At 39.2% G+C, this 60,948-nt stretch overlaps 2 protein-coding genes and 1 non-coding gene across 5 annotated transcripts; 1 reads left to right on the plus strand and 2 right to left on the minus strand.

The window, feature by feature from the left end:
* The first annotated feature begins 7,459 nt into the window (after positions 1-7,459).
* NRDE2 (NRDE-2, necessary for RNA interference, domain containing) lies at positions 7,460-41,136 on the plus strand. 3 transcript variants are annotated; one of them, XR_005820225.1, is made up of 14 exons: positions 7,460-9,802; positions 16,688-16,796; positions 18,630-18,851; positions 20,013-20,162; positions 21,636-22,098; positions 22,291-22,693; positions 26,050-26,183; positions 27,860-27,983; positions 30,185-30,360; positions 31,040-31,426; positions 32,463-33,391; positions 35,596-35,729; positions 37,709-37,780; positions 38,451-38,469. XR_005820225.1 is itself a non-coding variant. In XM_040558393.1 (14 exons), exons 1-14 carry the CDS (start codon positions 9,724-9,726, stop codon positions 38,574-38,576), a joined length of 3,513 nt encoding a protein of 1,170 aa, XP_040414327.1. In that variant the 5' UTR covers positions 7,462-9,723; the 3' UTR covers positions 38,577-41,136. The 3 variants fall into 3 exon arrangements, 2 of the variants coding, with proteins under 2 accessions (XP_040414330.1, XP_040414327.1); XM_040558393.1 differs by having other exon boundaries at positions 7,462-9,802; positions 35,591-35,729; positions 38,451-41,136; XM_040558396.1 differs by lacking the exons at positions 35,596-35,729; positions 37,709-37,780; positions 38,451-38,469 and adding an exon at positions 33,486-35,558.
* A 547-nt stretch (positions 41,137-41,683) lies between these two features.
* On the minus strand, positions 41,684-51,048 carry PSMC1 (proteasome 26S subunit, ATPase 1). The gene is made up of 11 exons (XM_040558397.1): positions 50,946-51,048; positions 50,482-50,535; positions 49,596-49,692; positions 49,077-49,201; positions 48,295-48,480; positions 47,969-48,097; positions 46,294-46,390; positions 45,965-46,154; positions 44,450-44,601; positions 42,523-42,677; positions 41,684-41,990 (listed from the first exon to the last, which is right to left on the minus strand). The coding sequence occupies exons 1-11, from the start codon at positions 50,946-50,948 to the stop codon at positions 41,856-41,858; spliced, it is 1,323 nt and encodes a 440-aa protein (XP_040414331.1). The 5' UTR covers positions 50,949-51,048; the 3' UTR covers positions 41,684-41,855.
* A 2,600-nt stretch (positions 51,049-53,648) lies between these two features.
* On the minus strand, positions 53,649-53,719 carry TRNAG-CCC. The gene has a single exon. It is a non-coding gene; the product is annotated as a tRNA-Gly (tRNA).
* Between the last annotated feature and the right edge of the window lie 7,229 nt (positions 53,720-60,948).

Genomic DNA, 60,948 nt, shown 5'->3' on the forward strand with positions numbered 1-60,948 from the left:
TAGATTGTTTTTACTGTGTGTATATCAACCAGTTTCAATTCTGGTCGTATTGATTTTCTAGTGACAGCAGTCAGCATTCTGTCAGAGAGATGGCGTTGCATACAACTCAAGCATTATACATATTGTCTGGTGATAAAACTTCTCAATACCAATAATGGACACCTATGTGAAATTATTTAGAAATTGAAGTTTTCTAGAAAAGTCTGGAGAAAAGTTTGCAGTCTTGCTGGCAGGTAAATTAATTGGATTTTGCAGCACAAATGGAAACTGGGGAATGGAAAATCTCCTGCAAATATCACAGTTCAGTGGCTGGTGAAACATGGGGATGAGGGATATTTCTGATGAGGTTGAAAGAGATACAAAAATGAAGATGTACAATAGAAAACATGCAGTACTAACACCAGTACAGACCAGATGTTTAAATGGCAACCAATCATTTTTTTTTTACTGTGCACAAACTGGTGCTATTTCAGACTAATTTTAGGTAGGTAGTAATGGTGCAGAGAGAGCTGGTTGCATTTGAAGTAAAAACAGAGCAGTCTCCTCTCCATCCCCGCCTGCTTGAAAAGTCCAAATAGAATGGAAGAATAAACAAAGCTGTTTCAATGATTAAAGTTTTTGAGGGCTTTTTTAATACCAGAACAACAATTTTTGGTAATTTGTAGAGGTATTTGTATGGACTGAATAAATCAGTGGCTTAAATATGACAGAGATCTGGAATTTATCTAACTCAGAGATGCAAAAACCGTCTGGAATTTACATTCCATGTATGGAGGCTGGAGGAGCAACCACCTCAGCAGTGAGGGAAGGGTCTATAAACAAGGGAAGGGTCTATATGGGGTGGAGAAGGGAAATGAATGAATGTAAAAAACATATGACTGGGAGGCTTGGAGGTACAGGAATAAAGGATTCGCCAAACCTAACCCAAGGCTAGATCTTTCCAAAGAGTAAAGCAAAAACCAAAGGACTACTTAGCAATGCAGATAGCACATGATAACTAGCACAAGAAGAAGGGAGAACCCCAAAGCACTGAGGTCACATATAGTCTAGCTACATTCCCCAACCTAAAGAGTACATTTTGCAGTTTTCAGGAGGTACAAAGATGTAGAAAGTAAGGTCAAAGATAAGTTTGCTTTTAGATAAGCACAGACACAAATGAAAAGATCCGTGAGATAGAAACTAAGCTACGAGAGTTGAATTTGCTCAGCTGGGGAAGTATCACTGACTAATGAAAGAACCTGTGCTTGAAATTTTATGGCTTGTGGCAGAAATTTCAATCCATCTGTTGCAATGTGGTGGTGCTATATAGCAGGCTTCACTTTCCTTGATACATTTGATGTATTTGCAGTTATTTTGTTAGTCTACAATAACGCACAAGGCCTTAAAATAAAATTTGAAAAAGTGAACAATATGGATATAAAGGGAAGACAGGATAAGATGTAGTCCAAGTTTACTAAAGGTAGATCAGGAGTGTACTTTAATAACAGCAGAATTTTTATGAACAGAAACCTCATAGATCCAATTGATTTCCTTCTCAGTAAAGCCCTTGAAAATGCAGTACTTGTTAAGTTCTTAGCTGAAATAGGAAATAGCACAAGAAATGTAACTTAGATAAAGAACTGCTAAAAGAGGGATGACAATAGCTCTGTGCTGAAAAGGGCACTGTGAAACCAGAGAGAAATTTCAAGCGGGGATCTTTATACCAGCATTTAGCTCAATCTTATTTAATAAAGGCAGTGGCACAAAAATAAGAATGTGCTAATTAAACTTGCTGATGACAAAAACTGAGAGGCCTTGCTCAAAAAGAGCTGTATCAAGAATGCCATTCCTAGAAAACAGGTGACCTAGCAGGATGGAATAATAGAAGTAAAATTAAGTTTAATATAAAATACAAGGCCATGTCCTTAAGGATTAATAACAAGATTTTCTGGTATAATAGGGGATTCATCCAGAGGAAGTGATAGGTTTGAAATGCCCAAGTATAGTAATTGGTCATGGTGTGCAAAAAGGGGACTGAACAACCAATCTTATGAAGATAGATTTAAAAAATGCTTAAAGGAAGAAAGGCTGAGTGGCATATGATTACTGTCTGTGCATAAATTACACCCAGGTTAGCACCCTGGTGAATGAAGAGTTATTTTAAGTCACAGCACAATGCTGGCCCAGAAGCAGATGAATATAAACAGAGCATGAATGAGACTAAGGAGGAAATCAGGGTGTGTCTAAGCATCAGAAAGTCAAGGTTCTGGAATGGTCTTGCAACAGGAGTTGTGGGTAGAAAAAGCTCAAATTTCAAGGTGGAATCCAAGAACAGACTTAAATGGTAGGGATTTCTGCAGGGGTTGAACTCAGTGATTTAGATGATGCCTTCCACACATATGTTCACAAAAGGTTAGAGACCAGGGGTAAATGGCCAGATCAATTTTGTTTGGGGGACAGGCTAATGATAAATTAGCAAGGGATTTACCTGAGAAATCATGAAACCCATGAGTAATCTAAGAGAATTGCAAACTGCTTCTGCAGGAATGGGTAAGAGAACATGGAAATCCCTTCATGTAGACAGTGTAGCTTCTTTATTTTTAAAATATTGATTATTTAAGCATGCTAATTGTTTCGTAGGCTGTATTTTGAATAGTCCATCAGGGATATTACCACTCCCTCAAATTAAAAAATCTGATCCTAAGATTCCAAGACACCAAAAAGAAATAAACAACGACAAAAAAAAAAAAAAAAAAAAAAAAAAACCTAACCAACCAACCAAACCATTTCAATAACTGGAAGCTTCATCTGTGAAAGCCACAAAGCCACCTTAAAATGCTGCAATAAGTTGGATGTTTTCTGTCTGCATGGCATGTGACACTTACTTGTTTTGATTTGAGAATAAAAGAAGTATGTGAAATGCATTTTTCTTACAGGAAGATCTATACCTCTGTTGTCTTAGAAAGAAGGATAGTGGGCCTCCAGGGTACAATGTAGAAAAATACCCAACCACTCCCAATGGATTTTTTTTCAGGAATCAAACTCCTTGCCTCTGTTTCTCTACAAAAGGAAACTGGATAAAACTGCATTTCTTTGACTCTTTAGGAAGAATTGAACCTAGTTCTCCAGTCTTTGCCTTGAGAAAGCTTGTATAAAATGCTCATGAGCAGAATTCTCTGCTTATGTTTGCAAAATACCTCCTTCTTCTGGGCATAGTTTTGTTCACAACAAAATTCTCAGTAAATGTAGCGGGAATGATATCAAGATCCTAATGTTTTGTAATCTATTTAGAAATATAGATTTATATTCACATATGCATATGTGCACTTACAACTTGACAAGTCTGACATTTATGCCTAAAAACCTAATTGGCCTTTTTAGAGTATGGCTTTGAAAGAAAAGTTTTTCCGCTTAATTTGGTTGCTATTTCTGTTTTGTATGATGTAACACTGTATACATGTTTCATATATGCATACAGGGTCAGTCTGACCATGGCATTAGTTCAGAGCTCAATGCCAGCACAGCTTTGCAATTTGAATAATCAAGTGCAAAAGCCTCATTTAGGGTTTTTAAGAGTAGAATCAGAATGTATTGCTGCACTGAACCAATTATCACAAACGTACCTTTTAAAGCTGATATATCCAAGCAAGTATCTGATAACAATGCTTATCATAACTGAAGATTTTACAGATAGAAAAATCTGGAACAGTAAATATATAAATCACTAGATTTGTTAAAATAAAGCATTAGAAAGATGGCCTGACAGCCTTTGTATAAATATTAGCAATAATGTGTGTATGAATAAGATCAACTTATATATGCCTATTTTCTATTTAATTTTCTCTGTTGAAGGAAAAATGTTTGCACCACTTCCATGTAGTTTTATATCCCTGCTTTATTAATAATGTAAACTGCTAAGATTTTATTCATGTATTATTGAATTCATTGTAAGAGGAAAAGGAGGTAGAATTGTATATTTTTAATGAGCAGTAGCATGATTTTTAAAATCTGTGTATAAAAGACTCTAAAAAGCATATACATACTGACCTGCGAAATAGGTCTTTTGTGGTTAAAATATGATACATCAAATTTAATAACAGTATTATAAAGTATTCTCACCTAGGATACTAACTGCACATATAACACACTATATAATTAAAATCTGAAGAGAAAGTTAGTAATTGGAATCTGTTGCTAAACATGAGTCAGCTCTTTTCCTTTTAAAAATACAGTAAAAGTGTTTTTGAAAGATGTAAAATTATTATGCCTTTGCATCAAACTACATTCAGTTTTGATGTCTCAATTTTGGGGACTGGAAGAATAATATCAAAACATTTAAGAAGAATTACTTCCTAGAAGATGTATTCTGGAGCTGTGATCATTAAAACCCAGTGTGAGATGTGAGAGCTGCAGGATGCTCACGGCAGGAGCTGGGTTACCCGGGAAAGAAATGGGTGGGGAGGAGAGCTGGATGCTGCCAGGCTGCATCCAAGCTCATGGAAGTCCACTCCTCTCCCCCTTCACGTGAGCAGCCAGGAGAGGCAGCAAGAAGGTGGGAAGTATGACAGCAGCTTTGAAGAGGAATGGGGTGGGGTGAAGGTGTCAGGGGCCTGAGGGCACCAACAGGCCACACTACCCCTGCTTATCCCCAGTGGGGCTCTCCCACCGGCCCCTGTCCCAGGACCCCACATCACTCCAGGGCTGGCAGCCCCTGCCCCAGCAAGGCCCCAGCAGGGCCAAGCTCCATCTCCCCACAGCCCAGCCCTGCCTGGCCATGGACACGGCTGAGCCAGGCCCACCCGCAGGCCCACATCCCAGCCTGGCCTCAGCCCATCCTGTCCCCAGGGAGATGTCTCGTTCCCAGGGCTGGGGCTGTCCCAGAGCCCCCAGCTGCCCTGCTCCTGACTGGGGCAGTGGGACAGGCCCTGGCTGCCAGACCCTGCCCTGCACCCCAGGGGGCCCCCATAGCTCCCAGCCCACACAGCACCCAGAGAGAAGGGCAGACAGAATGCGCTTCCTGAAGAAATAAAATAAGTGTGGGGACCTTATCAGGACATCATTCAAGTCCCAAACACGTGATGCTCCTGCAGGAGGTGATCTTTTCCATCTTGTTCTCCTGGCAAGACCCGCCTCAGGATGGTGCTGGGGTCATAGCCTGGCGGCCGTGCACAGCACCTGGCGAAGCTGAAATGGGAGCTGTCGCATTCCTGCATGCTGGGTGGGTCTCAATAAAAAATCAGCCCTTGGTAAAAATACGCAGTGGATCTCAATACATCTAAGTAGTGTTGACATAGACAAAAGGATTTCTTGGTGAAAGAAACCTGAGAAGAGATTGGGAAAATGTAGAGGAAGGCTGGAAACTTGGCACACCATCAGAAAAGGAACTTGTGTTATTAGAAACCTCACTGTGTTCCATAGGTCTCCCTGCAGGGAGATACAATTAAAACACCCTTGTTTTACATTCGCCCTGTTTTGCTCACTGTTGGAAAATTGTAAAAGTGTCATTAAAAACAGGCATTTTCTTACTGGAGTAAACTGCATGAGCATCCTTACAATGATAGAAGTGCATGATCAAACGATGCTAGCAGAACTCAGTGCTGTGTAAATGAGGTTTGGGAAGGCTGCTGGAGCACAGAGCTGGAAGCTGCTAGTCTATCAATGCAGGAGTCATTCAGGGAAGGTGAAGAGAGTGCATGTAAATAAATCCAATTATCCCTCTCACTCTGGTCAGAATTCATTTTATGTCCTCCCTAATTTGACCTCTGCTTTTACAGTCTTAGAAAATTTTACAGTATTTTAGGGATGTTTATTTCTTTAAATCAGTGCAGTGTGGCCTTTATTCCAAATGGTTGGCTTTATTTCTAATGCCTTTATTCAAGACACCCACTGGGTGTGGTTTAAATTACACTGTTTATAGTGCTGTACTCTAAGGCTTGTTCTGTAAGTTTTTACATATGGGAACAAACCCACCTCTGTAAAGAGAACGGTCTCTGTGTGTTGTCTAGAGAGATTAACCTAATCCTTACAGGGATTCCTCAGTCATCAGGGTGGAAGGAAGAACTAACCACAGGGTTTACTATAGAGGAAGCAGAAAGTGTAGAGAAAGCAACAGAAAATATGAAAGATGTAAGAGAAATGATGTCACGGACTATAGAGTGTGGAGAGTGTGACGGAGCAAACTGTGAATATGTGAAGCCAAGAACCAAACTGGCCTGCTGTGGCCTTCCAGGCCCTGAATTACTGCTTCACATGGCACCCATTTCCCAGAAGTCGGATTCACAAATATCTATTACAATCTTAATGGAATAATGAAAATATTATGGAGATTATGAGAGGTCTTTCCCTTAAATGTTACGATTTTTGTCAAAATATACAAAAGAACTCAAAATCCAAATCTACTGAAAACTGTTACATCTCTTCGGCATCTCAGTACATTACCCACCATAAGGCTTTTCAAATAATTATAATAAAAATCCTTAAAAAGTACTATTAATAAAAGCATTAACTATACCACACTTCAATATGTTAAATAGGTGGGCACAATGTAAAAAGCAGACTGAAAATACAAAGAGGAACTTACTAATTCCTCTAGTTAGTTATTATTAACAAGGAACTCTTGTTGAGGACAGCTGCTGTGTTTTTGTCCATGTTGTAAAAAGTTTGCTGATCTGCTGTTACTGGGATAGAACTGAAATAACAATCCTGAGTGGCTCAAGTAACTTTTTATTTTAGGTGTTCAATATCAAGAGGTGTTTTGGTTGGTTTCTCCACAAAATCCTAAGAAAAGACTTGGCTCAACTTAGTTGAGGAAAACAACATTTTCATTAATGTATTTATAATTGTACTTTTTGCCTATAACGGCTTAGTAAGGTATTTGTATAATGCTATTGAAATGCATTTTTGCAGGGTTTTTAAGACAAAAGCTGCAAAAACTTGTTAAATGCAGGGCTAAATATGCTGAAAAAGACTGCATTTTATCAAGATTGACATTGCTTACTCAGTAGGTCAAGGAAATGTCAAGATAAAAGATTTTACTACAAAACCAATTGTTACCAATAGTAAATAGGAACTACATATATAAATAAATAGGATAATCTAAAAGCAAAGTTCACACAAGTTTAATTTCCACTTGTGATAATGGGAAATGTTGCCCACATTTATGTGGTAGTGTTAAATATGTTTGTAGCAGTGTTAAATGAGTCTTTGATTTTTGATGTCATAGAAATATATGTATAATAACAATATATAATATATAATAATAACACCCGTAGTTAATTTATCCCTCTCTTTATCCGTAATTATGGCTAATTTCTAGGGAATCAGTTCATAAATTTGTATTTAGGATTTTTATTCTCTGGGCATTTAATTTACTCACAGAAAAAAAATAAATCTCTTTCTGTATTTGCTTTGCTGAGAAGTTATAAATTACAATCATTATGAACATCTGAGAGACAATATGAATAACAACATTTTGGCAAATAAACTGAATGATTTTATTATGAAATCAGTTTAGTTTATTTGGCATCTAGAATATCAGTATCTTGAATGGGCTTTGAGTCTGGTCCTTAAGAAAACAGGTAAGTAATCAATTTTCTATAGAAAAGTGGTAGTTTTCCTAGTACTGAAGTTTACAGAGTGATTTTTTACATATTTCATTACCTACCCAAATAAGATTTTAACAAATATTTCCATGACCAGGAGAGTTCTGACTGAACTTTCCCAGTAGTTTAGACTCGCATTAAGAACTCTGTGCACATTGGAGTTTTCCTACCATTGAAAACCCTGCTCTAGATTGCCACCTGTTGTCATGCAATTTGCAGTAACGTAATAATCTGTAACATCGTGTTAAATTTGGTTGAAATTGGTCATGAGTTCTAAAACTACCTGGAGAAATTGTGCCAGGCAGACGGAAGGACAAATGCTTGTTCAAGTAGCATAATTACATAGGCTTTCTTTTCTCAGGAAAAAGGCTAGAAATTGCACGTGACAAGATAATTCTTTTTGAAATTGTCTCTTCAGAGTTTAGTCACAAATTGGTAATGTGATTATTTTAGATTTTTCCTTCTATCTTCTGCATTGGTTTTAGGCAGATATATGTTTCTATATATTACTCACTGCATTTACACATTCTAATGTTTTACTTCAAAACGTGACAGATGTTAACACACTTGAACAAAAGCATTGCTAAACATCATTATGTGAACATAAATTTTAAAGTCAGTTCTTTCCAAGTTGGCAGTCAGGCCCTGCTCTTCTTAACCACGCACGTTTGATGACTTCCAGACTATCAGTGATGATGACTACTATTTTGTTCTGAATCCTCTTCTCCCTCTGTCTCACATTCTTCTCTTCTGTTGTTAGCAAATGAATAATACTTTATAGATTAAAAATAAATTAAGGGTAGGAAACAATGATTAAGAAAGAGTTTTCTAGTTTTCCAAAGGAAGAAGTCACTCAGAGAATTCTGTGGGATCTGACAGTTCAATGTTACAAAAAGGCTGCAAAAGGCAGTGAATGTAGAGTTGACGAAGTCTGCAGTTGGCACAAAGTATTCAGGATAATCAGCTGGAAAGCTGACTGAGGGAGGTTGCTTAAGTATTGCACAAATAAATTATAAAATGACAGAAAAATAAATAACTTAGTTAATGCAAAGTGCTTGTGTCTAGTGTTTGTAGGAAACTAATCCTAATAGCGATACATATGGTAAGGGAGAATCTTTTGCCACTCAGGAATAGGCTCTTAAAAGACATTGCAGCTCAGAAGAGTCAAAAAGAGAAACAGAATTGGTATAAGGCATTGGGAAAGGAGCCAAAACCAAACCAGTCATTATAATTTCAAGTAATACAATACTTGCATTGTTTGTACACTACAATGTGTACAAACTATGATGTACAAGTGTACATCGTTTGTACACTTGATTACTACATGAAATTCTGGTCATGCAGTGGTACTATTGTATCAGGTAAAAAAAACAGAAAAATTCAACAAGGGCATTGTGGAATGGTTTTGGTATGCAAAGAAAAAAAGCAAGCTTGTCTCCTCAGATGACTGAAGTATGAAAACTGAAATGAGTTATCATAATGGTGTATAAGACCGTGCAGGTTTTTTTTTGTTGTTGTTTGTTTTCCTTACAATGCAAGAATTAAGCTTAAGGAAAAAAAAAAAAAAAAAGAATTACTATTTTATACAATATGTAACTCAAGTGTAACATCCTGCCCAAGTAGTCAAAACCATAAGACTGTTCATTATTTTCCCAGTTCCTTTACAGAGGGCATATTCGATGATTCTATTAAATGTGAATGGTGTCCCCACTGGTTAGGGGACTTAAAAATTGCTGATTGCAGGAGTTTATTTCTTCCTTAAGCCTGCGCTACCGCCATTTGAGGCAGGCTCTCTGGCCAGACGGACCTTCAGTTGGGCTTCACTCCCAGTGTGGTGCATGAGGGAAAAACGGGGTGGCAAGGAAGAAAAGGCTGCTTCTGCCTATGGAAACCCCATCTCCATCTTTTCCCCGCGGGCTGAACAGTAATCCCCTCCTTCAGTCCCGTCAGCGGAGGCCCGGAGAATATACGATGCCCCCAGCACAGGCACCTTCCTCGCCCAGCACCCACCGAGGGCCGGCCGCCATTTTGGGAGCCGGGGCAGGCGAACTACATCTCCCAGCAGGCCCGGCGCCGCGGCGCCATCTTGCCCCTTCGCTCCGCGGGGCAGCTCTGGCAGGCAGCGCGGGCGCCGAGCGGGGCTATGGCGCTGTTCCCGGCCTTTGCCGGTGCCGCCGAGCCCGGGGAGACCCCAGCCGGCAGCAGCGAGGGCTCCAGGAAAGGTAAAACCCTCGGGGAACCCTTCCTCCCGGCAGCGCTCCGCGGTGAAGCCCTTCCGCTTCCAGTGGCCGCCGCACGGAGCTTCCTGCCCCGGCCGTGAGCGGCACCGCGGCGGGACCGGGTTGCGTGTGGGGTCCCCGGGGAGCCGGGAGCTCGGCAGAGGAGGTCCCCTGCCTGCCAGGCCCGCCTCTGGGCGCTCTGCTGCACGGGGCGGGGTGCCCTCGCCGCCGGCTCCTCCCTCCGCTGCGTGGGGCTGCGCGGTCCGAGGGGAGACTGAGAGAAAGCTTAGCACGCGCTGCCGCTTTGAATAAAGTTATCGTACTGGTGAACAAAGTTCCCTTTTGCGGTGTAAATTTGGAGAGAACCTGAAGTGGGGATACCTGAGGTGTGGGCGGGGTGCGCGCAGGTTTGTTTCCAGTTGTCTGCTGGAGGCGTGGCTGGGGAAACGCTCGTCCTGGGGAAGGGTGTGCACGGCCGCGGGTGTGGTGGAGAAGGTGGGGTTTATTTCGTGCAGCAAATGAGTTTGTTTTTCCCCCCCCACTAGCCTTAGAGAATTTAAAAAAGAATACTGTTTCCTCAGTTTCCTTATTAAGTTAAATTTTAGTTAAAAAGGGTCGTTTTGGGGACTTTATGACTGAAAATATGATTCAGCTTGATCGTTTGACTGCCATGGTTGCTGTCTAATGAGTTATACTTTTATTAAATGAGCAAAGAACGCTACGTGGTGTATTGGGAAACTCTATAAAGTATGCACTCAGTCACAACATGCATTAGTTCTACTGGGAGGTGTTTTGAACTATGCTTTTTGTTTGCTATCTTCCACTGCCCTTGCCTGTCCTCTAGACACCACAGCAAGAGAAAACTCTAAGATAATTCCTGGCGTGAATTTCTTGTATGTTTGGTCCAGTCATTATGGTGAGTTTTAGGAGCTTTTAGGAATAAATGCTGGGGTATATTCTTCCCACCTCCTAGCAAGTTCTGCATTTTGCCCTGATGGCATTGCACCTGTTGATACTCAGCCTGCCAGTACAGAGGTGCTTCAGCCATGTTGGGGAGCCTTTCTGGTAACGGCACTTGGTGCAGGGAACAGTGGGCATAATAATATCCCAAATTATAGCTTCTAGGAAGAGAGGAGCTGCTGTGCCAAGCAGATGTACAGTAATATTGCTCTAGTAGTGAGGCCTTTGCTTACATTTTAAAACCCTGGGAATAGAGCCTTCAGGTTTGTTATGCAGTCTGTGTCACCGCAGACCACCTGTCTGGAAGATCAAGTTACACAGAAAAAGATGTTAAGACGTACTTTCAGATCTACGTTTTGTTTTTAGCATTGTTTATGAGATATGTTATAGTCTACTAGAAGCTTTTTGTATCAGAATTATTGACAAAACTTTAAGGACCATCTTTTGTTCACTCTATGTTTTACGCAATTTTGTACTTTAACTATCGCATTTCAGTATGAGTTATAAAAATTAAGTATTAACTCAGAACCACATTAATGGTGGCATATATCAAATTTCACACGTTCAGCTTGTGAGAACTTGAGAACTTGACGGGCAGCTTTGGTATCTGTCTGTTAGATGACTCTCTTTCCTCAGAGCTGAGATGAAGCCAAAGTCCATCGTGATACAGAGATCACCGAATATGTGTTTTTTAACATGATATGCAAAACTGGGGTGTCTTTAGCAGTCATTCAGGACAGCTTTATAGTTTCATCATAAGAAATTAGGTGGTAATGTAAACACTGTCATCATATTTCATTCTTCTGACCTCTGTCTGATATTCTTACAAACTTTCATAAATCATTTATAAATATATGTGCTGTCTGAAACAGAAGTATTGCTGTACACTCATCCTATCCTGCTAGAATGCTGAGCTGCAGCCATCTCTAGAGCGCAAAGTAATTTTGTATATGGTTTCTTACAATTATATTATCAGGTTTAATTACTTTTTGGTAAAAGATAGACTACAAATTTATCAGTAGCCATACTGAATACAGCAGTGGTAATAATTAACCCCCTGACAGTAGTAAGCATTATGCACTGCATTGTTTACAATCTAAAGTATTCTGTAGTTACTATGATACAGTGATTTTTGCTGAAAGCACATTTTCAGCATTTGGAAAGGCAACTGAAGGTCTTCATAAAACTCTTAAAAATGCCCCTTAGACATGCACTATATATATATACTATATATATTTTATATATATATATATATAATGCATATAAATATATATATGTAACTTGGGAAGGTTTGAAAAAGTGCCATTGGTTTACTTCTACTCTTGTACTCATGAATATAGATGGTGGAATAGAAGAATAGTAAGTGCATGCATATTATCACCAAAAAATTGTCTTTTATTTTCTTTTCTGTAAGAACATAGATCTGGTCTGTGAAAATACTAAACTTCTTAGATGTCTGACAAAAAAAAAAGAACGAAGCGGTAGAATTTTAAAGTTTGAAATATTTGTATCCACCTAACTGATTAACTGGAGATTTACAAGGAGGTTTGGACTTGCATGTTGCGTAATGGAAAAATTTGTTCAGTTCTTTCCAGAGTATCAGGTCAGTTTGATTGAATTGTTCAGAAAACACTGTAGTTGGAGAATTCTAAACATTGCACTGGTGTGTCTACAGAGGCATATTGACTGTGCAAGGGGGGTTTGTTCTTGCAATGTGATTCTTCAGTATTTTAAAAACACAATTTGATCTCATCTGTTCAGGTAGAACCAAGCTTAGGCTGTCAGGGGATTAATGTTTATGACTCCAGTTCTCAAGGTGAGATTTCCTGTGAGGCACTAAAACAATAATTTGACCTATTAAAAATAAATGTTACTCTGCTTGTGCTTACTGCCATAAGCATGCTGTACCAGGTTTAGTGAGGGACTTCACATCTGTGGGGGAATAACAGATACTTGCAGGTAAAGTTAAGTCAAAATAACATCTTAGAAGTTTGTTAATAAAAGTTAATGGTGATAATAAATGTTATTTTGCTATATTTAATGCAAATTTCCTATGGAAATCATTCTTGTACATGCTTGCTGTGCACCTATCTGCCAGCCTGCTTCCTCAATATCTCTCTTCCCCCTCAGGAGTTTTAACCCTTTCAGTAAAATTCATTGTGGATGGGAGAGAAAAGTCACAAAAATAGGGGTCTGTGAAAATCTGCACTTGCTTAGAAAACATAAATCTAGGCAAGTGGCACTGTTGAGAGAGAGGCTGTAACATGAATTGAACTACTTGGCACTGAGCATATGCACGTTAGCCAACTAATAAACATCTTCAGAGATCACACTGATACAGCACAGGCTGCCTCTTGCCAGCTGATAGTGAGGGGATGTGGGAAAGCAGAAGGGTCTGGAGAACCCCGATAGTTCCTGAAGCTGCGGCAGTGGGGGAGAGTGTAAGGGACTTAGGGGACAGCTCAGAAACCCAGGCTTCGTTCTTTTGTAAGCTACAAGATTAATTTATTGACTTCGAGGGAGGAAAGTGAAAATTTTGCCAACTCCCTCTTTATTTAAAAATGTGGTTCCTGTCTTAGAACAGCCTTTTAAGCGGAGAAATATAAAGATAACTGCTTTCCACTCTTCTGCCGAATCAGGTATAAGCTCTGTTTAAACTGACTTGTAGACTCCAAGCGTGTTTTGTGCCTCAAGGAAATTTGTATGCTTGATCAGCCCCTGCTTCTATTGTGTCTTCTAAAGCAGCTGAAGCTTTACTACTTTCTTTGTTTAATTTTTTCTCTGTTCATTTTGTCAATGTAATCAATAATGCCAGTAATGCCATTTTAAGAAGTAATGTATCAGTGGGTTTTTATTTTTCAGTTTTTAAGACCGAAGCTCCTAGTCCTGCTAAAGATCCATATCTCCATTTGGAAATTGCTTGGAACGTAGTGCCTTAATGCTCGAGGTTATAAAATTTAGCATACTTGTTGTATGCAGACATTTTTTTCCTATTTTGGGCTGCTCTGTATCTAAAGTGTTTACATGGTCGAGTAATATTGTAAAATGCATTATCTGCGTTAATCTTTGGAGGACCAGATACTATGCTCTCGAAATTGACGAAAAGCCTATTTTGAGATGCACAGCATGTTAGAAGATGTTAGGTCAAGATCTTAAACGTGTCTTAGACTTAGACTAATGGTCTGGATCTCGTAAGTCTTGAAATCTGAATTTCATCACCAACAACTCTGTATGCTTAAAACAATTTATTTAACCATTCTGTCTTAGCTTAATTCTTTTTTTTCTGAAAAGCTTAAGCCAGTGTGTTATTAAGAAATGTCATGAGTATTGGTATTAATATATTTCAAGTGGTTTTGAAGCATAGTTCTTCATTCAAATCAATACAGAACTACCTTACAATAAATTAATTTCTGCCAAAATAAATAACGCTAGTAAATGACTTATTACGCATTGCAAAGTGAAACAGTAATTTATCAAGAAGAAGCTCAAAGGCTTCTGGGTGATACTACACAAATCAAAACAAAGATGGATTTTTTTTTAAGGGCATTGAATTTCTCCTTTATTTCTGTAAATGAATAAAAAACCTTATGCACAAATTGGTTGTGTTTACCTAAAAGAGAAGTGCTCGGGACTGATTAATCTCTGAATTTGTCTGTGTATAAGGAAGACAGAGCGTGACCAGTGGAAAGATGTGGCAGGGTTACGATTTGTTCCTGCATTCCTTTACATCACTTCTTCAAAACCAAAATGAGCAGAAATAATTGAATATATAGAAGATACCCATTTTTAAATCAGCATCATATTTAATAAATATACTTCAGGAATCTCAGGCATAAGGCAGCACCCTAGCATGTGACATTTATTGAATTAACTCAATTTGGTTATGCAGTTATGAGGTGTAGGAAGTTACATAAGTCTTGTGTGTTTCGCATATGGTAGGGTTACAGAATTATCCCTGAGAAACATTTTGGGATTTCTTGAAAAATGCTGAATAAAATTCTTCTAAGAAGTAATTCTGATTCTTGGTTGTTTCTTAATACATCTCTTGCAGGATTGAAATGCGAACTTGTTATTGCACAACGCTGTATTCCCCAGCAGGGGGAATAATTATTTTGATAGGCAAGTCACATGTTGCTTGGATATTACCCAGCATAAATCTTTCCCCTTTAAGCTCACCAAAAGTTTTGGTTGAATGATTTGTGGCAGATTTATAGGTTTAGAATCAGACACACGTATTTAAGATGTGGCTTCTGCCACAGTGGATTAATTTAAACTCAATTGAATTAAGTAATAGGTTTTTATCATGTTTTAAATAAGTAATAATGGTTTTAAGGTCTTGATTGTTATTGTAACTTTGTGTTAATGTATTTTAAGTATTTCCCTGGAGGAGGAGGAAAAAAAAAAAAAGGATTTTGGTGTGGATTTGCAATGAAGTGTGGTAGCATTTGCCATAGGTGTGGCAGTTCCATTGCCAGGCACACGGATACAATCGTATGCATACAGATTAGACAGCTGAATTTTTATCTTTCACTCTATGTCTTGTGCTTTGGTGATGGAAAGCATGATGCTCGGCAGTGCTCTGCAGTGTGCTGCCTGGGGCTCTTCTCTGCGTGGAGTTGGAGGCTCTGCATGGCCCAGGGAGGGCAGCCCAGCCCAGGGGTGCTTGTTCTTTGCTGGCTAGGGCCAACTCTTGGGAAGTGACAACTGGAGCTTTGCTTGATTATATGTACTTGATGAGTTTATCTTAGGTTAGCAAACTGTTCTGCAGCCTGCTCCATTTTAAATCCTTTTGTGGACAACAGAGACACGAGACAGAAGAAAGAATTTTGGTATGAAGAGATATTTCTGAAAGAAATACTTTTGAAGGAGGAGAGATGTATGGCTTGGCAGACAATGAGTTCATGCTATTTAAGGATTAGAGGTCAGCATGGTCAAAAGCACAAAGACAAGAATGTGGCAGGAAGAACGCTGAGGCAAAAATGGTTGCGAAGAGCATGGAGAACAGGCAGGGAGACAAAATTTGTTCCTTTTGTTGTCTCCCATGGAATGGCACCAGAAAGGCTGCTGATAAATTCTGTGCTTATGCTAAGTAACAATTTCTGTTTAATGTTAGAAAAGTTCACACACTTAACAGTTTTCATAGAGATTTCATTTCTAGAATTCTTTCAGAGAAGTTTTAATATCGGTAAAATTAGGTCAAAAAGTCCACTTTCTACAGCCTGTCAACATCTGACCTGATCTGATAGCTGAAATGGTTGCGGTCTCGATGCTAAATGCTGATTAACACATCAACAGGAGCATCAATTCGCCTTTTCTCACGCTGTATCCGAGGGTAATGATATCTCGGTGGTTAGAGAACTGAGAATCCAGTGCCGTGTTTTGACCTTGTATAAAGCACTTGAGTATTCTTATCAGTAATGGGTGTCCCTATCAATAAAATTGTGTTTAAAATATTTTCCATACAGCAAGTAAAGTACATTTTGTAATTTTCTAAATTTGCGTAAGTTGCATTTCATTTATTAACTACGTTTAAGTAATTTATCCTGTCTTTTTTCCAATTTTACTAAGTTAGAATCCTTAAATGTTAAAAATTAATATTGGGAAGATAGTTTTTTTAAAGTATATAGCAGGATATGAAACACATTACCTGCTTTCAGAAAGAACTTCTACGTATTGCTACACAGTTTCTCTTTAAAAGCTTCGATTGATGTCACAAGAAAATCCCAGCTCTTAAATATTTTACCCAGTTGAAACCTATTGTTCTGCTAAATGGAAATTTCATGGACTGTTCTCCAGTGTGCTCAACTATTACGTATGACTTAGTGACATTTGCTGCAAATTTAACTGTCTGCTGACTAGATTAACCCCTAACTTTGAAAAACATAGCAAGCTTATTTGTACTGATCTCACACTTCTCTTCACCTGCAGACCTGGACTGGCTGAGTAACCCAAGCTTCTCTACAGAAGATGCACTGTTAGTGCATCAACGCACTACAGAAGTTGCAAATTCTACCCCTGAAAAATCACCACTAATAAGGTAGAATATACTTCAATATCTCTTTAGACTCTTTTTTATGTCCTGCTTATCTTTTGTTATGTGAGACCAAAATCAGGAGTTTTTAGTGCTGCTTTTCATTCCACTGTTCACTATTTATAAAGGCCTGAGCTGAGTCATATATAAAAGTATGAATAATGCTTCCATGTCCTTTAACTTAAAATAATGAGAAATTATATAATTACATTCCAATTTTCTTTTTCTCACAGCTACATTTAAATCATTGTTATTTTGGCAGGGAAATGGAGCTGAGTGATGATGATTCTTCATTAGCTTTTGAATGTCCTTAGTGACCCTTGAAATAACGTAAAGATTAAGCATCATCTTTGTGATTTCTCTGTGAAAACCATTTAAATCAGCCATTTCACAGTCAAGTACAGGATTTTTTTTTCTTTTTAAAAACCAGTTGAAGATGTTATTTAATGAGATAATACCTGTATCAAGTTTTGCAGCAGTGTAGAACGTGTTGATCACTGAAGAGGCTGATTATATTCTTTTTACAAATGTGTTCTGAGCACCACATTTGCTGAAGAACTGGTTGATTTTAATACCTTCACTAGAACGGTTGCTGTACTTGACATATCTTGACTATAACTAAAACTGAATAATTAATAGAATCCAGTTGCAGTTGCCAAGTTTGAAAACTTAGTCATGTTTAATTTGAAACAAGCTCCAGTGTTTATGTTGACTGTTGGTGGCAGCGAGTCAGAATGTCTTTATAATAAAAATCATAGTTGAATACATCCTTTCATATACTTATGTTTACATTTACACATATTGTTTAAATGAAATGCCATCACTGTTCTATTTATCAGTCATATATTCTACTTTTATTTTATTGTCACTAAGGAATTTACAAATTACCCTTCAGATAGAATAATCTAATAAACCCACCATATTTAATTCACTTTTGAAAAAGAATGTCAAAAAATTCTTTCTTACCTGTTACTGGGGTACACTCTCATTTCAATAAAAACTAATTAATATAGTTAAGATAGTTGATTGGGTTTTTTTTTCATTTTTGTTTGTTTTTAAGACATTTTGATGGGTTCTCCCATGGATTCTTTTTTCTTCATACTTTTATATAAAGGCACTGGTTCTTTTTGGAGGTGCCTTGCTTCTGAAACAACGCATTTCCTTTTATCGACTCATTAAGAACACCGAGCCTTGTTGCTCCTCTCTTAGTGTGATCTCTAAGTAAGTCAGTTGTCTGTCACGTGTAGTGTTTATTACATTTTATTATATGATATTTATATGATGTTATTACATTTTATTATATGATAGCATTAATTCAATAGTCACCAAAAATTGTTCCTTAAGAAGTAAGATTTGAATTTCTAATCTGGAGGTGATTTTTACAATACTTTTTTGATTTTTTTATGTAAATCATAATGAAACAAGGAAAAGGTACAGATTTTTTTTTCTTTGCAGGTCACCATGAAAGGTGACCATCTTTTTACCTTGGCCTAAGTTGTCTCCGCAAAGTTGTTATAAAATTTTATCAGCTCATTTATTTTCTTTAATTTGGTGGTGATAACAGATGGATACTTGTATAGATCCCACATCAGAATGTCTCTGACAATTAAAAATTTAATACTGCTTTTCAGCAATTCCAGAAGCTGAGAAAAATATAGTTGTTATTTACTGCAGTTCTACTATATATTACATTTTATGGGTTGCCGTTAACTCTTGTCCAGAAAGACAGGCAGGGTAAAGGGTAAAATGTGTATGAGCTTTCTTACAGTGATATCTTTTTACAGTTCTACTACTCAGATATCTAAGTATATATAGATACATATACTTGTTTCCAAGCAGGACTAGTTCAAGATCAGAGCTGTCAGGGGAAAGTGATTCAGATGAGAATCTGAAAAAGTCAAGTAAGAAAAGGAAAAAGAAAAAGAAAAAGCATCACCACTATAAGACAAAAAAGAAAGCCAAAGGGGACTCCAGTAGCAGCGAATCAGACTTGGACACTAAGCACGTCAAGGACAGAGCTACAGCAAGTGGCAGAAATCACGAAAAGGAAGCAGCAGCGAAGTATGTACTTATTAATACTATGCAAAATGTAAATTTGTTGTGTTTTTTTTTACTTGTCTCTTCAACTTTATGAATGAGATTCTTGCCCCTGGTGTGTTGGTTTTTTTCTAAGCTTTAGATGATCAAACCTGTGTTCAAAACAATGAAAAAGGTTAGAATTAGAAACACCTGTTTAATCACTTCTGAAAAACTGTGACTAAAATATTCTGCAAAATACTGTTCTTCAGAACAAAACATAGTATGGGTGTAATGAAATATTTTAAAAGGTGTTTAAAGGCTCATTTTGTGTATTTGTAAGCATCTTGTTTCCTGTCATGGATCTTTGCTTTACTTGTAGAGCTTGGAGAGTGATTGCATTAAACATTACTCTTAATTAGTGCAATAATACAGCTGTATTTGTCTTGTAATATAACTTCTTCCTCAGAGTTCACATTTCCTTTTTTCTTCATATTAAGACAAAGCTTAATTTAGTATTTCTTTAATGTCCATCCATTTATTGCTATATGCCATGTGCTTCATACTTCTTACTCATAGTGTATCTGGGTGAGTATTTGAACAATTGAAATTGTTTTACCAGATCTTTTTTGTTAATTCTAGAAGCTCTAAAGTAGTGTGTAATTAGTGGAGGTGTCATTTTTGCATGAAATAGTAGGTGTCTAGTAACTAGCATGATCCTTGAGCAGTAAAAGAGTTTCTACAAACACATTGAGTATTCTGCTTTGGCAAACCACATACATAGTCATGCGTTTTTCTCAGTCTCTTGATTTTTGATCTTTTCAATCTAAGTGGCTCAGTCTAACTGGCTGTGTAAGTCACCTCTCCCTGTTTCTCGTCATGTTTGTCAGCTTGAGCAGCCATTTTGCCTCTCTGGTTCTGCAGCTGCTCCTGGGGAAGGAGTGAGGATGTGGTGACACTGAGGAACTATTGTTACAGCTGGGTGTACTCCAGGCCATCTTTGACTTTTCCTGTATTTTCTACTTTTCCGAGTCAGATTTTGCAAGAGCTGAGAGCACAGGTTCATAAGCACCTGTATATGCTATATATATATATATATATATATATATGTATGTATATGTATATATATATATACACGATGTTTCCTGGTTTGTAAATGCTGAATATGTGCACAAATAATTAGAATATACTTCTCGTTTTCTTCAGTCTAGGTGATACAACATCAAATCTTACCAACAACCGCTTTGTTTGGCTTGATGATATCCAGGCTTTCACAGCAGAAACCTTCAGGATAGACAAGAAATCAGATCCTGCAAACTGGGCCTACAAATCCCTGTATCGAGGGGACATTGCAAGGTACAATATGTTGGTTTGTATTGGTTTGCAAGGTATCATGGAATCACTAACTCAAGATTCATTAAATTGAGGCTGATTGTGAAATGGTTGACATTTCAAATTTTTATGAAGAAGGTGAGAAAATACCTGAATAGCGTATTTCAGAATTTAACTTTGTACTGGATGGAAATATTGAAGACAAAAGATGCCATGAAATAATGGGAATGAAGTACTTTTTTAAAACATTCTTTATGTAGTAGACCGCAGGCATGTGAACGTGTAGAACTGCCATCTGAGGGTGACATCATGCAAAAGGGGCAGATGCAAAAGCATGGTTTCAAGGTCAGAAGTCCCAGGTTCTGTTCTAGATGATCTCTGGGTCACTGGACATTTTGATCTCTCTATTGCTATTTTTCTGTGTCTAAAAGGGAAATGAAGGTACTATGTTTCTCATATTAGAAATGTCGAGAGATTTACTTACTTGAGTAGTTTGAGATCTTTGCAAAAAGTGCAAATACTTTCTTAGCAAATGGATTCTGTGTTAGATTGCACAGACATTATACCAAAGCGTATCTGTTTGATGCATTGCTATGTTTCAAATGGCTGTAGGTGAAATTGCATATTCAACATCCTTAGTGGGTTACTGGTATTATGCTAACCCTTCAGAGCTTTTCCCTGCATTAACAGAGAAGTCCATCCAAGGGAGCTCACGCTGGGCTTATGTATTATGCATGTATACTTTTTTCTTCACGTTTTCAAGGAAAAGTGCTTACTGTGTATGATGTAATTATTTGTGGAGGAAGAGGGATTTATGGGTTTTATTTTTGTAGTATGTATACCTGTGCAGTAAAATTGCCTGGTTACAATCCATTCCACTTTTCTGCCAACTTTGGGTTGTCAGCTATTGTTTGAGATGAAAAATGTTATTTCAGCATTGCACATCCCTGCATCTGCCACTGAAATGACAGTCTTGGTAATATTTTAAAATGGCATTTTTCTTTGTTAGTCCATAGGATTATTGTGGCCTTTATGAACCTGTTTTTTTCCCCCCTCTTGTTGGCATATAAGATGGAGAAAGGCTTAGGGATGCAAAAGAAAAATTACCAGATGAACTGCTGTTGTCTAATTATTCACTTTAAAATAATCTAATCTAAATACCGTTAAATAATGTTGTCTGATCTTTGTCCAGGTACGTCTACATGGTTTAAAGTGATAGGAGGAAAAAATAATTTTTCTTCTGGAAGTAGGACGGCCATTGTTGAACTTAGAAAAAGCTTAAAATGATAGAAGTTCTGATGGTACTGCAAAAATAAATAAAGACTTAAAGAAAGAAAGAGCTCCCAAGTTCTTAAACTTTTGAAGCTCTCTGCATATGCTATTTGGGTCAATTTGTATTAAAGTACTTGTTTCATAGTTTCATACTTTCTTTCAAAAAGGAGTTATCCTTTCTTACATGTGTTTTAGAACATGTTTAATTGTATTTTTCCTTTTAAGATATAAAAGGAAAGGAGAGTCCTGTCTTGGCATAGATGCAAAGAAACAAAGTATAACTTGGGACAGTCCTGCATCCCAAAAGAAGCAATCACAGAGGCGACCTGAGCGCTACTTCTCAAAGAACAATGTGAAGACATTAAACACAGATGGGATTCCTGTTTGCAATAAAAGTTCTCCATCTGACTCAGCTGCTTTTATACCAGTTTTCCAAACGGAAAGCAGTGATCCTTCTGACACAACAGAGGTAAACCCTCTTGGGATTTATGATCCATCAACTACAGTGTGGCTGCAAGGAAAAGGATACAAAGGTGCAGAACATGAGCCTGTGAATACACAGCAGGCATTTCAGGAGTCTGGGATAAATGTTAACCCCGTTCTAATGACAAAAGTGGAAGAATATAACAAGAAAGTAAGAGAAAACCCAAGAGATATTAATGCTTGGATGGAATTTGTTTCTTTTCAGGTATGTTTTTTGACAGACTTGATTGCTCGTTATTAAGTAATAAATACACAAACATTATATTTCAGTTTTCTTTGTTTAGGACTATATATCTTTTACTGGAAAGAATGAGCTGTTAATTCCTTTTCACAAATGTCAGCGTTCTTCTCATGATGATTGTTCCTAATGTTGTTATGATCTTTGTTTTGTTTAAAGGATGAATTAATGAGAGGACCTAGCCCCTATGCAAGTATGGGAGAGCAGGAAGTAAGAAGAAAATCACTGAAGTTAATCTTAGAAAAGAAACTAGCTATTTTAGAGAGGGCAATTGAAAGCAATCCAAGTAATGTTGACCTGAAACTCGCCAGGTTGAAGGTTTGCACAGAGTTCTGGGAACCACCAGCTTTGATCAAAGAATGGCAGAAGCTAATTTTCATACATCCCAATAACCCGGAACTGTGGAAGAAATATCTTCTGTTCTGTCAAAGTCAGTTCAGTACCTTTTCTGTTTCAAAAATCAATGGGCTCTACGGAAAATGTTTGACTACTCTGGCAGCTGTACAGGATGGCAGCATGGTGTCACATCCTCCACTGCCAGGCACAGAAGAAGCTATGCTAGGTAAGAAAGATTCTTTCTCTCTTTTGTGGTATGGTCAGAAAGGTCTTCGTAGGAGTCGACTGCGTTCTCTGTAAGAACAGACTTTCCTATCTATTATAGGAAAATTTTATTCTCTTCAGAATCCTGGCATCTTGTTTTCTTAGCTGAGAATTGAAGCAGACATTCCAACCAAATATGGATACGGCAGATGCTTCCCTTCCCCAGATGAGTTTGTGATACAACATCCAAGTGTAATGTCCTGAGTGGTTTACAGTACAAATGGCAAGGCTTAAGAATTGCAGCCAGCAGCCAAGAGAGGTGCTTTTATCTTTGAACAGTGTTTAAAAAAATTAAAAAAAAAAAAAAAAAAAAAAGTTTGGTTGTGGAAAAAATTCTCTTGTTCAAAAGTTTTATTTTTAATTACTTTTATCCAGAAAAGAAAAGGGTAATGTGAAATTTTCCTGAGAGTCCCGATTAATGGATTCAGAATTCTAAACTGTAAAACTATACAATCATGCCATTTGCAATTATTGTATGCATTTATCTGCAAGTTAAAATTTATTATATAATTATGCCTGGAAGGAAAGTTAGTCAGATGGTTAGGATGCTGGACAGGATCCAGGCAAGAAACAGGTTTGTGCTCAGTTCTGGCACAGGCTTTAAATTTATTTGGAGCCAAATGAAAGCCATATCCTGTTTCAATTATGCTTCTCTACCTCAAAGGGTCGTTGTGATCGTTAATCTATGGATATGCTGAGGAGGAAAATATTAGTGTCACTATGAATCTGGATTATTTTTCTTTTAAAATACATTTTAAAGCTAGAAGAGACTATTACGCTGTAGTTCATGCTTCATCTGTGGCATAGTCAAAGAAATTTCTATTTTTGTCCAAATCTTGAATGTGCTGTTGGAGCAATAATGCTATCTGTTAAGCAACATGCAGTCTCGACTTTAAGATTATGATGCCAATGCTGTGTTACAAAATAATTTAAATTGTTTGGATCTCTTATGGTGGTCTTCTGATTCATTTTGGATCAAGCACTGGAAAATGTTCTGTAGAGGAAAAGTCCCCTGCTGGCAGGTGGCTGTTGTACTGCCTGGTATCTTCTAATCTTCTAATTACTGTCTTTAACTTCTAATACTTAAGTCACTTTGTACATCAACCACAATGGATGTTTTTCAGGACAAATGTTTTATTCGGCCTCTATATTTTTTTTTCCAAACAGGAAGGTTTCTTTTCTTTTTTTTCGGTGCACAGAACATATTTACTTTTGTGAAAAATTGTTTTTCAGTAGGGTCCCGTTAACTAGTTTAATACGTTACGTTGGTAGACATTTTTCAGAAAACATGCTTGTTGGCAAGTCTACCTATATAGATAGGCTGAAAAAACAACTCAACTTTTCTTGTGTTTCTGTTCACTCTTAATTTCTTCTTGTCCTGTATCAGCACTATAATGAGCTGTTTACAAGCACTGTCAAGAACTTTTTTCTGTTTTTTTTTTTTTTTTTCCTATCATATTTTCCCCCACACACACCCCACCCCACCCATACACATGCTTTGGAATTCAAATAATAGGAGCAGAGAAACTTCCAGGGGGGTCTTCTTGGCCTGAAAGTTTTTTTTTTTTTTTTTCTTCCAACTATATTTGTAATTCTTGAGGTAAGTTTGAACTAAGAAAAATTACAATTTTTTTTGTTAACATAAATTAACATTAATATACTGAGAGTTTCACAAATTAGGGGTAACACTGTAGATGTTTGTGGGCTTCTATCATCAACCTTTGATAATGATAAAGTGTAAGAGCTAAGTTTAAGTAGTGGAGGACTGTGCCATCTAGTGTTCAATTATGTGCATGATACTATCTGCTTCAAAATAGTATCAATATATTTTTTAAATATGAAGTTTAAGAAAGACAAAAATCTATTTAAAACTATAGATCAGTTTTCAAATATTTTTATTTTGTAATATTTTAAATTTACTAGGATCTGTTAATGTAAAGCAAGTGAAAATAAGCATCCTCAAGTTCTGCTGTGGAAGGGCAGTCCTGTTTTTCAAATTATACATACTGGTTGGGGAGAAATGTCCGTACCTTCTAGGTTCAGCTCTAGAAGTGTCCTAGCATCAGGGACCAAATAAAATATGTATGCATGTTGTTTTCAGCTTTTATCACAAAGAAAACACTGATCTTTGCATTTCTTCAGATAGCATAAGACTTTCTGCGTGACAAAAAAGAAAACTATTAATTATTTTTGGCTCCAGTTTGACAGCAAGTCCTGATGAGATATTCTCTTTATTCAGAACATTTTAATCAATATTCATTAGTTGGAATCTGATGACTTGGGAAGCAACAATTTTTTTCAGTGGCAATTGGATACCAAAATTGATGGAATAAGTGCCTAAACTGATTAAAATACTTCGGAAGATTCTGTTAGACACTTAGCACACTTGTTGTTTAATGAGATTTCTGAAGGTATTTAAGTCTTTGTTGTCAGAAAGAATGACCTTGCAGGAAGATTAATGAAACGCTTAGTTTGTATATTTTAGCTGAATTCAAATTTTTGTGTGCGTGTATTTGATGTAAATCTGAATATGAGGAGTAAAGTGTTTGCCACTCAATATAAAGAGATAAAATCGTCATGATCACTTTATATAAACCTATGTAGTTGCATGTGTATATCTAGACACATACATACTTTGTTTAAAAACCTTCAAAACCAAAACAAAGCAGCATTTGAGTAACTGTTTTCAAAACTATCAATGAGTTATCTAAGTCTTATTTGTTGCAAAAATTAAGATTATAATTTAAAGCAGCTGCTGTTCTGTTAGGACTTTAATGTAATTTGGAGTAACAGAATAGCTCTGAAATGTCCTTGAATTGTCTAGTAGTGGAGTGTTTTTTTAACAATGTTATTTCTCTAGTTCTTTTCTTTTGTCCTAAAATTGTCATTGCAAACATATGAATAGAAAATCTGAGGTTATTCTTTGCTGTATAAGCTGGGATTTGAGGCTCAGTGTGTAGTAGGGGTATGACAATGATTACAGAAATAATTTGTCGAAGAGCAAGGGACAAGATGATTCTCTAATCTCAGGCAGTAATGCTTTGGCCAAAAGACCAGACTTCGCTTTCATAAAGAAAAATAAAATGGCATCTGTTTGGCACATTTAAAGTGGGAGGACTTGAAGTTAACTGCAGACTACAACAATTATGATGTGCTATTATGTCAGCTACTCCTATGTTTTGGATTTTGACACTGCTCCAGAACAGTTACGCTCCACAGCACTTCATGTATGTCTTTTGTGTATTTGTGGGCTTTATTAAAATACTTAACAACAAAATTTCTTTGAAATAATAAAATGTTCTTTCCTTTCCTTTACAGCTATATTTATTCAGCAATGCCACTTTCTGAGACAGGCTGGCCATTCTGAGAAAGCGGTGTCTTTATTTCAGGCTCTGATTGACTTCACCTTCTTTAAACCTGACAGTGTAAAAGATCTGCCAACAAAGGGACAGGTAGACATTTCCATTTAAATGGGTTTATGTCCTTGTGCATTACAGAGAATGCTGCAGCAGAAAAATATGGATGCATTTTAAGGACATAAGGAAAATATTTTGAATTGCAACTGACTTGTGGCTCTTCAAGGTGGTGCCTGCGTTGGAAAAATAGTTGTGGGTCCTCTGGAACTACATGCCAAATTGCTGCTTCTTCTGTATATAATGGAAGCGCAATGACCAGTCATTTCTTGCCTTCTTTCTTACTAAAATGGCAGAGAAAATTCAGCTGGCTGACCAAAGTCTGGGTAGCTAGTGCTTTCCTGCTTCTTTTCCCCAAAGTTATAAGTTTTCGCCAATGTTAAAAATCCTTTTATTATCCCCACCTTCTCCAGCATCTAGTCCTACTACTAAGACATTATTTTTTGCCCTCTAGATGCTGTTGCCCACCAATGGAGCAATCTTATAGTTTAAACAATACCAGTATCCTCTTAAAATGCCAAAAGTTTAGACTTTAATTATCATGCAGGATGGAAGACTTGGCATAGTTGCACAAAAAACCCAACCAAACAAAAAACCTGTGTTACAGTCTTCTCAAATGATTAGAAGTGTAAGATTACCTGTAGTGTTTAAATCTATTAAGAAGGCAGGATGGAAAGAAACCTAAATTAAAAGGACAAAGTCTAGTTGGAAAGTGCAGTTCTTGAAAATAATAAAATGCCAGATTTGCAGCTGGTGGAACATCTTTAATTCTGCCCTCTTACAGAATCATGACTCAGTCTTGAATTAGTTGTTTCCATACTGTTTTCACAGTTTACTTTCTCACTTTGTGCAAAGAATAAATCCATAAGGCGTAGAATTAGATTTTGCAGTTGCTGTAAATCTCATACAGTGATGCTGATTTTTCTTAGAGTAAATTTTATTGTTAATATTTGTATGAGAGTCACATCTCAATGTCCAAGTCAAGGTTTGGTACACAGCAGAAGCATAAAGTAGGAGAGAGATGGTTATTTGAGTTAAGTGTACACAATGCAGGGGAGGATTTGATCAGTCTAAAGATGATAGATTGCATACAAGCAGTGACAAAGTCAGAACTACAACCCTGAACTTCTGATTCACTGGAAGGTGTCCTGAGATTGTTGATCACCTGAAATCTGAGAAATAAAAGGCCTTACTGATCTTTTCCTCTTGTCCTCAGTCCACTCATGTTTATGTCCAAGTGTAGCATTTTGATTTGATCATAGGAGTATGATTGTCTGAATCATCGTTCCATTAACCAAATTCTTCATGGTCCCAAAAAAGATGGTGAGGAAGGGAGATTTGTGTTTTGAAAGCTACATCTTGCGGACTTCAGATCCTTACCCTTGAAGAAGCTGTATAGGATATTTGGCACAAGAGTCTTCCGCATTCTGTAAAAGCTTAACACAATTTTAATTTTTGTTTGTTTTAAAAACAATCCTTATGTTAAGGAGAAGAGCTGATGACTGTTGCGCTATGCCACAGGCGTAACCAAAGTACTCAGGTGCTGCTGCAGCTTCTTAAGTAGCATCTAACAAAATCTTTAGATACAGAAGCTGCTCCCCGATAAGCGATTGTAGGGGTCTGGAAAACCAGTATCGATCCAATCAGTGTCTGTACAACAGCAAAAATTATTCTAAATATGTTTTGTTTTGGTTTCCCCTGCCCAAAAAACACAGGTGGAGTTCTTTGAACCCTTTTGGGATAGTGGAGAACCACGAATTGGAGAAAAAGGAGCAAGAGGCTGGAGGGCATGGATGCACCAACAAGAAAAGGGTGGCTGGATTGCTGTTGACAAGCCTGGTATGCCCATGTCAATATGTGTAGTTCTATGTCCATGTATTCTTTCTTCTAACCAGTTTGTTTCGAATGATAAAAGCTGTTTCTTCTCACGTTTTTGCATACAAGTTTTCCAAAGTATTTACCAAGATCAAGGTAAACTATATCACACTTGACAGGGAAAAGTATGTGTTTGAGTGCTCTATGTACCGTGTTTATGGAATATTGTCGTCTTTCCTAGGGATTAGAATTGAGGGAGAGGATGGCACATCCTCCACTCTGCTCTGGAAAGGTTAGAAGTGCGAGTACTTGGTTGAGACCCATGCCGGTTTATTAAAGCGGAAGGAAACTACCTTCCTTAAGACCCTTTCTGTATGTTGATACAGCAGGTGGGATTGTAGTGTTTTAGATGATAGTTGCCTAAAAGTTTCCAAACTTAATAATTCTGTTTCTAGGAGCATATATCTGACAGAGTTCGATTTCTTATAGCAAATAATACAGTAGCAGTAAGAGGAAAACTTTCCCTTTCTGTCATTTTTGACACAGAATGAAGGAATTGCTTCTTCATCTGGCTGGAGTGCTTCTTGGATAGAGAACATGCAAAACTGAAGGCAGTTGTCTCAGCAAGGGATGCAGAAAACACCTCCTTGCTGCTTAGTGCCACCCTGTCCTCTCTTCTACAATGCTTCCCCTAATGTCAAGAACTATTTCTCAAACAGATGCATCTTGAAGGGAAGCAGGGGGTTGAAACAACATCTGACCAAAGATGAGCTGGCCCTGTTTTGTTGCTCCTGCTGAAGTAGCAACTCTAATGAAGCAAGTTTGGCTCTGCTTTTAATAAAGGAAGTGAGAAATGACCCTGTGCTTCCCATGTCCCTTGGTTAAGATGGAATTTACCTGCCCCTAAACTGAGGTCAGCACTTCCACTACGAATGACTGTGGTCATTTTGCTCACAAACTGAGAAGACTCATTATAGAGAATAGTTGTCGGTCTTGGGCAGGTCCAGCATATGTGATACTAAAAGATATTTAGATGTAGAGCTTAGTGCTGTGGTTTAGTGGAGAACTTGTTAGTGTTAGGTCATAGGTTGGACTAGGTGATCCTGGAGGTCTCTTCCAACCTAAATGATTCTGTGATATCAGTGCTTTTCCCCCTTGGTATCTAGCTCAGAAGTTTGAAAAAAAACCTGACAGTCTCACAGACCTAATTAAAGATTACAGCTGAATCATTGGTTAGATTGTGGAAATGCTGTCATTTTTCATAGAGGAGTTGGCTAAAGGAGTGGCTATAAATCCCCAGCAAAAAAAAAAAAAAAAAAAAATGCACAGTGAGTAAAAACGTTGCTGTCAGCAGTTTATTTTACCTGAAATTTATGTGTTGTGAATTGGGAATGTTTCACATAGTTAATGGCAAACGTCAGGAACAAGAATTTGGAGATGGTGTAAAAATAGCGTGATTAATTACCAAAAAAATAGTGCAGGTAACCATAAATTTTGAGGATTTTTTTTTTTCTGAGCCACAAGGAAGCCTCTACAAGCTTTCCCTTAACATTAACTTAGAAGCGTTTATCAGTTACAGCAAGGAATTAATATATAGCTGTCACAGGAAGAATACGCTAATAACATCTAGGTATCAAGAAGGATTATCAGAAAAGTAGGATGAGATTAAACACTTCTAACTACATTGGTTGTTTCTGTTGCGTGTTGCTTAAAATTTTGAAAAATACCAGGTGTTCTAAAGCAACATTGGCAATCTTAGTTTGCAATGTTTAAACACCATGATAATACTTTTTGAGAAAAACATTGTAAGTAAAATGTTTTAACACACATGAATGTTCATAGAGTACATTTCAGATAGCATGCCCAGATATGAAGTGAAGAAACTAAACTGCATAAAAAGGTAGCTACTGGCCCTTGGCTGTGGTTTGTAAACTGTTGTTAAGTGCCCCACAGCCTGCTGAGGTTTTATTTTTTCCTCTGTGATAAAGTTTGGGTGCTGACACTGATTCACTGGTTCAAACAGTTTGGAAACCTGCACGTACAGAGATGGTGGCAAAACCCAGAACTATGATGTGGAAATTTTCAGCTTTGTCTTGGAAAACAGATGCAATGTTAATAAAAACAGACATTTTAAAAATAGTTAAATTATATGTCAAGTCTGGTCTTTGGATGTGGTAGATTAATTTTTCTTTAATAATTGTGTGGGTGTTTTGATCTGTTTTTAGATGATGATGATGATGAAGAGATAGATGAAGATGAAGAAATAAAGGATAAAACTCTCCCCAAGTGGCACATTTGGCTGGATATTGAATATTCTCGTGAAGCAAGACATTGGTTACCTTGGAGGCCAGACAAAACCAAAAAGCAAACTGAAGAAGACTGTGAAGATCCAGAAAGACAGGTCACTCTAATATAATAAAACAAGGGGAGATGATAAAATTAGCTTTATGTTTGGATTCATTGCCAACAGATACTTTCAGAGGAGTAATTCTTTTTTCATTTGTTTGGAATTCAAAATTCACCTGAGGTTTTGTGCTGAGACTGCTGAAATCCATAGGAACCTCATGGTACACTTTGGAAAGGGCTGTAGGTGAATAGCCTATCCTTGCTGTTCTGTGATTTCTCTCATCTGTATATGGAAATATCACAGTGTGTGTTTAAGATGATACCTGCATTAAATAAACAAAGGTTTTGTTGCCTGAATTTAGCTTCAAGTCAGATATTTGGACTGTGTTTTGTCTTGAGAGATAGGTCAAGTCAGACATTGATCGGGCCTTCTAACACATTTTTATTTGAAAAATCAATAATATTTTTTTAGACTTTCATTGTGTAAGTTTTCTGTACAGGTCTCTGATAATCTAGAGCAAAGAAATCCCTTGAGAGCAAATTTACCATCTGACTGGAAAAATGCATTGCTTGTTTAACTTGTCTGGTTTTAGTTTGAATCAAATTCTCTTACCATTTAACAGTAATTATAAATCTTTATTGGCTTCAAAAGTTTCTTTACTTACATAAGTTACAGGTTTGTTGATTTTACTTGATTGCATAAATTGAGTTTTGATTTGTTTTTTGTTTTAAAGGTATTATTTGATGATCTTGGACCATCTATGATCCAGCTTTCTAATCCAGACCTTCAACATCAACTACTGTACTCATTTTTGCAATTCCTGGGAGTGCCATGTATAAGTAAACTCTTTCCTCCCAACCTCTATATTGCCATGGATGAAAATAACATCTTTGACAATGTACTTTCCGATGAAAAGCCACTGACTTCTGTTGATGTGCCACTGTCTGGATTCAATAGTATTGGTCATATGGACACGATGCTAAGAGGCAGACAGCATATAGGCCACTATAAAGATGGAGAGGAGTTCATACAGAACGTTTTTCATGCTCTATACCTGCTATTTTCAGGAAAGGAAAAATCTCACCTGTCCATTTGTTGGTTACAGTATGAAATATCTAAGGTAATGAGAAATCTGCATATAACTGCTTTTGTGATGTGTGACTTTCTTGTGTGTTTATGTATAACTAGAATAACTTCTCAGGAAAATTGTCTTACAGGACTGAGTATTCAAAGCAGTAAGTGTCGATTAAGATTGCCCTGGGGGCAAAAGAAAAAAGGGTAAAAAGCAAATCCTGTTCTTCAGTACATTTTATGCAGAAGCATATTTTCATGTAGTGAAGTATTTCTTGCAGTCTTAGATAAATGTTAACGTATTGTCTACTGCAATATGATGCTTCGTATGCTAGACAGGAATGGATACAAGTCATTTTTTTTACAAGGCAAAGTGAATGTGCCAAGAACTTTCATCAATATATTCTACAAAGCGCATAATCCCCTATACCATGATACGAGCACCTTATCAAGAAACCCACTACTTCCTTTACAAGTTACTTTTGCAGTGTTATTGAAGGAAATAACACCTTACCACTTGAATATGGATTTAAGTGAAACTGTTCTAATAGATGCCCACAAGACTGAAGTTTGTCTTAGCACTTCAGAAAGTTTAGTGTTGTGTTTCCTTATGGAAAAGTTCCCTGCCTTTTGCCCAAGCACCACCTAACCAGAAGGTCTCCCATGAAATCTCCAGATTTTTCTCTCCAGCAGATTGCTGCTGTAAAAGCTACTTGGAGGTTTAATTGTGCTGGTCATAAGCTGCATCTAGCCAGATAGGAATTCCTATTTAGTTCTTCTCAACCATTGCAGGTTAGCAACTCCTTTTTTGGATCAGTTGGCCTTTTAAACAAGTGGAATTTGATACTATTTAATGGCAGTGCCAGGCATGAGGATGATAAGCCTGTGCAATTTTGGGTATGTTGGAGGAGGCTGACAACAGGCAGCTCTGACAACTTACAGTACTCAGTAGCAACAGCCCTGTTCCATATTTCACCACTGGCCAATATGAAAACAAAGGCTGTGAGGTTTGGCTTTTTTTTCTTTTTTTCTTTTTCTTTTTTCTCATCTCTCTCAAAATGTGTTCTGTTTATTCTTCCTTGCAGGTAGTTCAGTGTCTCCAAACAAAAAACAAGAAGAAGCTGAAAGCACAAGGGAGGAAAAGTAAAAAATTGGCCAAGAATCTCCTTAAAGCACCTGACAACCGAAATGACCTTTCTCTCTGGAAACTGTATGCCTACCTAGAGTGGCTGCTTGGTAACATCGATGATGCTAGGAAGGTATTTGACACAGCTCTTAGCACAGCAGAGACGGGAGGATTGAAGAGTCCCAAGCTGTGCAGCCTCAGTCTGCTTTATGCTCAGCTGGAAGTGGAACTACTGAAAAGCCTGGAAGGAGCTGTCACGTCACGCGCTGTTCATATATTGACTAAATTGACTGAAAGTGGACCATACGTGCCCTATAATGGACAAGTGTTATCTGTTAATGTCTTGAAAGCTCGTAAGACGTATGAGCGTGCAGTGCAAGATTATTTAAGTAAAACACCAGTTTCTGATCGGGATCAGGTCGGTGAGTGTAACCAGCTGGTGAACTTGGTTGGTTGTTACGCAGTGTTCCAGTACTTGACTGTTGGGATCGATGCTGCGGTATTGATATATGCACAGGCTTCAGAAAAGCTTCAAGTTCCTGCTCCAGAGGAATGTGAAAATACCAGAGCGAATTCTGGCATTCAAAATCTTCCCAGTGCTCTTGAAGCTGTCACACTGCTGCACACAAATTTACTCAGGTTCCACATGAAAATTAGTGTTTATCCTTTGAATCCTTTGCGAGAGGCCCTAACGGAGGCGCTGAGGCGATATCCTAGCAACCAGTCCCTCTGGAGGTCGTACATCCAGGTCCAAGGGAAGTCTCACACTGCTAGCAAAGCACGAAGGTTTTTTGATGGTGTCACAAGGTCTACCAACTCTTTAGAGCCGTGGCTGTTTGCAATCCAAGCAGAGCAGATGAGAAAAAAACTTACTGAGCACGTCCAGAGGTAATATCTTGCAGCTCCTTATGATGACCCTTTTTTTTCTGTTTGATCACTTAACAGAGGAGAGAAAATTGCTATCATTGTTCTTATTTTGCAGATGAAGATGCTATGACTAGGGAGGGTTATTTGTTCGAGACCAGACAGTGAGATGGTGACAGAATCCTGAACAAAATTAAAGGCCTAGGTTATAGTCTCATGTCCTTTCTGCTGGCTCAAGTTGTGCGTTGCTTGTGTTTGATTGCTCAGCTCTGACATCAGGATGGTACATAGTTCTTTACATGATTTTTAAATGACTAAGAGCCTGCCTAGATGGCCAGAGTAGACATGATGAGCCTAGAAACTGCTGCATTTTAATACGTACAGCAAAAAGGAGTGTAAAACAGAGCTACATCAGTTTCTGGCTGAGCTCACTGCCCTACTTTACTCCGGTGTCGCAGAATACAGTGGTGGCAGATCTGTTTCCATAGTGAGTACTTGAGGGTTTGGTTTTTATATGGGGCTGTTGCTAGGTAGAAGAGGCTGGAAATTTCCTGAATTTGTAGTATGGTCCGGGCTCAGATATTATGCTCCCAGGAAAGGAAAAAAGGGTAGGAGATGTGTGGAATTAGAGGTATATGATTATTCATAAAGCTGAGTCTCTTTAACTTGTCTACCCATTGCTAGGAGCTACCTATGCCGTGCTACCTACGTACCTACAATACTGGCAGCTTGGTTCTTTGTGTCTGCACGTAGCAACAGAGATTTCTAGGAAGACGTTATCTGGAAGCTTTACATAGCTGTAAGCGTACGATATTAGCACTTGATGAAATTATCAGTATACTTTAAAATGATGATGTGCCCACTGCTTTGATCGCCACAGTCTGGCAACAGGCATGCACTCATGGCAGTGACATTCCTGAGCTGTCAGGGTTTGTGATCCTAAATTGTAATAAAAATTCTACTGCCATCAAATGTAAAGGAGGATTGTGATTTGATTTACTGTTAATTACAGACTGACAATATGATGGGTTTTCATTCTTGTTACTGGAAACCCATGTTAAAATTCCAGAGTGGTGATTTTCTCTGTGACATTTAGTTCCTTTCCAGATTGTTTTCTGCTAGCATAGCTGTTCCTGTAAACTACGTTTGTATAGGGACAAGCTGGATGTTGCAAGAGTGCAGCTGAACTACTGCAAAAGAGATAAATGGCCTGTGAGTCATGAATTAAAAATGTTTTATGATGTTGTGATAAACTAAGCAAAGGTCTGTAGTATGCGTGACTGTTTCATATTCTGCTTCTTATTTCTGCGTGTTTAAATGCATGGAATTCATTAATGAAATGAACATCAAGGGTAAAACAGCAGCATACATATATCAAGGTGAGATACAATGCTCCAAATGTCTGACTCCATGGAGAGTACATTACATCATATTCTGCCATGGCTAAGGTTACGATGAGAGGAAACGTGACCTTAAAGACCCTTGAAGAAAGAGGCAAATGAGGAGCACTAAGCTTGAGTGGAGCAAGCTGGCAGGATAGGAAAATGCAGAGAGAGGGGTGATGCTGCCATGAGTGCTCCAGGCTCTTTCTTCCAATGCAAGCATCAAAAAACATGCACCTCGTTTTGTGTTCTGCCTGGAACTTGTGGGATTCGAAACTCTGGGTCAAAAATAAAATGGTTTTCTGTTTCAGTCACAGTTGACATCCAGAGCTGTAACCTAGGGCTTGATACAAGACCTACAGATGGTGTTACAAAGGTACCAGGGGTAAACTTGAGCAGACTTGCCTGGGTGCCAAAAGAAGGCTTCCTGACCTAGACTCAGATTTGGTTTGGGCTGCTCTGCCAAGTTTTGAACAATACGTCATCTTGAATGAACACAAAGTGTTTTAAGATCATATGATAGCAGGTTATTGTTCTCAGAAAAATCATCTCCTCCAGTTGAACAGGGTTAATTTTTCAACATGCTGTAATTTCTGCAAAATATCTCATTTATCTACTTTTAATGGAATTTCCTATTTAGAAAATTGTGCATTAGATTAGGAAGTGCTAAAAATCAGTTTTATAACATTCAGAGTTCGCAGCATGAAATGCAAAATTGCCCATATACAGTGCTGTATGAACAGAAGACAGTATGTTGATCTCTACCCTCTTGCATCTGAATGTGGTCCTTTAGCTTATGTTTAAGTGATTGTGTTTTTCTTTTTTCCCCTCTCTGTTTCAGGGCAGATGTTGGTGAAATATATTCCACTATTCCTGAAACTGGGTTAACGAATAGGATTATAGCTCTATTTGAACATGCAATTCAGAGTGAGAATGGTACCCATTGTCCGCTGCTGTGGAGAATGTATTTGAACTTTCTGGTAAGAAGAGTGTATCAATTTTACTACATCTACCATATCTGGAACTCCTTATGAGCACAGCTGCAATGCTGTATTAAAAAAACCACTAAATGGTGCCATAGCTATATGATTTTCAAGGTGATATATTTGTGAACTGTAATGCTGTTTATTTTTTGGCATATTAGGGAAAATTTAATTCTTGCAGATCAGGAGGAGTGATAGCTTCTGACAGTGTGGTTTTAATACAGGTGCATGTAAGTTATTGTGGCTGCCATCTCACACAGATAAAAATAATGTCATGAGATACCAATAGATGGATTCCCCCTGGTCTGTCTCACAATATAAAGGCAAGTGGGCAGGGGAGCAAAACGTAAGAAAAAAGGAAGCAAATCTAAGGAAGGGATGTAGGATTTTATGATTTTTGTGTAAATAAGCGATGATGACTTGAATTCCTGTTTTAGACCTACTTTAGTGTTCTGTATGGAGATTGTAAGGACTTTGATATTTCAGTCAGAGCTGGATCCTGATTTTGTACAACTTCACGGGATCACAGAATGGCACCTCTGGAGGCCATCTGGTCCAGCCCCCCTGCTCCAGCAGGACTTGCCAGAGCAGGCTGCCCAGGACCGTGTCCAGATGGCTTCTGAAGATCTCCTGGGAGGGAGACTCTGCAGCCTTTTGGGGCAACCTGTGCCAGTGCTCAGTCACCCGCACAGTGAAGTGCTTCCTGACGTTCAGATGAAACCTCCTGCGTTCCAGATTGTGCCTCTTGTCCTGGCACTGGGCGCTGCTCCCAGCTGAACAGTCCCAGCTCTCTCAGCCTCTCCTCATAGGGGCGATGCTCCCATCTCTCAACCATCTTTGTGCTCCTTCGTTGCACTTCCTTCACTGTGTCCATGCCTCTCCTGGGCAGGGGAGCCCAGACCTGGACGTAGTACTCCAGGCGTGGCCTCACCAGCGCTGAGCCAGATTTCAGCACAGCTGTGGTAGGGGGGTTTCCAGTAAGTGAGATGTATCACTATTCAGCAAAGGGAGATCAGGACACCCAAACAGTTTCTACAACCAATGTCACAATAATATGAAAAAGAATTTCTGGATTTTAAGAATTGACAAGGGAACCTGCTGATTTTTAGCAATAGTCAGAACAAGAGAAAAGGTGATTTTGTGGCTGAAGATCTCTTCTTCTCTGCGCATCTCGACGCATTTAATATATTTTTGGTATCTTGAAATTACTGCTTTTTTGGAATGACTGTGAAATCCTGTGTTTGTAAAGTGTTTTTTAAAGCAACCCGATTCAAAAGATTTCTTCACCAGAAATGGTAGTTACTTTTATCCGTAACCGGGACGACTGAAGCTAAGCAGACTGTTCAGCACTCTGACCTCTGCTACCCCTCCTTTTTTTTTTTTTTTTTTTAACTTTGATAGCTGTGTGCTCTGTACTTGTATCAAATGGTTGAATGAGTACTTTGACGGAGAATCACAGAACTGTAGGGGTTGGAAGGGACGGGTGCTAATGTAACATGTCCGTTTTTGTATATAAGGGGTTCCAACCTTAACAAGCTTCTCCTGAGTGAGAAAGCATATGTGTATAGTATCTTCAGTGCATAAAAATCATATATTCACGGTACCAGAGATGCTCTTGTGTGGTTTAAGTTTTGGGTAGTGATTCACGCTCTTGCCCATTGTGGTATTACTGTCAAATACAGGCAAAAGCGCTGACTTCAACTGAAATATTCAGTAGAAGCTCCTTCTGCTGCTCTTTATTCTCCTACTTGTCTTGGGAGTAAAGTCCCTGAAACCCCCTAAGGACATCTCTGATTACGCAGGGAATCATCAGTGTAACCTATCAAACTGTATAGCCATCACAGGGTATCATAGGAAGGACTCCTCAACAGAGAAACACTGAGCTTTTCATTGGGAATTTCGTTGTTTCACATACAATTGTTCTATTATTTCAGCTATTACTGTATTGAATTGTGAACATTTTTTTTCTCACACAGGTTTCAGTAGGAAAAAAAGAAAAAAGTAAAGGATTGTTTTATAAAGCCATTCAGAACTGTCCTTGGACAAAGGTAAGCATTGAAAAAAATAAGCCTGTCATCAGTACTCTAATTTTTGAAGTTCTGTATTTAAAAAAAAGTTTCAATTTAGTAGTTATCATAATGAGTTACATGAAATGAAAGTAGAGCTTTCCGAAAAGCAGATGTAAGATTTTTTTGCAAAAAAAAGAGAGATCTGAAATGGAGACAAACATAGTGGTCAGTGTTGTTTGCATTTGAGAACAGAAAGGTGTTATATTGCATGAAAAAAGGAGATACCAAATTCATAGATCTAGGATTAGTTGTGTCTTGCAGACCATGTTTCATCATCACTGTGTTGGTAGCAGAAATATACAGGCAAGTTGGATGTGTTTAACTAATTGTAAGAGAAGTTATTCAGGAGCACCCACAACTCACCCAGGTGATGTCTGAGTATGCTGCAAATGCTCCAGCACCTCTTGATCTATGCGTTTTATCTTTTTGAATACGACTATTTAGTAACAGTTGGAAAAGGCTTTGGTTAAACATCTACATTGCTGTGAAGGTAGAAATTCTAGTTCTGTTTGTATTATTTTTAAGAAGCGTATGCTATTTCCTGTGTTCTTGCTGCAGGGTTGTTTGCGTGTCTACATAACCTTTCTATTATGTGTCTTGCTGTGATAGAAAAATGGCAGATAAAAAAAATTTAATGTTGCCTTTCTAGGTACTGTATATGGATGCAATAGAGTACTTCCCTGATCAGCTGCAAGAGACACTTGATCTAATGACTGAAAAAGAATTAAGAGTGCGGGTACCTATGGAAGAGCTGGATCTACTGTTAGAAGTCTAAGAGAAGATTGTGTAAGAGTGAAAAAAGTACACAAGCTAGTTCTAAAACTAACACTTAGAACTGTCTCTCTACAAGCTGGAGCTCTGTTGGGACTTGGGTACTATGTACTTTTTTTTAAAGCTTTTGTACAAATTGCTATCAAAATGGAGTTCTACTAGCTGTGAGTATTCTGGGATCAAGTACTGCATTTTGCCCGCAGAAATGCATCCATTTCTCTGAAGTATTGCTGACTCCCACAGAAGGATGCCCTCTCGCAGATATCCTCCTGTTGAATGTTGCCCACATTTCTTATTCTATTGTTTGAAATTACATTCCCTGGAGTTCAATAGAGATTCAGTACATGCCAATTATGGTTTGGTGAACAGCACAGGAAATAAACATCTGCCAAGTGGATGCTCCACTGTCCTCCAGCTGGCAGACTTCAGTAATTTCCTTCAGCTTGGTATGCGTGTGTATATATAACTACTGAGTCAAACAACAGTTACATCTGTTCATAAACAGTGAAGGCCAAATCTTTGCTTGTGCAAGCACCTATTTTGGACTTGTGTTTATATGTTTTGACAGATGACCATTTTAATATGAATATTTATGAAAAATATACCTTAATTTTTAAAATTCAAATGGAACTTGAATTATTTTCTTTCTTAATTCAATAAGATTGTTAATGTATCAACAATGTATCAACAATGAAATTTTATAGTGCATCTCTAAGCAGCCCAATTTAAAAAAAGTTTTTGTAATTGATTACTCTCTTTTGACCCAAATATAGGCAATCATCATGAGAGAAGTAGAGGTCTGTTCTGTATTTAATCATCACCAAAGAAGGCAGAATAGTCAAAGCATGACTCTCTCATTAGTAGCTTCAATTCCAAGAGTCTCTAGGCCAGCTTCTAGAGAAATAACATGAAATATGGTAACAATTTAGCAATATAATTGTTGTATATTTATTTTGTAAGACAGAAGATACTGAAATATGTAGAAGACTGTATTTAGTGTTCCTACTCGAGACACTCAAGAACTCAAAAACTAGATCCTCATCTGAAATAGAGCTACTGAGTACCTGAAACTGTTTCAGAGGTTTTTGTTTTGGTTTGGTTTTAGAAGAAAACAAACAGCTGTCACTAACAGCACTAAAACAGTTGTGGGTCATCCAGCTGGTGAGATGTGATTACATGGAAAACTGTGGCTGGAGAAAGTCACACAACCTCTAGCTCATTTTTGCCTAAAGGCAACATAGCACAAGATAGACATGTTAGTTTAGGCTGCACTTCATTTATTCATCTTTGTTAAAGCATTTTAAATGTTACAGGGAATATGCAAAATTTTAAAATGGTAATAGAGCATATTCTAAGAGCCTTATAATATCCTGGTGATCGTAGGTGATGCTGTTTTTTCTATAAAATAACTTTTTTTTTTTTCCAAAGATGAATTATTTTTAAAATCCATGCTTCTTTCCAATATGAGAGACCTTCTGAATTGGAGGTAGGAGTTACTTTGTGTATTGAATGGTGACATCAAAAAGTGATTTTTTTTTAATTTGCTTTTGCTCTTCTGTCAAAGCAGAATGCCATTTCCTCTAAAGACCTGGAAGGGACATGGAGGTAGGGATGAGGGGCAGCAAGTTTCTGCTCCTGTGTGTCTCCTTTGATCACCTTTGTATTCCATGTGATCCCTCCTCTGGGGCCCTTCCTCTCTTTTGCACAGCTTTTCCTGGTGCATCACTCCACCCCAAGTGAAGGAAGCAGCTGGTCAGGGGCTGCTCACCTAGTGGTGCTCCTGGAGTAAGTCTTGCCTTTTAATTCAGACCCCATGAGATTTTTTTGTCTCTATGGTGAATATGCTGGCTCTGTTGCTTTTGTCTTCATTTTTTTTTTGATTTGATTTTAGAAATGTTGTAGAAAGTGGCAGAAGTTAAATTCTGCTGTAAAAGCTAAACATCTGTCAAATATGTTTCTTCTTCAGTTAATGTTGTGGTAGTCAATATACCAGAACACAGTTCTTGATCTTGTTTCATACCTTGCAGCTTTCCTTGTCAGTTCCACCAGCCTCTCTGTGGTTGTTGCTTCTTGCCTGCCTTACCAGCTGTGTCCCAGATAAAAAAGAAAGCCTTGTTTACTGCATGTTCTAAAGCTCTTGAGCCCATCAAGCAGAGATGAGGCCCACTGTCATGATTAGAAAGTGCTTGCCTAAAAAAGTGCTGGCTTAGTGACTTTTCCACAGAGACAGATCTCGTAAGATTTACAGGAATGGGTAATAAATGTTGCTGTTTTTTTTCCCTTTCTCCAGATGAAAACCAGCTCTATTTCAGGGTTCCTGTCATCCAGATAAAGATTCCCTTCATATGTAGGATTTGTTTTTAACAATGAACCACAATTTTAACATGGAAAAACATCATCTCTTGGCCTTGCTGCTGCCATTGTTGTTAACAGCACTGGCAGTTATCAAAGGGATTGCTTTATGTGTAACTTCCAAATTTCTGTTACTGTGCAGATTTTCTTCCCACAGAAAGTTTCCACAGCAAAGACTGTGCACTACTTAATTGCATTCTGTATACCAAACTAACAGCTTTTATTTATATATATTTTATATATATATATAAACAACTTTTAAAATCAAGCATATAGTGTTTGGAAATGAATGAGTTAGAAGTGCCCTTCGTTAATGTTACAAGTGCTTTACCCAAACATATTTAAGTCTTTACACTAATATCACTGAGTAATCTATCTTGCTTCTTGGAAGCACAAATGCTAGATAGAGGGTACTTTTCTGTAACATACGATAAACCTTAAGGGTTTAGTTTTTTCATTAATTTTTATGTATATATTACTTAGGAAAGTGAGGTACTTGGAGGTGACTTTTGTACTAGTTAGGCAGGCATGACCTGCCCCCCACTGCCCCAGGGAAAAAAAAGGTACTCTAGTTCTAAGAATAGAGGCAAGTTGCAGTACTTGTATAAGATGACCCTGCCTAACAAGGACTGAGCAGTGGGGAACCTACTGATGTGCTCTTCGCTATGCATAGGGGTGTGCCAGCACTTCTTGTTGGAAACAAGTCTGACTAAAGCAACAATGGTGTAAGTAACTCTTAATTATCACCAAAGCAGTTCAGTTCAAATAAATGTTTTATTGGGAAACAAAGTGTTACACTGACTGAAAACCACTGTCCACCAGAACTTAACCTCTTCAGGAATGAGAATTAGCTAGACTCTCTGGTTTTACACACAACAGTCATCTCAACCAGGAAAGAGCTCCCAAAAGTTCCTGAACAGGCAGAGATGACTTAAAGATACAGGCCCTCGGGGGTTCCCTCTTGCTTCTTATAGAGAACGTTCTCTTTTGATTTTTTGAAGTCTTCATTTGTTACTTTCATTCTCCGTTCCCTCAATGCCATCAACCCAGCTTCTGTACAAATTGCCTACAACAGAGAAAGCAAAAGTAAGTTACTGATTCTGCAGCTACTTCAAACAACACCTCAGAAGATAGCTAGAGCTATACCAAAATTCTGCTCAGGCTGTAGTGGTGAAGGTTGTTAGCAAAATTAAAATTCAGTTTTCGCTACTGTTTAGTAGCACTGAAGCATGTAACACGATCTGGATAAAGCCAGATGACTTTCCATAAAGTAGTGGTTGCATGACAAAAGAAATGCAGCTTCACAATAATTCCCATTTCCCTCCTCCCCACAGAACAAAGGCATCCAGCTCGTAACTGCAGATTGTTACACTTCTGCTGTGGGGTGACAAAGGAAAGTTAATGCCATGTGGTAACTCTAGCAAGACCTTTGTTTACTTCAGACATAGTATGCTTCTTATCCTGGACTGTTTTGCATGATTAACAATATCTTGGATGCTTCCGCATGATTCCATATTCCTTTTCTAATTTATGAAGTTTTGGATACAGTTAAACTTGGGATTTAGGTTTTGAACTATGAACAATGGTGGTGTACACACCTTAATATCTGCACCACTGAGATCATCTTTTGCCATAATCAGCTCATCCAACGTCACATCGTCTGCCAGCGTCATCCTGCTTGTGTGAATCTGAAAGATTCGTTTCTTGGTCTTCTCATCAGGTAGAGGGAACTCTATTTTCCTGTCGATACGTCCTGCACAAAAGAGAAGTTCATGCTTAGTTGTTTGTTTTTTTGTGTGCATTTACTGGAAAAAGAGCAGGAAGAACATTTCAAATTTATACTGATGGTAACTACCTTCATGCCAGAATCAATCATGTCTTAGAGTAGAAAGTGAGATCAGACAGTTCTGTTTGTAATGAACATAAAGGTGGAGCTGAAAAGAGATGCACTGCTGCTTTGTAAAAGTCTGTGTAACTGCAAGTAAAAGGCATCTTATCTGTGAGGCTTCAAGAACCCTAGCTTCCTTGAGTCGTGTAAATATAAGAATAATTCATCATACCACAGAGAAGTGTTAATCCAATACCTATACTCTAGTAACACACTTCATTTTACTGAGATTACATTTAGCTCTGAAGCTAAACGATTACATTTAACTCTGCCACATACACACAAAAAAGAAGTTACTGTGGCAATATGAACCCTTCCTATATAATTAACCTCTCAAAAAAAAAGTGTTACGTAGTACTGTAAAACCTATATGAAGAAAGAAGGCTTTGCATAAAAGTTCTGCTGGAAGTTCCTACCAGATATTTCCTGAAGTCCCTCCTGCCAGAAAGCTGTTCCAGCTCCTATGGTTCCAACTTAATAAGCATTCCTTTTAAAGATATTTTCCATCTCCAGATCACACTCGTTCTTCTCTAGTTTTACAGTCTTTACTACGAGGGGTTGATGGTACCACATACAGTATTGCAGAGTAAAACACACACTGGTAACAGTTTACCAAGCTCGTGCCACAGTTGCTCAAGCACTGGTAATTTAAATACATGATAGGCATAGGAGGTTTCTTTCCATTTAATTTCAGAACACCCTAACTTGGCTTTTAACATCAGTACAGTACTTTCTGCTCAGTTCTCAAACAACAACTGCTTTTGATTTGGAGGGGTAAGCCTAAGATGGAGACAAAACCAGCTTATTGAAAAATCACACCTCAGCAACTTCATATGGTGGAGGTTCTCTCTAAACTCCTTGGTTCCATACAGTCTATTGACCACTCAGATACATTCATCTAGAATTATCTTTACTCTCTATTTTACCTATGTTACTTAGGAAAAATATCTTTACAACTCCTTCAATACTTAAGGTTTACTCAAGGACTCTACCAGGAAGCTTATTCCCTTGATCTCTCTGTTGCTTTCAAACTTCTCGTTTAAAAGACACCACATGTATTTATGCAGGTTTTGGTACATTTTTACTGGCCATTTAAGAATAGTATTTGTGTCTGTTCAAGCTCTTGGCTCAACATGTAACACACATATAAAAATTAAGATACTATTTCTCCCTCGCTCATCCCCGAAATGACAGGTCACTAAAGAAGCAGACTGGTATCACTGCATCAAAATCCACCCACTGTTCAACTTAAGGTCTCACCTATTGAATTCAAATGGTAACGCCCTACTTTCCCCAGCTGCTGAAGGTGTTAACAAAATGCTGCTGCTCCACTACATACCATGTTAACAATCACTTCACAAAATACCTGTGCCATCTTAATACAAAGGAAGAATGTTTTAATTATTTATACTATAAGAGGAGTTAACACATTTCTTCTCCGGCCCAGGTTCTTCTTCCATTTAGAAACTTGTGAATGGGTTCTGATTTTAACAGACACACCAGCATAGATGAGAAGGTGAATAGAGACAAACCACTGACAGGCATTCTTCTGACCAGCCCATGTGTTCAATAAGCTGTGTGACAAGTCCTTTCACAGGGGCAAGTGCCTTAAGCATACACGCTGGGAAGTCTCTTACCTGGCCTAATTAGAGCTGGATCCAGTGTTTCTATTCTGTTTGTGGCCATGATAACTTTAACGTCCCCACGAGAGTCAAACCCATCCAGCTGGTTCAGCAGCTCCAGCATTGTACGCTGGATCTCTCTCTCACCGCCTGAATTTGAGTCATACCTGTAAGACAACAAAATAGTCAGGAAAAGCACTATGCGAATTTAAGAACATACTTCACGTTAACTGCCACAAATACACAAAACAGTCTTTTTAAAATGCCTGTGTTACAACAGAATTTTAAACATTCACCTATAGAAAGCAAAAAGCAGGTTTTCACAATCTAATTGTGACATCTAGGTAAGTACAGAGGCACTGAACTATTCTTGTAGCTGTACAAAATAACAGCAATTACGTGAAGGAAGTCCGTTCTTTTCCAATGTCTGTAATGTAGTTGGAAATCTCATCTCTCCTTAACAGATGAACAAAAATGTAAAAGAAAAAACAAAACACAAAACTAGTTCTTACAAGGACACGCATCCAACTTGGAAGAAAATAAAGCCGGACAGTTGTTTTTTCCCTTATGCACACAGGCACAACTGTATGCTTTTCAGCCTTACTAATGTGGCTCCTGGTTTTACTCTGCCCTTCCTAAAACACAGGTACCAGGGGATAGAGTTCTGTGCTTTGTGCTTTAGTCACTTCACTTTGCAAATACCAGACTAGGTACTCTTCATGCAAAAAGCCTCATCCATGTTTAGGAACAGTCTGAAGCAACGTAGCGGTTATGAAGAATTCTGAGTGTTACACACTTCCCCATCAGCCCCATCTGTTCCACATGTGCTGAAATACGGGGGGCAGAAGCTCCTTTATACTGGAGATTCAGGCTGGCAGCTGTGTAGTAAGATATATGAGCATCATTTTGTTTATTTAAAGGAGAACATATAACTGCTTTAAAGCCTATCTGAATTGGACAGCTCCAAGCAGCCTACGGAGTTTTCAAATACAGCTTGGCTACAGGCCGAACAACAGCTTAGCTTGACATAAGCAATGCTGATCAAATTCCACATCCATGACATTACACTCTGTAACTTCCCACAGAACGTTCTAAAAACTTAGTTGTAACTGTTCAGCTACCTATTTAGAAAGGCAAACAACACATAGATGTACTCAGTGTTAAATACACTGCTTTACTCTTGAATCACCAAAGCCAGTTCTTGTGTTTGCACTTGCCCTGAAAGCATGCCATAGACACTTGCACGGTGCCTCTTCCACTGCAAGACACTGTGTCATGGAACCAGGTAGCAAGAGAAAAGAGGTTAAATCTCTGGTCACACCTATTTAACACAAAAATGTTGTGGTGTTTATGTTAGTCTGAACAGTTGACTTCTTACTTGCAGAAAATTGCTTAAATCAAAAATATTACAGAAATGGTAGCAGAGCTAAGAAACAGGGTATCAATATGGTTGAAAACGATGACTTTCCAGTAAGCCTTCTATTGTCCTTGGCAATACCTCTGTGTGACGTGGAAGCTAGAACACCGTACCTCTTTGTACCAATGGCATCGATTTCATCAATGAAGACAATGGACGGAGCATGCTCTTCAGCCACACGGAACAGTTCGCGCACGAGCTTTGGACCATCACCCAAGTACTTCTGTATAAGTTCTGAACCAACAACTCGCAGGAAGGTCGCTGAAGTTTGGTTTGCTACTGCTTTGGCCAGTAAAGTTTTACCTGATTGCAAAGAAATACTGTAATTAGTCTGCAGGCAAAATAAAAAAGTCACATCAAATTTGTGACAGACGTGGCAGTGGTTTAACGCTACCCAAGTATAATTTTTCTTGTGCTAGCTTGGTACAGAACTCTAAGATACCTGTGCCAGGCGGGCCATACAGAATGACTCCTTTGGGCGGCTTTATCCCCATCTCTTCGTAATACTCAGGATGGGTGAGGGGAAGCTCCACAGACTCCTGCATCATGACAAAAACAAATGTGTTTTTATAAACAGTGAGCGCTCTCCACAGAAGATCTGTGGGGTTCTTCAGGACTGCATTAATAAAAGGCAAAAAGAACGCAAGTAATTGCAAGGCAGACCTTGAAAAACATGCATCTCGGTTGCCTGCAATTCTAAGGCAGGCAACTATTCTACCTAAACAGGTCTTCCTATTGCTTCTCTTCCACATGTCAAGTTGAAACAGTGAGAGTCCCCCCTCCTTCAATCTAAACACAACACGCTGAATTTAGAACTCAGTTCCTGGCTCCCAAACACTCATACAGTACTTCAGGGAAGAGACTTTCCTTAAAGGATGCTTTCCAGTATGAGCTACCAGACGCTACAGATGAATGTTTTAAGTGCATTTATGATTTTGGATGTGTATCCAAAGCAAAAGAGTCGAGTTGGCTGTTTGACTGAGGGTGTTGGTTGATGAGAAGCTCAACACGAGCCAGCAATGTGCACTTGCAGCCCAGAAAGCCAACCATACCCTGCTGCATCAAAGCAGTGTGGTCAGCAGGTCGAGGGAGGTGATTCTGCCCCTCTACTTGCTCTTGTGAGACCCCACCTGGAGCCCTGCGCTCAGCTCTGGGGCCCCCAGCACACAAAGGACATGGACCTGTTGGAGCGAGACCAGAGGAGGGCCACAAGGATGCCCAGAGGGCTGGAGCACCTCTCCTGTGAAGAGAGGCTGAGAGCTGGGGTTGTTCAGCCTGGAGAAGAGAAGGCTCTGGGGAGACCTTAGAGCAGCCTTCCAGTACCTGAAGGGGCCGTACAGGAAAGCTGGGGAGGGACTTTTTTTTCAGGGAGTTCAGTGACAGGACAAGGGGTAACGGCTTTAAACTAAACAAGGGCAGGCTTAGATTAGATATAAGGAGGAAATTCTTTACTCTGAGGGCGGTGAGGCACTGGCACAGGCTGCCCAGAGAAGCTGTGGATGTCTCATCCCTGGAGGTGCTCAAGGCCAGGCTGGATGGGGCTTTGGGCAGCCTGCTCTGGTGGGAGGTGTCCCTCCAATGGCAGGGGGGCTGGAACCAGATGGTCCTTAAGGACCCTTCCAATCCAAACCGTTCTATGATTCTATGAATTTTCACAGGGTTCGCTCTAAGCTCTGATGGTAGGAAAACAAACAAAAAATACACCAAACCCCACAAACGAACAAACAAAAAACCCCACCCTTCAAATCCTTCAATTACACGTCATCTGCACTTTTCAGAAGGCACCCCCTTATCTTTCAATAATCAATAACTTTACAACTTACACACTGCAAACCAATAAATTATCGCACAGATTATAAGCTCAGTGCTCTATACATTCCACAGCAACTGTGGGATGTTTCTGTGCATATGGTTTGTGAATGGGTATACTACAAACTTAAAAGGTTTGTTTAGGTCCATGCGTTGTCTGTAGTGAAGTTGAACCAAGAAATGCACTTGCAAGATACAAACCACCACCACACGAACAGCAGCTGGTTCTGCTGTTACTCCTTCAGGCTCCTGGCCTAACAGCTATGTTTATAGTTTACTTTACAGCACAAATTAGCACATCAGAATACCTTGATTTCCTGAATCTGGTTGTCAAGGCCACCAATGTCAGCATACGTTTCTTGAGGAGCTTTCTCAACTTTCATCACAGTAACTAGAGGATCTGTGTCATCCATCAGGACTCCTATCACAGCATGAACCTAACGCAAGCATTAAGAGTTGTTAAAGAAAGCAAGCAGCATTGATACAAGGTCAAACCGAAACCCAACACCCATACATTTAGGTGTGTGAATAAATGGCACTAGCCTCAGACCCTGTGATCCTGTGATTCTCAGAACAGAGGCCAGTTAAAACAGCAGAAGAGCGTGTGCTTCTTTTATCAGCTCGCGTAACTCACCTTATGATTTAGCAAAACAGAGCAGCCGGGCTCCAGCAAATCCTTGTCCACAAAAGACAGAATACTGACGTAGTGTTCTGATCCCACTGAGGTGGACACAATAGCGTGGTTATCATCAATGATCTCCTCCAAGGTACCCACAGACATCGGTGTTCCCCTCAGATCATCCACCTTTGATCTTTCCTCCTGTTGTCAAGGAGAATTCAAGAAACAAGTTAAGAACACAGACAAAAACATTACTATTAATGGGTTGGGCCAGAATTTTGAGTGTTACCTTCAGCTGAAGTACAGCACAGTTAAAAGCTGACAGCACATTTGGGAGATTCAATATATTTCTCAGTTCACTTTAGAAGCCAAATGACAGAAACATTTTTTGCTATTGTTTCACTGCCCCAAAAAGCATAAAAGCACAGGCCAGTAACATAATTCACTATTATTTTAGTTCTACGGACACTAGCATACGGATATGCCTAGCTAAAATATTCTTTCTTTCTCATATGGGACCTGCACTTTCACAGACCACTAAGAAGCAAAAAAAAAAAAAAAAAAAAAAAAAACAACTACTGCCTCATCTGTAATAACCTATGCTTGGACTAAACGCATTAAACCACTAGAAAAATACCCTACTTTCCAAACAGTAATTGAGATATAATGAAAAGTTTTAATACACATAACATTTAGAATGACTTACACATTCATGACACTTTCTTTCCATTGCTTCTGTATGAAGTAGATTACATTAGACCACTCATTTTAACATTAACAGTTCGCTCAAAGCTCACCTCTTGTTTCTCTTCCAAAGGTTTCATTTGTTCTTGATTTCTGATAAATTCTTCCTCCATTAACAGGTAATCTTTAATCCTCTCTAATTTCAATAGTTTGAGTCTGCACTGTGTGTGAGGAGTCACTGTAATCACAAGTAGAATCACAATATTTTAGGTCAAGACTGACATGGTACCAACCATTAATTCATTACCAGAATTTCTGCTTTATTTTCTGACAATACTTTCTATACAAGCAGCAATCACTAAGTAACATCACTATGTAAATCTTGCCCCACTAAGTTTTGGTCAAAAAAGTCTTTTAAATGCTATTTCCCCTACTTTTCTCCTAATTTCAATGTCTGTCTCTTAAATGGGAATCCATGGGATGCATCTTGCGTAACAACAATCTTATTTTGTATTTTTAAGTTTATATGAAATAAAACTGCATTTGGCCTTGCGGTTTAATCATTTGTGTCTCGAGCTGTACATACAGCCACATCTCGGGGACAGGACTGCTGGGGCAGGCAGAATGCTCACCTAGAGGGAGTTTGCTGGCAGCATCTGGTCCCTTTGTTTTCTTCTTCTTTTTCCCCACTCTGGTTGGAACTGGAGGTTCATATTTCTTCTTCTTGTCCTTATCCATAAAAGGAATTCCAAGGGAAAAAAAATCAGAATAAAAGCAATGAAAGAACACACGCAGAGGTTAGGTACACAGACTGAGAGCTCAACTTCAACTGAATGACTACGTAACAAAATTGTTTCCTTTACGATATAGAGAGACAAGCCCAAAAGAAGTATTAACCTTATTTTCAAGAAGATTTTAAAATTTCTTCTCCTGCTTATTTTATTTTAGATTTCTTCCATTTTCAGTGAATATAGAACACAGAAGGCTGAAACCTGAACTAAACCACAAACCACTCATACACGAGAGGATGAAGAAAACACTGAAGCTGAACACTTCTGTTGTTTTTAATCTACACGTAACATGCCTTCAGTCTGCCAGCTTATATATAGCTCTCAATACACAGTATTATGCTTCCATTTCCTAAGGAAACTGACCTCTAAGGTTCCACAACGTTACGTAAAGACCTCATGCAAATACCCGTACATTTCCATTTTCAAATCAAAACCAGTTACTTAACTGCCACCTTAAAGGCTTTCCTAACCCAGGCAAATTTACAGGGCTTTTATTTTTATTTTTTACTTTTATAAGTAAATTTCTACCGCCAAATATTTTCAGTTTTCCTTTGCACCAACGTCCCCTTTTGTATTTTTGAATGTAAACCTATTTTCTCCTGTGTGCATCCAGAAGAAACAACGTAGCTCTGGGAGCAGAGAAGAAAAAAAGTGACTTAAAACCCGCTGCAGCCAGCCTCTGCAGTAGCACACCTGTAAGAAAAGGCGTTTGTTTGGGTTTTGTTACCTTGTCATCTTTCTTGCCACCACCAGGACCGTGTCCACCACTTTGACTTTGACCCTAAATAAAACGATAAAATAGAAAATCACAAGGGCCAAATAGACGTGGAAACGCAGCAATCCTGAAGCCTAAGCGCAGCTCCGCGTAAGCAGCAGGCCCGCTCAGACCCCCCTACCTAAACAAACCTCCAGCCGCCTGTCAGAGGCGGACAGAGGGCTCCAGGCGGCACGGCACGCCGCCGTTACGGGCGGCCCTGACCCTCACAGCACTGCACCGCACCGGGGCCGGCCCCTCGGCGCAGCCCCGCTCGCAGCGCCGTGACTCGGCAAAACGCGCCCAGGGGCTCCTGAGGGCTCCGGGGTCCCGCCAGGGCGCTGAGGGGCGCCGAGGGCCCGGCCCGGCCCGGCCCCCCCCACCGCCCGCCCCAGCCCCGCCGCGGCCGCCCGGCCCCGGCCCCGTTCCCCCCTCACCATCTTCCCTCCGCACCGCACCGGAAGCGCCGCGCCCGACGGCAGCCGGCAGGGAACAGGGCAGCGGCGGCGCTACGGTGCGCGGAGAGGGCCAGAACCCGCAGGCGGAGCGGGCGGGGCGGGGCGGGGCGGGGCCGCCATTTGCCCGCCCGCCGCCGGCGGGAGCGAGGCGTGTGGTGCCCGCCGGGAGGGCGCTGGGCTCCTGCCGGCCGCCCTTTGAGGCGCTGCTGCTGAGTTACGCTTTCTGGTTTTCTTAACAGAAGAAACATCCCGTAACACACAAACGTGACATTCTGAGCAGTCTGGGGGCGGCAGCTTTTGATTATATCGTGTGAAACGGTGTGCTCTGCCCCTCAGTGCCAGAAATCAGAGGAGCTTTCAACTCTCTCTTCCCCCATGAGATATTTTTCAGAAATTCCTACACTTTAATTCACATCAGAACAAGAAGCTCATGATACTTAATTGCATCTCATCATCAACCAGCTGCCACAATGTTAATATCCATAAAAATGACACTAAATCTTATAAAATTACATTAAATCTTCTGAATGTGTTGGAAAAGCGTGTCTTAGTCGTGTTAGTTGTTACGTCCCCTAACCACTACCAGAGGGGTCTTTCTTGGAAGTTCAAAGCGCTCTGGTAGTGTTGTGCCACAAGTGGAAAGCTTTGTGTTTGCAGCTCCTGCCTGCAGTCCACACTTGCCTGGGTCAGTGTCACGGGAGGTGCTTTAAAATACACCATCATGACGAAGTCATCAGTCACATCTTAGCCTTTGCAGATATACTGCAAAGTCCGCTCTCAATGTGTGGCCCGGTACTGTGAAAACAGATATGTGAACACTACAGAGAGTAGCCTGAAATATGGAAAGAATCATAGAACATCCGAGTTGGAAGGGACCCGCAAGGATCATCAAGTCCAAATCCTGGGTCCCCAAAGCTTTTCCCCGTAAATAAATATTTTTTTCCCCATTTCCCCCATAAATGAATAAATAAATAGAAGGAAAAAAAAAGGAACAAAACCAGAGGTAATGTTTTGCAATATTGATGGAAGGAAAGGATCTTCTACTGAAACCGTGTCTGGACTAGCACACTGAGTACTGCCTGCAGCAAATGTTTCCAGAGTGCTACTGGTACTGGTTGTTCTCCACCTGTAGTGTGAGCTACCATGTGTTTTGATTGTTCCAACAATATAAACAGGAATTAACTTTGTGTATAAAAACCCAGCAGCTCTTCTTCCAAAAGTTTGTTTTCCTGTAACATTTTTTCCATCTGTGTTTTCAAAATAAATGAAGGCATCCAACCTTGTTTTACAGTTATTTGCAGAGAGAGTAACTAGAAAACCTCAGTAATGAAAGAATGGAAATACAAATCAAGAAAGTGAGTTGTTTTTTTAAATGTACGTCTAGGAATGAAATCTAAATTTCAGGAGTTTTAACTGCCAATAAAGAGACATTGTGGTGAATTTTCTGGTAGGACTCCTTGCTGTGAGCAGATCTGTGTGGGAATGCATCAGCAGAGGAGAAAGAGTGGTAAATATTCTTTGAATTTGTATTCAAAGTTACTTTTTTTTTTTTCCCCTAGACCTGGTGCTTCCTTTCATCTCTTCCATCAGCTACTCAGTATAAAAGCACAGAGTTTTTTTCTTGTAAGAATTGCTTTTGCTACAAGCAGCCCTGAAAGAACACTAGTAAAGTTTTCCAGAAATCGCCCAAGTAAATGTACTACCTGTCTGCAACATTCCTGGGGAACAGCTGTAGAAACTTTCAGTGTTTCCACTGACATTCGCAACAGTAAAGCACAGACTGAACACAAGCATGTGCTCAACCCAGAACCAAACGCCTGTTTGGGGTTGAGCCTGTTTCCCACTGCTTGCGCACACAGAGCTGAGCACAGGAGCCCCATCCCTGTTTGGGGCCCGCCGAAGTTGCTCCCCACCTGTCCCCTGCAGCACCCAAGTGCCTGCCTTCTTTGCTGGAGCAGTCGCTGTGCTTTTGTAACACATACTTTATGGAATTTACTGTCTTACAGGATCATATCTGTTTATTTATTTATTTGTTTATTTAACTTTACATTGTATAGCTAAAGAATATCCTCTCACTAAAATATATGCATTTTTCCTCTCTTCAGTCTCACTTCAGATTCAGTTATACCCTTATTTATTTAGAATTATACCTGCAATTGATAGGACCGGTTTCATAGAATCATAAAATCATCAAGGTTGGAAAAGACCTCCAAGATCACCTGGTCCAACCATCCCCCTACCACCAATGTCACCCAGTAAACCATGTCCCTAAGCACCACATCCAACCTTTCCTTTCACCCCCAGGGACGGTGACTCTACCACCTCCCTGGGCAACCTGTCCCAATGCCTGACTGCTCTTTCTGAGAAGAAATGTCTCCTCATTTCCAACCTAAACCTCCCCTGCTGCAACTTGAGGCCATTCCCTCTAGTCCTATCACTAGTTATCTGTGAGAAGAGGCCGACCCCCAGCTCCCCACACCTTCCTTTCAGGTAGCTGTAGACAGCAATAAGGTCTCCCCCGAACCTCCTCCAGACTAAACAACCCCAGTTCCCTCAGCCACTCCTCAAAGGACTTGTGTTCCAGGCCCTTCACCAGTTTTGTTGTCCTTCTCTGGACATGCTCCAGGGCCTCGATGTCCTTCTTGTACTGAGGGGCCCAAAACTGAACTCGAAAAATTACCGTGCACCGCCCGGGAATCGAACCCGGGTCGCAAGAATGGGAATCTTGCATGATACCACTACACCAGCGGTGCGGCTTTGATTCAGATTTCTTGTCACTACTTCTTATAAAACCCAGATTTTAGTGGCTTGTAGCTTAGTAATTTGAAGTGGGAGAATTATTTCATAAGCTCACCAGAATGGTAGGAGTGTGGGGTGAACCTAAAAGCTCAGGTTTGCATTTCTGAACTCACAAGACACATCTATGATAGCAATCAGTTTTTGTAGCTTTTGTAAATATTAGGAAATTATATATGAGAGCTATATTAAAAGGATGTTGTCAAGATTGTCACCCAACTCATTAATTTAAAAACACACTATGAAACAGTTATGGCAGAAAACAAGAATCACAGAAGGGGAATACTGTGTTTTTTAAACCGATTTCCTGATTTGGGGTGATCTGGTTAATGGTTTTGAACTCTTGGGGTTTTCAGTGCTGATTAACCGAGTGCTATAGAAATACACTTATGTAACCTGGCTGCATGTCTTAGCTATCAACATCCAGATTTTTGGTTTAGATGCAGAGCATGGATAATGTCAAATTAGGAAATGTGAAGAATAAATATGTTTAATGACCAATGTGCCTCTGATTTTTGTGTTGCCCTCACTAGAAAGAAAAAAAAAAAAAAGTGAACAAGCAGGGGTAACCAAAAAAAACATACGGTCCTTTGTTTGCTAAAAATGAACATAGCCTTAGGAGCAACAAAAAGCTGCCCCTTCATATCAAAAAATGTTGAGCATTGTTCAGGGAGGATGATTTATTTTATTTTATTTTATTTTATTTGCATTGTGTTTTTCTTACAGTGTTTTTTACTCCCTCTTCTTTATTCTGAAATAAGCTTACTGCTGATTTTCTAGGCATATTTTAAAGCCCACATCTTTCCCAAGCATTTGGGGAAGAAGAGGGCAGTTGAGGTCTGGAGGAATATTAGGGCAGGGATTAGTAGCTAGCAGGGAGGTTTATTTTCCCTTTGTACATTGAGGAAATCACTAGGATTGCTTGTACTGTTGAGGTTAATCTGGATTTCTTAATACATGTCAAGGCACCTAAAGCTTTTTTAAATGTTTCCATAGATGTAAACAAACCTCCAGATAAGAAAAAGATCAGTCTTGTTATTGCAGCTACATATAGTGGGTTTGGAAGATATTCCCACCACCTGCTGACTGGCACGTGACTACATGAAGGGTAGTTGTTATAGGCAGGGTGCTGACTCCCTGTAGGCTCCCCTCCGAATCAACCAAGAAGTTTCTCCACCAATTCAGAACCATCACCTTCAGGGAGAGTCTTTTAGAGTCTTTTACTTGACATTGCCCATCCAGCGAACTAGGGAAATGGCTTTTTTTAATCAAGCTGCTCACGTAAGTGCCTTACATTAGGCAGCATGATTACATTGTCCTTCTCATATCACCAAGGCTAATATTATAATTTTAAAAATGGGAATGTCACCTTCACGTCCATTCTTTTCCTGACATCCACATTACACATGTGCAATGTACAATTCATTGGACGTTGTTCATTTTAAAAAGGAGTGGAAGCCTGTTAGTTTTGTCCCTACCCCCATCCTGGCTCTTAGCTAAAGCCCATTTGGTATGAATTATCGGGTATGGATTATTGGGTATGTACAAATGAAGATAACATTCCCGTAGAACAGATTCACTCAATCTTCCATGACTTGTCTCGTTAGTCAGAACGTCTGTGCTCTTCCTTGCCACGGCACTGTGTTTCCAAACTGCTAACAGCGGTGGTCCTTGTGCCTTCCCCATCCCCAGGATATTCCGCAGCTGCCTTGCTCTCAGTGTGGGTGAGAGCAGCTCTCAGCCTGCTCTGGCCTGCAGGGACTGCTGCATCCCCAAGGTGTCAGGAGCTCTTGCCCTGCCTTTCTTTCCCTGCACATAATCACCATGCTATTACTCAGGAGGAAAGACTAAACAGCAGCTAACAGCCACCTGCAGATTGCTCGTTTGAGTGGAGAGCCCCGAAATGGCTCCCCAGCTTTAGCGCAGCTTTATGTTGCGTGAATTAGCATCAAGCAGCTGTCAGAGAATGGAGGGTTAGGGCTGCAGCTACAGGCTTAGCCCCCTGAAACATCAACGCATGTTCCCACCAAACGCATCAACGCGTGCTCCCAAAGACTCCTGTGAGAACGCTTACCTGCTCCAACTGAAGTAGCTGAAGTGGATAGATTATGCTACATGATGGAAAGGAGATGATAAAACAGAAGAGAAATCCTCAGCAGCGTGACTTCCAGAAGAATGGGAAAGCCACATTTTTTCTGCATGGTTAGGAATAATCTGGGTGAACTTCATGTCCTTGAACGTGAAGTCCTCCATTCACACAACCTCAGTTGACGTTTATTGTATTCATAAACAACCTTATGCTTAGGTTACTGTTGTGAAATTTTATTTCTTGGCTGCAACTACATTAAAGGAATGTTTAGATGTACTAAAAAGTAAATGTTTTGACACCACTACATATAGTCTTGATTTGAATTTTTGATTACTGATGTTCTCTTTAAAAGACAGACACGTGAGAAATGTTACAGGGAGCATTCTTTAAAAGGGGTAAGTAAGGTTTTATGCACTTGATTTTTGCAACTTAGAGATTTATATAAGCTGGGAGTATTCTATAAAATTTTATGTGAAGACAGAACTAAGTTTTTTTTTTAATCCTTGAGGAAAGGAGCATGTGAATCGTAACCCATCTTAATGTACTGGGCACATGAATCTTAACTCTCCACTGGGAGGGAGCGTCATGAAGGGCTATAGGGCTACCTAACAGATTGTTAAACTTCACCAACCGTCTAAACAGATTGTGTAAAAACACCTTGGACCAGGTCTCTAGAAGTCTGTGGGGCTGCAGAGGGGCAAGTGGGCGCAGGCAGGGCCATGCCCTAAGCAGGGTCCTTCTGCCAGGGGCAGGCTGAGGTGCTCTCAGCAGCCAGATTAACTCACACACCACAGTGAACGAACCTGCGGCAGCTGCCAGCACGTTCCCTGATACCTGCTGGCTTTCCCCTAGGAGCCTGGGGACACCTCTTGCACCTGCAGCTGGTTTTCTGGTCCTGACATGCTGCTGCTTACAGCAGGGTCTCTTATAATAATTACCAGACTGACCTTTCCTCCCTCCTAACTTGAGCAGGCAAGGCAGACTACACATACCCAGCAACTCTCTGGGGAAGGCTTCCTAACCCATGAAAATTATTTCCACTATCACCATCAAACTTCATATGTTAGTCTTTGCATTTGTTATTCAAAAAATTTCTTTTTGCTACCAAAATTGCCTGATAGCATGCTTTAATCTGTCTCGTTCTTTTAGATTAAGAGGTTACCAGCTAATCAAAAATTCCTCTTATTAGGAAGTTTTAAGCCTTTTTTTTAAACACTTATTAGTCAAAGAAGATCTATTTCATGTTGTTATGAAGTCTAAAAACCTAGTTAAAATTTAAATTTCCAGGGTACTTATGCTTTTGAAATATGAGAGGTTTCAGATTATTTCCTGTTTCTAACAAAACCAATGATAGAGAATAAATTAAAAAAACTTGAATGGAAATTTAGAAAAAATCTGAAGCATTTATTTCAACTTTTTTTTAACTTTTTAAAGTATAAGTTAAGTAAAATTTAGAAGTACAAAGACAATAACAAAACCCTTCTTATTTTAAAAAGCCAAATGGAATGGGTTGACAATGTTGAAACTTTTCCCCAAAACTTTTCTTGAGTAAAGTAATTAATTGTCATAAACCCTTTCTGCTGTCTTACTTTTGGAAAAAAAATACACTTTCCAAAGAAAAATATCTAACCAGATATTCCTAGCTAGACTCAGGAATAATTTACTAGTTTCTTGCTTTTCCAGATCAACAATACCTTTAAATAAAGCTGAGCAATGCTGGGTTTTGATCCAGTAGCCCCCCCAAAAAATAAATTTAATACATCAAAGATTTATTTGAAGGGCAGCATCTACTTGAAGCCAAGTTCAATCAAGTAGAGGAAAAAATTTCTAATCTGCAGAGGACACAGTTCATTCCAACGCATCACAGTTGGAAGGTGTTCTACTTACATGTATACATTTGGGAGAGGGAGATCAGGAAATGAGGAAAAATTATCAACAGCTGAATAGCAGGATTTCAAATATAAATATGTGTTTCCTTTTTAGCTTAATAGGAGATATCTGAGCAGTACAGCAAATGTTCACCCTCAGGAGCCTGATTAATTACACCAAACTTAATAGCAGCGTAAAAAGGATGCCATAATTTTGATTGCCCCTTTTTGTTCTAGGAGTTGAGGTGTGATGGCATGTTGTAAAATATCTGTCCCATCCCATTTCCCTGCTGGCTGTGTTGATTAGTGACACAACTGTTGTGTTTAAACTTATTTTTCTGCAGTATCTATTCATGCGGATAGCTCACTTGAGCTTCCAGCCATGGACTCATCTGCATCACTTTATCTTCAGGTACTCATTCCTCTGCACAACAGCTCCCACTGATCTGTGTTGTGTTGTTTCAGAGTGCCACCAAAAGCCAAACTTCTTGGGGCAGGAATTATTTGGAGCTGGAGAAGCAGAAATCAAAGCATCTGAAGTCTATGGGTACTTTTGAAAATTTTGATAATAAAAGCTTTAGGATTTTTTCAGTGCTTCAGGAAAGTTACTTGCTTGAAGAATTGCTTATACATGGTTTTGGAATACAGCAGAACAAGCCATTATGTTAAAAATAATGTTTGTAATATACTGTGTCTTCATATGGTCTCATTTGGAAGTCTCAGAAAAACACACCATTGTCCTCAGCTAAATCTCAGAGCCGAATAGGCAGGCAGGTAGGTGGAGGAGACTGCCTCAGGCTTATCATCCAACAGCTGAGGGAACTCACTTCTCCCTTAGTGTAAGCAGCATCAGATTCACCTCATTGGCTCTGGTGGCAAATACATTCCCCAGAGTGATAGCTGAGTCCGGCCCAGAGGGCTCCACTGAGTGACAGCTGTGTAAAAGCAAAGTGGCATCCTAAACCCAGCTGAAAGTGAGTGGAAGAAGCAAATGTCTTTTCTCCCTGTTTTTGAAACAGTGGTTGGCAAAATACTAGGCACTGCGTTTCTGTAAGAAAAGATCCTTTAGTAATTCAGCAGCAAGCAAAGAATGAAGTTGCTATGGTGACTTTTTGTTGTGTGGCCGGCAAATGTAATAATTAGTTGATTTGTTCGTAAGGGCTAACATACTAGCCAGTCTGTATTTTGTAGGGCTTCTGGTAGCTTTGTGAAAGTGAATACAGCAGACTGCCTGATGAGGAAATTACTAAATTTGGGGGAACGACAGAAAGGGAAGGGATGAAATACGGAGATATCATCTGAATGGGATACAGGGATCTTCACCTTGGCCTACCAATAGTTCCTGATGTTGGAAAGATACAATCACCCAACATGCTTTGGATTCAATCTATTGATATACTAATAGTCTAGGATGGTTTCAACAAACTGAATACTTTATCATCAATTCCATCAATGTTCACATAAACTAAGTTTGTTCCAGAGCCACTCTGCAGGACTCAGTCAACTGATGAAGAAACACTGAAATAATTTTCAAGGAAAGAGGAAAACATGAAACAGGCTTTTCCTCTCATTTCTCAGACAGACAGTAATATTTCTAGTGACACATAGAAATACTTTCTAAAAATTGAGTTCACTACTTAGGGTGTCAGTATGACATTCTTAGACAGCATCAGATGTTTGCCAAGCCTGTGTGCTCCATCCAGTTAGTAACTGCTGGTGATTTGTGTGTTTTTCCCCATGAAAGGGCCGAGTTTTATAATTACTTTTAGTTAAAGCTGTGAGTGCTCATGCTTTGCAAAACCCAACAGAAGCTCTGTGCCTGCTCTGCAGGGCTTCTCTCCTCACAGCCCATGCAACGCAGGAGGGAGGCCAGAGGGCAAAGCCCATCAGCGCGGGTGTGCCAGTGAAGGATTCATTAAAGGCAGTAGTTTGGAGGAGAGGCTTGAAGCTGGAAAGCAGTTAGGGACAGTCCTGGAGACCATTGAAATGGATGGAAAGAAAGGCTGAATCTAACAATGAAAGCCTAAGTGGACTGAATGCACCAGGCCATTAAAGGGAAGCAGAAAGAGGAGAGAGCAGAGAGAGCTATTGTCGGTGTATGAGAACAGGAAGTCACCGAGACACAAGAAAAACAAGCGGAAAAGTCCTAATGTCCCTAATAACCCAGGAGTCACTAGCTTCACCACCTTGCCACTGTAATTAAGATGAAGATATGTTAGTTTTAATTGCTTCTCACTGAAGTACTGGTTCTGCATTAATCTGTTGGCTCTAATGTAATCACTCCTCTCTGTCATTTCCTGCAGCCCTGTAATCTAATGCTGCACAAGCGTCTCACCATGTTCACATCCTCTATTGAATAATTGTGGCTTCAGTTCCGTGATGCATAGTCTGCTCAATCAGCCTGTAATTGCAGCACTATCTGGAGGTATGGTTGATATACCTATGTAATTATGTTTACTGTTAATAATGCAAATTGAATCTGTTGAGTTATACAAATCAGTCATCCTCACTTGCAAGAAAAAGTTTCTACAGATGATTTCTTCAGCTGCTGAGAGACTGCTTTTTCTAGTTCTCTGCTCACTCACACAAAGGATACTCTTACTGAAAGATAGCTGAAAATAAGAGCCAAGCCCTGTTGTGGAAGTGTCAGCACTTATTATATAGGCTGTGCAGAACTCTTGTCTATCCAAAAAAAAAAAATTAGTTAATTAAAAACAATAAATGAATAAAATGGAGAAGGCCCTGAATACAGTGGAGTGAGTGTGGTTCTGACATGTGGAGTGAGAAATGAGAAGTGCAAGAATTTCCATTTGGATATTGTTTTATATGGGCCTTTCTGAAAAAATGGGCAGGGTGATGAATCCAGGACTATTCGGAGGTGCTAGTCTCCTCTGTAAAAGCTTAAGAGAAACAGAAGTAGGTATAGTGGTGCTGTTGCTCTGAAACTATATTTTATCTTCTGTGGAAGCCTGTTGAAAATCCTTTGTCCCTCTGATACAAATTCTCCCCTATACCAATCTATAGTCAGCCTTGGCATAGATTTTTAGATCTGGGTTTACAGGTAGTGTAACTGTCCATACTCTCTGCTGTAAAAAATAGCTCTCCTCTTCAGTTTCCTTCTTTTTACTCACTGCAGTTTCCCTCATACTGTAATGTTACATCTATCAGGATAATATATTCCATAATTTCATGGGAAGTATTTAGAGACATATAGGGCTGATTTTTAGGA

The sequence above is a fragment of the Cygnus olor genome, chromosome 5, assembly GCF_009769625.2.
Source record: "Cygnus olor isolate bCygOlo1 chromosome 5, bCygOlo1.pri.v2, whole genome shotgun sequence".
Classification (NCBI taxonomy): Eukaryota; Metazoa; Chordata; class Aves; order Anseriformes; family Anatidae; genus Cygnus; species Cygnus olor.

Coding starts and splice junctions, on each gene's coding strand:
- NRDE2 (XM_040558393.1), top strand. CDS start 9,724: ATGGCGCTGTTCCCGGCCTTTGCCGGTGCCGCCGAGCCCGGGGAGACC. Junction 30,361..31,039: donor GTGAAGATCCAGAAAGACAG/GTCACTCTAATA, acceptor TTTGTTTTAAAG/GTATTATTTGATGATCTTGG. Junction 31,427..32,462: donor TACAGTATGAAATATCTAAG/GTAATGAGAAAT, acceptor TCTTCCTTGCAG/GTAGTTCAGTGTCTCCAAAC.
- PSMC1 (XM_040558397.1), bottom strand. Junction 46,391..47,968: donor ACCAGATTCAGGAAATCAAG/GTATTCTGATGT, acceptor GTCATGATGCAG/GAGTCTGTGGAGCTTCCCCT. Junction 42,678..44,449: donor TCCAGCTCTAATTAGGCCAG/GTAAGAGACTTC, acceptor TCTTTTGTGCAG/GACGTATCGACAGGAAAATA.